General features: G+C 41.7%; 1 protein-coding gene across 1 annotated transcript; it reads right to left on the bottom strand.

Annotated features, from left to right (window-relative positions):
• Positions 1 to 15402: 15402 nt before the first annotated feature.
• On the bottom strand, positions 15403 to 57819 carry LOC148031965 (zinc finger (C2H2 type) family protein). Its single transcript, XM_087682561.1, has 4 exons — positions 57662 to 57819; positions 57443 to 57551; positions 57292 to 57354; positions 15403 to 15810 (listed from the first exon to the last, which is right to left on the bottom strand). Exons 1-4 carry the CDS (start codon positions 57744 to 57746, stop codon positions 15690 to 15692), a joined length of 378 nt encoding a protein of 125 aa, XP_087538687.1. The 5' UTR covers positions 57747 to 57819; the 3' UTR covers positions 15403 to 15689.
• Between the last annotated feature and the right edge of the window lie 14270 nt (positions 57820 to 72089).

The raw sequence follows: 72089 nt of genomic DNA, 5'->3' as shown, positions 1-72089 counted from the left end.
GAACCCATGTTTCCATCATCGGATCTCAAAGGACCGGCCTGCAGAAGAGGAGGACCACTCCTACATCTTCTTCATCAAGTCGTCAAAAAACCAGTGAGATAAACTCCATAGCTTACAAGCTTAAAAGCTTTTATTTTTAGTAAGCTTAGTATTAAAGCTTGATAAGCTTTAAGAAGCTTAAAGCTTCGAAATTGCAACGCGAGATCTTAGAGTATGTCTGAAAATTCCACCGCGTTCAAAAAAACGCCCCCCCCCCCCCCCCCCCCACGATTTTCGCCATTGGCTGTCCATTAAGCCCCAAGCTTAATCACTTAAGCTCCTTAATCAATCAAGTCATAACAAACTTCAGGTCACACACAACCAGTCAAGTTTAGCAAGTTCTAACAAGTCAAAGTTCTGGAAGTCCGACAAAGCAAGCAAGTTCTGCAAGTCAACAAACTCTGCAAGTCACATTAGTCTGGTACTCTGCAAGTCAGACAAGTCAATTGGAGTCAAAACTGACTTCTGTCCAAAACTCATAGAAGGGCTGTTCCTACGCAGAAACTCCGAACTGCAAGCAGATTTTTCAAAGATTGTGAAAGCCATACCCAAAAATACATAAGCCTTGTATTCCCGAACTTGAGCTACGCTCATCCCACTAACTTGATTTTGAGTGAGAAAGGTCTTTTGAGTTTTGCAGGATGACAGAACCACATATGGATGATCTTATGGCTGAAGGCGACCTATCTGAACCTACGATGGAGCAAAAGCTGGACTTAATCATGATGCAATTGGATGAAGAACGAAGGGCTAGGCAAGCATTGCAAGCTCAATTGGCAAATTTACAAAGATCGTCTACCGACAAAGAAGAACCTCAAGCTGAAGATCTTATCCGACATACCATCGACGCAACTCTCGAAGCTCAAACTATCCGCAAGGAATCAAAGATAAGTAAAAGAAGTTTCAAATTTCGTACTTTCAATGGCATACGAGAAGGAAAAACTGTTCTTGCATTCATTAGTCAGTTTGACGAGGTGGACTGTGGTACGCAAGAGTATAGATTGTCCCACTATCTGGGAGAATTTCAAGAAGAAGTTCATGCAGAATTTCCTTCCTCCACAATTTCATGAGAAAGCCATAAAGCAATGGGATCTTCTTCAGCAACGGGATCATGAGCCTATTCCTCAATACACATAACGTTTTTGGAATGCACTACTCCAGTTACGCATGCTTGAAGACGTACCTGAAACGACACACAAGCGCAAGTATATGTCTGGACTCCTTGGGCATTACTACGCTGAAGTTAACATGTTCAAGCCTGCTACTCTTGAAGACGCTATTTCACTAGCTTATGACACTGAAGACAAGCTGCGAGGTAGAGACAAACGTCCACAGCAATTCCAAGCCAATGGTAACTATGGATCTAAACAATTTAATTCCAATTTTAGAAGATTTAATCCAGGTCGTCTCTCTTCATCATCTTTCCGTAAAAATTGGGCAAAATCACCTGCATTACCATCCAATGTCAATCAAAATTCTAAACCTATTCCACAGCCAAATCCTAATGTACCTAGACTTCCTGCCATTGCAAACAATGTAACCAAAGCCAAACCAATAGTATGCTATAAATGCCACCAGCCTGGACATTTAGCAGCAAATTGCCATTCGAATAAGCCACCTGCCCATATCAACTACCTTGGAGCAATGGACGATGAAGAACATGAAGATATGCCCGATTTCACGGAAGATGAGGACAACACTACTACTCCTTTGGATACTTTACCAAGTATGCCAACTCCACATTCTTTATTGACTATGAAATGTTTGGTGCATGGAGCACATGGTCTCAAAAAATAGCATTGCTACTGAATTTTCCAGGTAAAGCATGGATGTATCCTAGGGCACATGGTCTCAAAAAATAGCATTGCTATTGACTTTTCCAAAGTTAGAGTGATTGTCAATTTACCACCACCAACTACCTACAAGGAAGTTCAGTGCTTCCTTGGCCACACAGGATACTATCGGCGATTTGTGTTGAATTATGCACTCATTGTACAACCACTTTACAAGTTGTTGATTATATTTGAGTGGCTAAGGAGAGTGCTAACGCACTTACGAAAAATTGAAAAAGGTTTTGACAATCACACCTATTCTATGAGTCCTAGATTGGTCCATTACCTTCCATGTGTACATTGATGCATCAAAGTCTATTGTAGGAGTAGTTTTGTATCAACTTGGAGAGCATAACTTGGATTACCCAATGAGCTTTGCAAGGAAAAAACTCATTGATACTAAAATGAACTACTTCACAGCAAAAAGAGATGGGCTAGCTATGGTGTTTGCTATTAAGAAATTTCAGCATTACCTTCTAGCTATACCCTTTACTTTCTTTGTTGATCATCAAGTATTGCTTGATCTTGTGAACAAACCCTACATAATAGGATGCATTACTTGATGGTTACTTCTACTATTAGAATTTGACTTCTCTGTGGTAGTAGGCAAGGGAAAATAGCATTACATGGTAGACCATATGTATCACATAACCACAAAAAAAGTAGTTAGGCAAGGCATTGTAGATGACCTACCCAATGCACATCTTTTTAGAATGTCTAGCAAAAGAGAATTGTTTAGAGCAAACCTTACACCTTATTTGGAAGATGACACAGTCCACATCCTAGAACATGGATTACTTGAACATCCAACTGAGAAGGCTAGGCTAAAATTGTCGATCAACGCTACTAATTAGGACAAGATGGACTGTTGAGAAGATGTTTCCACAAGCATGAGATGCATGATATGCTTGAAGAATCGCATGGCGAAATTGCTAGAAGACACTTCAATGGGGATACTACAGCACATAAGGTGCTCCAATCTCAATTGTGGTGGCCTACACTATTCCACGATGTAGCTAAGTTTGTGAAGCACTATGATGAGTACCAACAAATCAAAGTCCCTATTCATAAGGATGAGATATCGTTGACCCAGTGATAGCACACTAACCATTTGAAAAATGGGGGATTGATTTCATTGGTTTAATCATCCTTATAGCACAATACTCACAAGCAAGGTACATAATCGTAGCCACAAACTATCTCACCAAGTGGGTTGAAGCTCGGGTAACTTGAAAAAATGATGTTAGGACCACTATCCAATTTCTTTAGGAATAAGTGATCTTACGGTTTGGATGTCCCATAGAATTAGTCAGTGATCAAGATATTCACTTCATCAATGAAGTGATTTCCCACTTGTTATCCACCTTCTTAATAATCCATTGAAAATCCTCATTGTATTATCCTCAAGCCAACAGTCAAGCTGAAGCCACAAATAAAATCCTAATGATCATTCTAACCAAGCTTGTCTCTGCCTCATGCAGTGACTAGGACAATAAGCTAATGGGAGCATTATGGGCTTACACAACAACCTATAAAAGGGCCATAGGACAAACACCATTCAAGCTTACCTATGGAACTAAAGTAGTCCAAGCTTAATAATAGCGATCCAAGAGAGATGGGATGGCAAGAAAGAATGGAAAAATCACCTAGTAGAACTAGAATGTCTATCTGAAACTTGGCTCATTGCACCCATGCTCTAATCTATGAGAAGGCATGACACAAGAATTGGTTTGACCAGCATGTTAAACAATGCAATTTTGGACAAGGAGACTTAGTATTATTGTACTCCATAAAGGGTCACAAACAAAAGATGAAGTTCAAGGGGTTGGGACCTTTCAAAGTCCGTAACTGGTAACGTGGAGCTTGAAACCCTAGAAAGAGAGGATATATGCTTTTTCAATGGTTGTCACATCAAGAAGTACTACCCTCCATCACACCCACTACATGAGCCTCCAATGATAAGACCACCCATGAATGTTAGAGTGGCAACTATCACAAGCATAGAGGATGAGAGAGAAGAAACAATAGCACCAGTCTACTTACACATAATAATAAATGCCCAAAAGGCACATACCTTTGATGCATTAATTGACAAGGAAGCTAACAACAACATCCTCACATATGATCATTGGACCCTCATTGGTCAACCCCAAGTGCAACCCGACAAACTCAGCCTATTTGGAAGACAGTCCTATCCACTACTAGGAAAGTGCAAAGTAATGGTTTCTAACAAGATTGAGAGTCTCCCGATCATCTTTTATGTACTATCTAACAAAAAAGGTATTGGCAAGCAATCACTTTTGGGTCATGCTTTCAAGAAATAGGCTCACTGCAATGTTGATTGCAACTCTTAGTGCATCCACCTTGCCATAGGTAATGTTAGGATAATCATGGCTTTAAGCAAGGTATCGTGGCTTCACCAAAGCCCACAATGCCACCAATTGTTAGCCAACCCTAAGGAGAGGGATAGCGAACCCGCACAAACATCTAGTGTGAAATACTCACAACACTTAGAAGTCCCAACCAAAAATGCAATCCAAATAACCAAGTGGACTCCCAAATGTAAATCACAACCTATCAAGGGCACATCCTCAAGATTTCATGGCTCTTGTGTCCCATACACTAGACCTATAGGAAAAAGATGGCATTATACGAAATAGGTAAATGACCAAACTGCAATGGGTTCCAAAAGTCCTATTACATGTCCAAGGCTTTTATGATGGCAACACCCTAGTGTGGTTGCTAAAATCCATGAATTACCACTTGCCCATCCACTACAAATTTCCAACCAACATACATGTACCCATAAGCTAGTAGGAGGTAAAAACTAGAGTAAGAAAAAAGATGCTCAACCCATGAACATTCAATGGGTCTATCTCCCAAAAGTCAGACCCACTATCGATAGGCCTTGCCCTAATACATCCAGTGCACCACTCACTCACGAATAGATAACCACGCATCCCCTGAATCAAAAGCTCAATCACTCACAAATGATTGATAACCAACACTCCAATGACCATCTGGACAACTATAGCTAAGCCGTCTAGTTAAGAGTCAAACCCCAACCACCCATAGGCCTGAAATCATCTTAGCAATATCAATCCATTCTCAAACTAGCATCTCATATGGCTATGAACACAAGAGATAACTTAGTGACCTATATCAGATAATTGGACTCAACTTTCACGTTGTTTGCTAGAAGCTATGAACGCTTGGACCTAGGCATGCTTAATGAATGAATAGTAAATGGTGTACGCTCTTTGTCTTGTTCTTAGGAGGACTTTAAATTCATATTCACAAAAAAAATCCCATGATTGTAGAAGATTTGATTGCCACTAAAAACTCCGAACAAGCCTTCAACCAACAATTAATCACCTCCTTCAAGAAAGGCAAAGTTCCAATATTACTTGATAAACTTGATGAGCTGCAAAAGCTAGCTGAATCCGAATCCAATTTCCTATGGAAATGGTACACTCTTCGAATCCAATGGGAACAAGAGGGTTGTCAAATCATGTCCAATGCAGAGCAAAGATGCACCATCAAGACTTTCGAATATGACCCCACTTATGTGGCCCCAAGCCATGACACAAAACTGACCATGAAAAGTCAATGACATGTTGAATCCATACTTAGATAGGATCCTAATAGAAAAATAACTTCATGTTACTAGCAGAATGAACTCAAGTGATCTCTTCACTGGTGTCTTGACCTATACCACCAAGCTACATTAGAGTATAACCCAAACTTCTACAATTGGCTCTTCAAACACTAGAGCACACCAAGAGCATACCAAACACCCTTACCCCTTCATTCTCCAATCCTAGAAAGAATTCTCATTGTTCTAAGAGGGGAGGGAGTAAGGTGAAAGGTAAATATGAATCAAAATATGATTGAACTCCAAAAAGAAGGATGAATTGAATTTTCATTTACTGAAAAATCCTTCATGAAGTCCGTGCATGGAATCTATGGATTGGTTGATATGAAATAGTTTCATTCCTCGGCTTGTATATTTCACTATTTGATGATGTTTCCTTCTAACTACTTTACTTTTTAAGAAAAAATTGTCCTTCAAAGAGAACTCATTATGAGCTATTGTGTTATAATAGAAACCCAAATGGCAAGGCTCCTATTTTTTGAGGAAGAACGAAACAAGTATCACTTAACCACGAAGATGTAAGTTTTCGACCACTTATGATACTGAAGCATACACAACCTAGAAGAACTTGTGGCAACTGAGGACACAGCCAGGCAAATTGTCGAGCAATGCAATCTAGCCAAGTACCTCAAGAAGGTCGGACAACAAATAGATCACAATAGGTGGATATAATTTCTCATATCCTTTGATGCCAAGAAGAACAATGGTACAATGATGGTCAAACAAGGGGATGTGACCAAGAGTGTGGAAGTTATGCTTAGCCCATAGTTGGTTGAGAAAGCTCTAGGGTTAGTGGACAAGCCAGAAAAGAGGCCAAGGAGAGACGTGTACAGCATGTTGGGGGTGAATAAGCAACAAGTGTACATGAATGATGGAATCAACCTAGCAAACATCCTTGAGTCCACTGTCAAATTGCAAGCAAAGATGGCACATGCTTTCTTCTCAAGCCAAAGGTACAATGCACTCACGAACAGAATAAGGATACCACTACTTGAGAGCATTGCAGCCAAAACACTCAACAAACTAAATCTAAACTCCTATGTCTAAACAACAATCCATGCACCAACTAAGGTATTGCCATCAACTCTAAGAGCCACAAGCAGAGATTTCCCAGTGGTGGTGGCGGCAGCAGTGAAGGCTGAATCAAAAAGGGAAGGGCGTGATTTTGAGCAAGAGAATGATAAGTAAGAGCAACCTAATGTGCCAAGCCCACCCCAACAAACAGAAATACAAGTAGAAATACATTATGAAGACTCCACTGCCCCAGAGTAAACTGTGGAATTGAGGCGCAAAAGGAGGGAATTGGCAGAGTTTTCTTGCAGAGAAATCTTAGTCCTGCCAGGCCTCAACCAGTGTGTCTGAAGCCCCAATCTCTCAATGTGAAGAATGCTTTGCTAGTCAACTAGGCATGAGAATTGTCCCTATGGGAGTAGTATGAAAGCCATTGTAATCCATTTGAATTCACCTTCTCCTACCCCTGATCACTTCATCGAGTATTGTCACCAAGGGTGGTGGAGGAGGTGATCAATCTTTCAATGCGGCCGGACAAAAGGTGGCTAGAGGAAAGGGCAAGGCAACCAATGTTGTAACAAAGGGAACTTGCCAGGTACTGGGAGGATAAAGTGATGGATGAGCCTAAAACAGCTAAGGGCTAGGAATCATAGCCAAAGTGAATAAGTAATATATGGGATGCCAATATGGATGCACGGATGGCCTTTTGCAACACATTGCCATATGAAAGGGATAATCCGACCTACATGCCCTACCCAAGGACATACGGAGTAGATTTTAATCCAGAAGTGCATTGAAGGTACGATTTTCCTTGAATTTACAATGTTAATGCCATGACCCTTGAAGAGTGCATGACCTTCACTAAAAAGGATCTTTGCACATCTATTGCACACTTCCTTAAGGAGTTTTCTTCATGTCCAGATCCAGTGTTTATCACCACTTGTAACTATCTACGTCTCCTAAGAATCCTTCTTAAGAAAAGGCCCATTGCGGAGAAAGAGTGACTGTTGCCCCTCTTTTTTTATATAAATACAAGCATAGATAGTTATGCTATGACTAGACTCATGATGAAAGCTACCCTATTGCTAGCCTTTTGTATGAACCTATTAGAGGACATGAGTGATAGTCGATTCACAAGGTATAATCACCCATTTTTTTCCACTACACCTCTGAACGCAAGAGTTAACTTAAAAGGCTACATGCTAAGTCGGTCCTTTCTAAGTAGGTCACTTAAACATCCACCCAGTTCTATCCCTGCAAGAGAACAAGATGCAACTTAGTATCATCCCTTGTAATTTATTCAAAGAAAAAAAAGAAAGAAAGAAAGAAGCAAAGAGAGAGAGAGAGAGAGAAAGGAAAAACAAATTTTCTCATCTCTCTGCAATGTATGAGTGCCGCGAACATTACATCTAGGGACAATTAAATCCCTAACCCCTCCCCACTTCATGCACTTAGGGCACATCAAGGGCAAGACATTGTGATAGACATGCTCCCTGAGTCATGCACAGCACCTGCCCCTTCCATAAACTGGGTCCTCAAGTATGGGACAACACCTCAAGCTTGCCTATGACTCATCTCGCATTTCTACCACCACTTGCACAATGTACTACATAGTAAGGCAGACACACCCCCTAGGTAGTGTACATATTCTTCCTTTATAGGTACATTCAGTAGCTATGCAACTAACCAACAACTCCAAATGCCCTCTTTGATTAGTCAATATATCTTCAGCACCAGCAATCTCCACCCATATATCACAGCTTATCCTACATGATCGATTTTCCAAAAGCCCCAAGTACCATTCCCAAAAGACCAACCTCTCCAATCCATACCATCCAGTGCCATGGGATTGGCACTTGGCTAGGAGGGGGGTAAAGATAACCCTTGGAAAAATGACATAAGGCACAAAGAAGGCTTAAGAAGGAGCATAAGATGACAATATGATGGAAAAATAGAACCAAGAAGTGTGGATTTTTTTTAAATAAAAACAAAGCGCACAAGAGATAAATCGCATTTTATCCCTTTGTAAAAGAGTGCTAGGGTCCCTCCTGTGCAAGTTGTAAATGAAAAGGCTCATGTAAAGGAGCCATGAGAATAGGAAAGAATAGAAAAAAGAGTGAAAAAGAGGACCAAGGCAGGATGGCCAATCATGGAAATGGGTTGGGTGACCAAGGGGAGAAGGGCATGTATGAAAGCCAAAAAGTAAAAGGATAAGCTCATTCTTGGGTGTGTGTGCAAACTAGCTTTCTTCTTATTCTTGCTCTTGCTTCCTCTTTGTGCATGAGAGAGGGAAAGTATGAGTATGTGAGAGTGAGGGACCATAAAGAATCTCTTATTCCTCTCTTTTCTTCTTCTCCTTCTTCTCTTCTCTTTTCTCATGCACATGGCTATGGAGCTTGGAGCTTGGAGCATGGAGATGGAGCTTACTTAAGCGAACGCCTTGAATCATGGAGCTATTGAAGAATTCAAGGAAGAGGACTACAACGATCAGATTTGATGCTAAGATCACTACAACCACGTCCCACGAAGCTTGAACACACTCTTTATAAACTGATAAACCACTTGTTTGGTAGAAAATTGAACCTTAGTTGGGATGAAATAGGCTCATTTTATTAACCAATCAATAACCATATAAATGATATTCCATCCATGCTTCTTTGCAAGTAATCTCGTGATAAATTCCATACTTATATCAGTCCCCTTCCCTTGAGAAATAGGTAATGGCTGAAGCAATCCGCCATGTAGAAGCATGGAATCTTTATTTTGTTGATAGGTAAATATTGTATGACATAATCTTTAATATCCCACCAAATACCCTTTCATTAAAAGCTCTTATAGATAGTGTCAAACATCTTGAATAGCCCATGGTGAACCACCAAAGGTGATGAATGTGTGTCTTGCAAGATGCAATGCTTGAAGGGTGTTTGGAGCATCAAATAGATCCATCGTTTGTACCGTAACAACCCATTATGCCATAAAAAGTTAGGATACTCTTCACCTCTTCCTTTTTGAAATTTTCTCATCATAGTGGTTACATTCTCATCAAGCAAATACTCTTCTTATATGTCATGGATTCAATCTTTTTATAGGATATAGATCAAAGAAAGTGAGCATGCCAACATTCTTAACAAAACATTTGTCACAATATTATCTTTACCCCGCCATGTAAGAGATGTTAAAATCATTGCCTTAAAGTATAGACAACCACCTTTATTACTTGGGCGATAAAGCAAGTTGAGAAAAGAATCAAATTTTTGCACATGATGATGACTCTTGACCTTGAAATGACTGCCATAAATATAGTGATGCCACTTTTTGATTGCATGGAGGAATTGCGAGTATCTCTTGCTCATATGCATGGAGTTGATGCTATTTGTCATCCAATTTTTTGCTTTTATAAGTAATGACTCCATGATTTTGATAAAAAACAGTCACGATACCTCTTTACTAGTGTTTGCACATATAGTGGATTCCTTAGAAATATCTAGATATCGAAATTGTTGTTGAAATTAGAAGTGATTTCATCTCATTGAAGCTTTTATTCACTATAGAATCCTAAAAGAAAGCCTCTTTCTTCAATTGATAATCAATGAAGCTCCAACATGTGCATAATTTTTAATGAAACCTCTCAAAGATGCATAATTAGCAGGGGTAGGCCAATTCTTAACACATTCCACCTTCTTTGGATCCACTCTAATCCCACTCTCACCAACTATGTGGTCCAAATATTCCACCTTATCTTCCATTAAAAAACACTTGGATTCCTTTGCAAAGAGTTTGTGATTTTTTTATTTGTCAAGAACCTCCCATACATGCCTTGAATGCTCTTCCTTGGATTAGTATATATAAGAATGTCGTCAAAGAAAATCGTGACTATTTTGAATTGAAATGGCTATAAAATTTTATTCATAAGTGCTTAGAAAGTAGCTAGAGTATTTGATAGTCCAAAATGCATCACCAAGAATTGATACAATCCCCTTTTAGTTCTAAATGCAGTCTTGTATTCATCCCCCTCTTTCATGTGGATTTGATGCTATCTCGAACGTAGACCTATCTTGGTGAAAACCCTTGCATCCTTAATTTCATCCAAGAGATCATTGATATGAAGAATGGGATACCTGTTTTTAATTGTGGACTTGTTTTACTCCCTATAATCAATTCATATACAGAATGTCCCATCCTTCTTCTTCACTAGTAGCACTAGAGAGGCAAAAAGTGATTGACTTGGTTGGATCAACCACATCTACAACAACTTCTTAACTTGTTGCTCCACCTCCTCTTGCTCAAACTTAGATAATCTATAAGGTGGCTTATTGATGGGCTTGGTATTAGGGACCAAGTCAAGATGATCAATCTCTCTTTTGGGTAGCAATGAAGATGGGGACTGAAACAAGTATTTGTATTCTTCTAATAGCTTGGTCAATACTGAGTTCTTTTTCTTTGAAGTGGGCATGGACTAATCTTTGTTCTCTTTGGAAAGAAGAAGAGCACATACACACAGCTTAGCACTGTTCTATCTATTTAACTTCTTCATAAGAATGAGCTCCATTTGTCTATAACCCACTCCATGTAAAATTACCCATTGTCCACCCCATGAAATTTTCATTTGTATTGAATTCAAATCCATGGTGAACCTTCAAACTGTATTTAGCCAATCACAACCAAGGAATATGTCAATGGGTTCCATTTCTAAGGCTACAAGATTAGCTTGAATGGTACATGATGATGATAACTCGATAGGCTATATGGGTACACTTCGTGACTAGCTTCAACACCTCCATTAGAAACTTGTACCCTTAATGCTACCTCCATATCCTTAGATAGTATCTTCAGCCCATCCAAATATTTTGTCTCACAAAACTATGTGTGCTACCCATATCCACAAGAATATAGGCATCTCTACCATTCACAAGCCCTTTGAGTCGATGAGTATTTTTACCTCTATTACATATCCATGCATCATGAGAGATAGTGCATTACATAAAAGAACCACCTAAGTCAAAAGGAGACCCATTCAAAGAATCATAAAACTCCTCATTTGCAACTTCCTCATCTTCATGTGCGTCCTCTAAGATAGGCATAGATGACATTTGAAAGAGCTCACACTCATTTGCTTCTTCATCTAATCCATCTTCAATGATCATACTAATTTTGCATTCTTTGATTTGCATTTTTCCTTATGGTCAGAGGTCCATTTCTCCCCACAATTGACGCACAAGCCTTTGGTATACATCTCTTTTAGTTTATCATGAGATACGTGCTATAGATTTTCCACCAAAATCTACCCTTTTAAAATATGATTTCATTTCAATATTAGGCCTAAAATTAATTCCATATCTTGCACATAATGTGTAAAAAATGTTAGAATTATTTTTTAAGAGTTTTGGAACCTTTCTTCTTATCTAAATGGCTCCCTTTGCTAGTTCAATTGTTCTCCCAACCTTGAAGACTAATTTGAAGGTAAGTTTCCCATAGTTTAATGCTAAAAATAAGAAGACTTCTCTTTTATATTTTTTATTATATCTTTTAGCAAGCTGAATTGCTTCATATACTTGGGCTACATGGCACCAACCTCTAGATGCAAATCAAACCCATAAATGTGTTTATTTAGCTTTACTAAATCTGTAATTTCTTTTACATACATGAAGAGATTGAGAAACATGTTAGAATACTCCTACGTGGATATCTTTCTTTACTTCAAATCATACCACCTTCTTTGTCTCTTTTTTCATGGGAGACATAAATATATCAAGCATTACTCTCTTGAATTTTTCCATGTACTAAACACTCCCCTAATCTTTTGCATATACCTCCACCAAGTCCGGGTATACCTTTGCCTCATCGCTCCTAGGGTAGAGTATAAAGTACATTTTGAGCTTATTAATCCACTCCTCCCATCTTGTAGACAAAGAGTTATTTCCTTGAAGTTTGTAATGCTAATTTTCTCTTTGTATTCCCAATCATTATAAAGTGCTTGTGAATTTGTATTGGGATATCCATACAATTGTTGTCTCCATTACTCTTTATTCCATGAATTAGGGCTATCATTTTGGTTACTATCAAACCCATAGGGAGGAGTTTGACCAATTCCATGATTAGAGGGTCGATGACTGACGCTCTCCAGCTACTTGTAATGCTCTCTAGCTACTTGATCATGGATAGGCCTTCTTCCATCATGTCTATCTCTAAGATTTACTTCTACTCTCCTTGGTAAGGTAGCAATCTATGAACAAGGTATGTTGTAAAGCCTATTGGGGTCAATCAAGTATGGATCTACTATAAAGGATAGGTCAACCTATTCAAAGGGATATCACAACTACTCTAAAAATGGGTGATGACAATCTGAGATAATCAAAAGGAATGGTATCTCAAGTGCATGTGATAGTAGCTCACATCAAGTGCATTCTTGACTTTTGTATTATTTGATTCGTTGGGAGGCCAAGCTATCAATTGTTGTTTGAATAGCCTTGGCTTTTTCACTCTGATTCTTTGGTAGACATGCTAGCCAGTCTATTAATTTTTGGGTATGGGTTAAAAGAATGATTTTGGATACTTACCTTGAGTGCCCATTGAATAAAAGGGCATTATCTCCCACTACAAAAAGGGGGCACTTGAGGAACCTCCACAATGGAAAGCTCAAGCTCTAGTGACTCTGATAAGAGTTCCACTATGGAGGAAGTTTATAAAGTGTATTTGAATAAGCTAACAGAGGCAAAAGCTTAAATCTGTGATATTGATGTGGTAGAGTTTGGTCTTGGGACTCCTAATAATCCCGCCTAATTAAACTCAACACTATAGTAGCTTATGATGAGCGCAAAGTTTATATGGAATTCCTATTAGAGTTTAAGAATATATTTGCATGGAGCTATGATGAATTGAAGGGGATTCCCCCTATTGTTGTTGTGTATACTATCTTGTCAAAAGAAGGCAACAAACCTATAAGACAAAAGGTCAAAAGAATGTCTTTTGAGCTAAGAGAGTATCTTTTTGAGGAGTTCGTCTAAGAAAGGCAAAGCTGATCTTCCTCATTTAACAAACTAAATGGTGCTCACCAATTGTGAATAGAAAGAAGAGCAATCAAATCCAGTTGTGTATGTATTTCAAGGAGATAAACGAATAGACAATCAAGGACTACTATCTTTCGCTCTTTATTGAGATCAAATTTTGTATCAATTGGCAAGGCAAGAGATATATTCTTTTATAGACTATTGTGCGGGTTATTATAGCAATAGCTAAAGAAGATAAGCTTAAATCAACATTCTTTGACACTTTTGCGTACCATTGCATGGCTTTTGGTTTATGCAATGCTCCTAGATTGTGGTAGAGGACAATTAATAAGAGAGAGTTGCCAATATCTCCCTCGAGGAACTTAGGGTATCTATAGGTTATTAAGGAGCTACCACAATGTGTGATAGACAATCGATAATCTTATCTAACTACTTTGAATATTGTACAATGTTAAATCCTAGAAAGTGTGTATTTGGGGTGTCTTATTATAATAAAACAAATTTTCTGAAAGGGAGATAAACTTATCTCTGACAAGCTTATGTTCTTTTACATAACTTCTAAGCGTATTTTGTTATGAAGGTAAGATACCTGATTCAAGCTTCCAACCTGACATTATAAATTCCTCTCCTTCAATAGTTGACTCATCCTTAAACTCCTCAAAATCAACACTAGTACTTGGCTCAAGTTCCACCTGTTTCTTAGATCCCTTTTATGGTATTTTCTTTAATTGAGGTATTGACTTTGGTGGACTCTTCTTTTGTATAGGGCTACTACCTTCTCTCCCACTAGTCTTGATTTCTGTAACAAGTTGGAAGCACATGCCCAAGAGGGAAAAGATCGTCTTTTTGCTTTTTAGAGTTGCTTTTCGTTGGGCTTTTAAGCAAGTGCTTGAGGTGAAAGTGTGCCTTGCCTACTTGACGTAAGAGTCTTTCAAGGAAAAGGATCTTCTCAACACAACTCCGGCAAGTAACTCATGGTAAAGGTTAATGCAATTCGTAGTGAGTATGAGAAGTTAGTTCAAGGCAGGTAAGAGATGTCAATCAACTCAAGGTAATGTTGGAGGTCACATGAAGATGACCTAAGATCATCTTGAGTGGGACATTGTGCAATTCTAACAACTATACCCTCACTTAGGAGGTCTCTATTTGTTGCCTTTGTAGTACAAACTATTGCCCTCTTAACAAATTTGAATGAACTAAAACCAATGAGCAAGAGTTCAGTAATCTAGGTAAAGAATAAATAAAGAGATAAGCAAGATGAGACCTTGAGGCAATGCCATCATGCACATGTTCATATATGACGTGCACAAAAAAGTATTACCAGCACACTAAATTCCATACATGCGAAGACCCATAAACTAGATAAACATAACTGCTCACAAATATTTCACTTTTGACCAAAAACCTGAAGGATGACAAGCCAAAAGCTAAGGCCTTTAAGCTAGAAAGTGCATTTAGTAAATACGATTTAACCTATATGCAAGTATCGAGGATTTGTTCTAAAATGGTCAAAGCAACGACAACATGATCAGAGTATCACGCATCCAAATGAGGTAAAAATATTTGTTCCAACCTAAAGCTTCTGTTATAATAGCATGTGCTTGCCCTTCCACACATTGATCTCGATTAGGGTAAGGACTGTATTTTAAGTCGGTCTGAAATTTGTAAAGCTTTCACCTTCATCTTGTATTTGACTAGTGTATTAGTACAGAGAACCTAAGGTTGCTCGTTCATCTTGTATTGCTTAGCACGAAAGACAGTAAGGTTTAGGTAGAAAATAAGTTTGGCTAGAAACTTGGTTTCAAAACATGTAAGATCCACAGGCATTCATGCTACATATAATGAACATTCCCATGCAAAAAGAAAATAGACCAGTAAATGATCACAACACTTTCCTATTAGCAAAGCAGATGGAAAAGCTGATTTTTCCATATAGTACACTTCCGTTGCAAGTCATATAGGTGCAGACATGAAACCAGAACTTTTAAATGCACCTTCACCACTAAATGAACTGGGTAGTTCACAAATGCTAGCCCCACCCTGGCATATCAAACTCGCATCAAGATCTGAAAGTGCTCCAACCATGCTTACTAAACATGAGCTCCTTGCCCTGGAAGTTGCAGACAACAATGCCACCCTATATCTTCAAACACCCATGACTGCATCAGTTGATCTTAAACTTGGCCCATTGTCTGGCCTGCCCATTCCTGCAGCTAAATCAGCATCCAGTTGTGAATGAGGAGCTTCTCCTTGCAATGACTTTATTCTGCAAAAGAGAGGACACCAAATAACAAAAAACACACCAGATTTAGTACAAATGACACCACAAGGATGAAATCACTTGTTGATCTGTGAAGCAAGAACAAGTTGAAGCTCTAAATAAAATCTGGAAAACTTTCATGCATTAATACCACAGACAAATAAAACTAGTATCTGACACCTACCAATGTGAATGAATCTTCCTCTATAGAGCATAATCATCAAAAGTCTAGCACAAGCACATTTGTGACATTGGCATGTCTCAAAAACATTTGATTTCTTGAGCTGATAAGTTGGTGGGTTTTGACACCCACCAGTGACGAATGGAAGAGCTTCCTTTGTTCATAGCTAACCACATTAGCAATCCATCCTGTTACATTACAGTACCCCACTAACAACTTTAAAATAGTGCTTGCATGTGTGCGCGCCGTGCATGTGGATTAATCTTGATAGGGTTGGGCATAGATCAACTACCTTACATCACGTTCAGCCCATTATTTCTCATCAGTGTGCTTTGGATATGGAAGAACCTTTTACTATAGCTGAGTTGCAGGATTCTTTGCACTAAGGGCTGAGGTTGATGGCTGCTGCTAAAGTGGGTTCCCCAAAGATAATGGTGGTCTAAACATTCTCAATACGCATTACCATAAATTTAATGGAAAAGCTATATTGTTACTACTATTTGTGCAACAAAAGCCCTGGTCTATTATGCTAGTTGCTCTATGTGATCGAATGTCAACACCAGCCTTACATAATTGGCCAGTCTCTCACTGGAAAGTAGTTCTGGTCACTTCAAGAGACAAATAGTTGGAAAAAGATTCTTGTGCATCTTAAACAGACTCCTCAACAACCACAGCAGACAACTCTTTGCACCTAGAAAATAATCATAAGAGAAGAGAAATTGCTGAACCGTTGGTTGATCGTGAGCTGAGAATAGTTTATTTTATTGCAAAATAAGGCATTCATATATAGATGTAGTTCATGACTAGGGTCATGTGTTATCCACTGTGCTCACTTATCAGCCAGTTTGGCATAAAATTAAGGATCTATGGTCTCTGTTGGCCCATTCCTCTTTGGATCAACATTCCAGGCTGTCAGATTGGAGTTTGCAGCAGGTCACTCCTGTCCTAGACCTCTACCTCACTGTACATCAACTACTAAATCAGTGTATCTTCGCATCCTCTCTCCACCATAGATACAAGAGCATGTCAATGCTCTGTGGCATATGGATAAACCATTTGGCATTGTTTGGTTGGTGCCTTGTCGGTGGAAGGCTTCCTTGCTAATTGTGGTTTGGGGGGATCAACTTGTGTATGATGCACAGCACCTCAAGAAATAGTCATCACATTCTTTGGGGCTTCCCTATCTCAATCCCTCCTTGATGATATTGTTATCTCAACATGTTGATTCATTGTATTCATTTTTTTCTCAGTACCTTTTTTATATGTGTTGTATTCTCATTACACGCAACACTTCTACATTAATGTAATACATTCAAAGTACAACAGGTATTGTGTTTAGTGACCACACACACAAAAAAGGTATTGCAATTTACAACATCAGCCTTGAAAGTAATAAACAACGTAATTCGCAAAGAATACTTCAAGATTTTGAAGTAATCCAAATTCCAAAATAGAAACAATAATAAAAGGTTACTAGTTAGGATGACTGTCCTAAGTTCTAAATTCTGACCAGAACTACAGAATACTCGAGAGTAAACTGTCAATAACCACAATCCAGCAAATACAAACTATTACTCCAACTAATGCACTATTTTTCACCATGGCTGTTGCAAACAACAGAAACCATCTGCCAAGGAAAAGTGAATCAGAAAAGAAATGAAGCAGAACACAGCAGAAGACAAGTTGGAAATGAGAAAAGGAGCAAGAAAACAAACAGACATTCCGCAAAAAACACAAGCATGTACAAAATAAGCATGAGCTCCCCCTCCCCCAATTTGCATTTCCCAAAAACAAGTTTCAGAATTTCCCATTTTGAGCAGCCAAAATACCAGTTCAAGCAACCATATCTGTAAACGTTGGGAAGGACATGAGAATGACAATACTTTGAACTATCCAACTTGATCAAGTATCATCATGAAATTTGTAAGAGAGAGAGAGAGAGAGAGAGAGAGACTCTATGTGTACATGTGCGCGTATGGATGGATGTTGTGGCGGTGGGTTTTTTCTTTTTCTTTTGGGGGGCCGTTGCTACCAAATGCACCTATATAGGGAGTAGTAGTGACTCAAAGCCCTGCCTTGTTTCCACACTACGTGTGATTCCCTATACCCAATGGTGAACCCTCTTATGTGCGGCGTCACGAGGGTGTAGTCCTCGGATGTGTCTATGTTGTTCCGCTTTTTGGATTGAATAATACAAGAGTATACCTTGAGCTCATATATCATGTTACCTTTCTGTGCCATGTTGCGTGCGTAACGAGTGCAGGTTCATCATACTTGGTATCAGAGCAACTCTTACTTGGAGTGAAGGAGTGCTCATAGAAGCAGGAGAGAAGATCCAGTGCCCCGAAGAGAACGAAATCGTAATGACCCACGTTGTGTCGACCCCCGTCGCGCCGCCCCACGTCGGCCCCCAGCGTGGCACCCCAAACCCGACACCCCACCGTCTGAAGACGTGATGCTGCTTCCCCGCGGCACGACCACTTCCACCACAGGCGAGATGCGGCTTCCCCGCGCCGACCTCATCACAGCTTCCCTGCGCCGACATCACCAAAGAGTAGAGAGCAAGAATGGAGAGTGGCCCAAGAGGAGAAGGTGGCCGGACTGGAAAGGCAATTAGATGGCATGTCAGGCATGCTGGAGTCAATATGGAGGAACATGCAGATGAAGGAAGAGGAGGAGGAAAGGAAGAAAAAACTAGAAATGGAGCAGGGCTATAGAGAATGGGTGAAACAACAGCAAGAGGAGGAGGAAAGACACAAAATGCAAGAGGAGATGGATAGAATGGATAGAGAAGAGACATCTAGGAGGGCGCAAGATACAAGGAAAGAGAAGGAGAAGGTAGTAGAAGCAGAAAGCAAGAAAAAAGACAAGAAGAAGGAGAAGAAGCACTACCGTAGAGAGGAGGAAGATAGTGACAGTTCAGAAGACGACTATGGAAAATTCAAGATGCCCCAACCAGCCAAGTACAAAGGAGAGAGAGACATGTTGGTCCTGAAGAAATGGATTGTAGAGGTGGATAGGTACTTGAAGTATTCACGAATAACTAAAGACAGGAAGGCGAAAGTGGCACAGGGGCAACACACAACTTCATGACACCAAAGTGCGCAGCAAAACATGGATTGAAATTATCTAAGGCCCCAGAAGGATTAACAGTAGCATTCGCCCAAGGAGAAGCCAAGGAAGTGAAACAAGTCTTTGCAGTCCAAGTAGAAGCTGACAAGTGGAAAGCAAAACTCAACTTCTTAGTAATCCCCATGGATGATTTTGAAGTGATACTAGGCTTGGAATTCTATGACAAATATGTCATTGCAATGTTCGGTAAAGGTGTAAATGAAATGATGCTAGATATGTAAGGAGAAGGCGTCAAAGTACCCTATGAAAGAATGCAACTGCCTGGCAGGACCCCAATCAAGGTGCAAATGAAGGAGAATATGCCAAGAGTGTCATGCCAAACAATGAAGCCAACTGCAACACAACCAAGAGGCCAGACCCAAAATGCACCAGTCCAAGGGACCGTTATCAGGCCGCGTGTCATGACATGCAGTGCCAAGCAGGTAGAAAAATCAGTCAAACAAGGAGATATGGTCTACTTATGTATGATCCAACCAATTGAAGAAGAAGATGGCAAGAAGCCCAAACACCAAAGCAGGAACACGGAAGTGGCAGAAATACTTAAAGAATTCAAAGATGTAATGCCAGCAGAGCTACCCAAGGGTCTACCACCCAGACGAGATGTGGATCACAAGATTGAGTTGATCCCAGGATCTGATCCACCGGCCCGAGCTCCCTACCGCATGAACCACACCGAGCTTATGGAATTGAAGAAGCAACTACATGAACTAGAAGAACAAGGGTTCATTCGCTCTAATAAATCCCCCTTTGGTGCCCCAGTGTTATTTGTAAAGAAGAAGGATGGGGGACTTAGACTCTGTGTAGATTATAGGGCCCTTGACAAAATCACCATAAAAAACAAATATCCAATGCCCCTAGTGGAAGATCTCTTAGATAGATTGCACGGGGCTAAGTACTTCAGCCGTATTGATCTTAGATCAAGATACCATCAAATCCACATAGCAGAAGAAGATATCCCAAAAACAGCCTTCCGCACCTGATATAGTAGTTTTGAGTGGTTAGTATTAGGATTCGGCCTAAGCAATGGGCCAGGCATATTTTGTGGCCTCATGGATGGAGTCTTTAGACCTGAGATAGATATCTTTGTCATTATCTACATAGATGACCTCCTAGTCTATATCAAAACCTTAGAGGAGCACAAGAAACACTTACGCCGAGTTTTTGAGAAACTACGGCAACATCAGTTATATGCCAAGCCTGAAAAATGTGAATTTGCAGTGAAAGAGTTTGAGTTCTTAGGCTTTATTGTAGGAGCAAATGGAATCAAAGTGGATTCTAAGAAAGTGGAAGCTGTCCAAAGATGACTTGTACTGAAAACTGTAAGAGAAGTGCGGGAGTTCCTCGGCTTCACAGTTTTTTGCAGAAGGTTCATCAAAGATTACAGCCTCATCACAGCCCCCCTCTCCCACCTCACCAAAGAAGATCACTCTTTTACATAGGGGAACGCGCAACAAGAAGCTTTTGAGCAGATGAAGAAGTGCATGAGCCAAACTCCCGTCCTAAGGGTGCCGAATTTTACCAAACCCTTTGAAATTTCTACAGATACATCCGGCTACGGCATAGGAGGTATACTAGTCCAGGAATGTCACCCCATTGCTTATGAGTCCAAGAAATTTACCCATGCTGAAACAAGGTGGAGTACACATGAGAAGGAAATGTTGGCAATCATCCATTGCCTCAGAAAATGGAAGCACTATGTTCAAGACAAGCACATAATAGTCTTCACCGACAATATCTCCCTCAAATACTTCCAATCTCAACCCAAGTTATCGGCAAAGCAAGCCCGCTAGCTAGACTTCCTAGCAAAATTTGACCTCGAGATTAAACACAAGCCCGGCTCCACTAACAAGATAGCAGATGCCTTGAGCAAGAAAGCTGACCTGAAAGCTGTCAGTGTGGTCACCATCAATTTCATAGAACTAGTCAAGGAGGCCCTAGAGCAAGACGAAGAGATACACAACATAATCAGAGATGTGGAAGCAGAGAAGACCCCGCATGAAATATACACCGTAGAGGAGGGTATCCTATTTTTAGGCAAAAGATTGTATATCCCCAACAATTTGGAGTTGAAGAAACTCATCCTACATGAGATACGTGATGGCAAACTTAGAGGACACAAAGGGCAAAGCAAAACCTTGGAGGCCCTTAGGAAGCAATTCTTTTGGCCAAATATAAAGGAAGAAGTAATAAACTACATCAAAACTTGCCCCACTTGCCAACTGGTCAAAGCACCACGATCAAAACCAGCAGGATTACTACAACCATTACCGGTAGCCAACCGCCCATGGGATGTCATCAACATGGATTTCATTGTGGAACTACCCGAGTCCCATGGGTACACAATCATCTTTGCAGTGGTGGACTACTTTTCCAAGCAGGCCCACTTCATCCCGGCCAAACCACCACTAAATGCCAAGGAGGTAGCACGCCTCTTCTTCACACATGTATTCAAACTTCATGGTGGCTTACCACTGGCGATAGTATCAAATAGAGATGGAAGATTCATGAGCGGCATGTGGAAGGAACTCTTTAAGACCTTGGAAACACAATTGAGATTCTCATCATCCTTCCACCCGGAGACAGATGGACAGACAGAACGAGTCAACCAAGGCATCGAAGACTATCTCCAGAGCTATGCCCAAGTGGACTAGAAAGATTGGCCCTTGTACCTTGATGTCTTGGAATTCCACTACAACAATTCCATCCACTCGGCAATGGGGTACACCCCCTTTGAGTTAGCCATAGGAAAAGAAGTCATCACACCACTGGCCTTAGCATCCGGAGCAGCCAAAGCGGAAGATCATACAGAAGAGTTCCTGAAGAAATGGAGAGACTGAAATGCAGCAGCTAAGCAGAGCAAGATCACCATGACCGAGCAAGCCAACAAGAAAAGAAAGGTCGTACTATTCGCCAAAGGAGACATGGTCCTAGTCAGTTCTAAGAATATGTCACTTCCCAAGAACATGACTCCCAAGTTCAATCACCGCTACTATGGACCCTACCGAATCACCCAAGTGCTGAACGAAGTCACCTACAAACTGTTAGCAGTCATGTTTGTCATGCCTTATCATCTCCTGCCTGTGAGCCTCAGTCTGAGTCAGACGAGGACATTAGGAGCTCTGACATGTCTGTCATGTGTTATGATGGGGGAGGCTAGTCACTCTTGACTGGCTGTCTTAGGTTGTGTATTTCTTTTTGGCCTCTTTTAGTGGGCAGCCACTGGCTGCCCGGCCACCTTTTTGGTCACTGTTGTGGGGCGCCCATTTTAGGGCACTTTTAGGGTTTGCGCCCATTTTAGGGTTTGCGCCCATTTTAGGGTTAAGGTTAGGGTTTGTCCGTTGCCTATATATTGGCAGCCCCCCTCCCCACTTGGTCAGTTGTCTTCTTGCAGATTCCGACACTCCTTCTCCCCCTGGTGGTGCTGCCATCGTCATCAGCCTGATCTGGTGCCCTCACTGACGCTGTGGGCTGCGTGCAGGGACTGATCAGTCCATTTCAGTGTATTCAGCATTCATTTCAGTCAGTGCAGATTTCTCTTCCTTATTTTCTGCTTTCTCTCTCTCTCTCCCTCCGTGTTCGTATTTCCTCTTCCGTTGCGCACTCTCACATGGTATCATCGCCAAACTGAGAGTACACGGAGCTGAGTTTTACGCGGGAGAACACCCACAACTCTGCGTTTGCTGGTCAAGACGTCTCCAACAGCTGAGGCGTCATCCTCTGCACCATCTCCTTGATCAGGGCGGCCTGTTTTGGTGTCAACAAATTTGTGTTTGCTGCTGGCGCCTTTTCCAGTGGCTGCCACATCATCACCACCCTCTTCCTGCCTGCGTTTTCAGCCTGGGCGGCCCTCCTCCAGCTGGGCGACACCCTTCCAGCCTGCGCCTTGCTGTTCTGGCTGTTGTTCCATCGTCCGGCGGCTCTTTTCCTGCTGGCGACTTCTTCCCAGGCTGCGTTTTCAGGCAGGCAGCTGTTTTTCTGTGGTGATTGCATCATCAGCATTTGTGTTTGACATCATCCTTGCGTTCTGTGCAAGGCGGCCAGCTCAGGAGCTTCTGGTGTTTGTGTTTCGACACCGGCAACCTTCCCTTGTTGTGTTTTGGTGTTTGTAGATTGGAAGATGTCTTCTCATCAGTTTACAGGTTTTGATGACTCAGATGATGAGCTTTTGTCTCGACATTCATCTGAACGGAGGCGTGATTTCTATCGCGAGGATCGTCATATGGAGTCTCTTCCTCGTTCCCGTCCCCCTTCTATTCATGTATCTCGGCGATCCCCTTCCAGTGGGCCGAAGATGCAGCCTTTGGTACCCCCTGTACAGGTACCCGTACTTCCTCAGCTGCCCAAAGAGGACAGGATGGATGGCTCCAACTTTTCTATATGGTCCTGCAAGGTGGAATGTCTCTTGGACTCCTTCGATCTTTGGGAGCTTGTTTCTGTTCCTATTCCCCGGCCTCAGGTGGATCCCTCAGATGGGACATCTATGGATCGTGCAGCCTTATGGGATCGGCTCAATTCTAGAGCCCGATCTTTCCTCTTTCTGAGTTTGCAGGATTCTGTCCTTGTTCATGTTCACAGGTTGAAGACTGCAGCGGACGTGTGGCAGAAGCTAGCGTCTCTCTATCAGCAGAAGACGTTTGCCCACCGGATATCTCTTGAAAAGAAGTTGCGGATGCTCGCTATTGATGATAGTCCTTCCATGAAGGACCACATCAACAGATTTGCATCCCTCGGTCGGACGATATCTTCTGAAGATATGGCCATGATTCTCTTGACTCAGTTGCCATCGCCTCGGTTTGATGTCTTCTACACCAGCCTACTTACATCGAGGACCCGTGAGAAGCTTCTATGGGAGGAGCTATCCCCGCTTGTCTTGGAGCATGACGAGCGACTCAGAGAGGTCAGTGCTAGTGGATCCGACTCCACTAGAGCCTTTGTTGCAGGTTCGGGAGGACAGAAGAAGAAGAAGAAGTCAAAGGCTAAGAAAAAGGACAGTTCTTCAGGCTTTGACTCAGATTCAGAGAGACCGAAGTGCCCACACTGTGGGAAAGGGACACATCCCGAGGAGAAATGCTGGAAGAAGTACCCTCACCTTCGTCCGGGAGCGAAGGATGGATCTATATCGGAGCCTTCTTCTACCTCTACACCAGCTATTACCCATGAGTCAGTGTTCCTTCATATCCATGCTTTGGAGGAGGATCCTTCTTCTATGGCTGTAGTGTCTTCTGCGCAGCCTTGGTTAGTGGACAGTGGTGCTTCGAGTCATATGACTCCCCGAGGTGATTTGTTACAGGATCTCCGTCCATCAGAGGGTTCAGTCACTGTTGGTGACATTTTATCGGTGCCTATTAGTGGTGTTGGCACATTGCCTTTGTTTACAGACCGACCTACGAGCTTCCTTTCACAGGCCCTACATGTTCCGGACTTGGGCCTTCCCCTCCTCTCAGTTTATGGCCTTACGAGGCTTGGCACACAAGTGATCTTCACCGAGCATGCCGTTGTTATTGAGGATTCTCTTACAGGAGCCGTCTTATCTACAGGTTGGCAGGAGCGCGGGCTTTACAGGCTCCATTCCCCTTCTTTGATGCAGGGTCCTCCGAGGCAGTCTATTGCTACACCCGTTCCCGCTTGTGCACCTTCTATTCCACAGGTTCCTTCCCATCCCCCACCTTCTCCTCCGGTGGTTCCCTCGTACCCCCCATCCCTTTCAGAGGGGGACGATCTCGCTGATGCGGCTGTGGATTCCCTGGCCCCTAGTGTTTTCGAGGGGGCTTTCCAGGATCGTGAGGAGCTCCTTCAGCGGCAGTCTACTTCGACGGACTTGATCGACATTGGCATTCCTCTTGCCACCCCAAGATCTATTTCCTCTTCGGCCTTCAGCCACCTCCAGGATTTGGGAGGGGGTGTTAGCAGTCATGTTTGTCATGCCTTGTCATCTCCTGCCTGTGAGCCTCAGTCTGAGTCAGACGAGGACATTAGGAGCTCTGACATGTCTGTCATGTGTTATGATGGGGGAGGCTAGTCACTCTTGACTGGCTGTCTTAGGTTGTGTATTTCTTTTTGGCCTCTTTTAGTGGGCAGCCACTGGCTGCCCGGCCACCTTTTTGGTCACTGTTGTGGGGCGCCCATTTTAGGGCACTTTTAGGGTTTGCGCCCATTTTAGGGTTAGGGTTAGGGTTTGTCCGTTGCCTATATATTGGCAGCCCCCCTCCCCACTTGGTCAGTTGTCTTCTTGCAGATTCCGACACTCCTTCTCCCCCTGGTGGTGCTGCCATCGTCATCAGCTTGATCTGGTGCCCTCACTGACGCTGTGGGCTGCGTGCAGGGACTGATCAGTCCATTTCAGTGTATTCAGCATTCATTTCAGTCAGTGCAGATTTCTCTTCCTTATTTTCTGCTTTCTCTCTCTCTCTCCCTCCGTGTTCGTATTTCCTCTTCCGTTGCGCACTCTCACACAAACTGGACCTACCAAACAATGTTTGTGTTCATAATGTGTTTCATGCTCGTCTTTTGCGCAGGTTCTATCCAGACAACCAATGAGGACGGCGTGTACCAATGCTCCATTCCAACGGTCCCTTCGAAGTAGAAGCATTCCTCCGATGCCGGGAACAAAGAGGCTTCCCCGAATACCTCACGAAGTGGCGCGGGTGTCCACTCAAGGAGGGCACCTGGATCTCAAAAGCGGAGGCTCGCGAACGCGGTAAAGATGCCTTCGCCCTTTGGCTCGAGGAGAAACCCCCTATTCCTTCCAACGACCCTTGAGCCTCTCCAAAAACCAAACAAAGCGGTTCTCAATCATAGACCCCAACGTGCCTCCACTCCTCAAATGTAATTGAGTCGAGGGTGGACCCGCATGGTGATAATTATCAATAACTCCAAAAACAAAGCCCCAATAATCCAGTCTAGATGGGCAGACACTGACCAGCTTGCTATAAAAGGCTGTGTTAAGACCCCCAAGTCCTAGTGCGGCAGACACTGGCCAATCTGATAGTATAGACTGTGTTAAGACCCCGCGGTCCCATAGACCGGCAGACACTGACCAGCTTGATAGGAAAAGTTGTGCTAAGACCCCGGATGAGTCAATAACAAACGCTACCTTAGATTGCTGAGGACAGCAATCCAGTAAGCGGGGGTGAGTGTAAGGGCTTTGTAGCTATACCATGCCGTTGCTACCAAATGCACCTATATAGAGAGTAGTAGTGACTCAAAGCCCTGCCTTGTTTCCACACTACATGTGATTCCCTATACCTAGTGGTAAACCCTCTTATGTGCAGCATCATGAGGGTGTAGTCCTGGGATGTGTCTATGTTGTCCCGCTTTTTGGATTGAATAATACAAGAGTATACCTTGAGCTCATATATCGTGTTACCTTTTTGTGCCGTGTTGAGTGCGTAACAAGTGCAGGTTCATCACAGAGGGGGGGGGGAGAGGAGAGGGACACACCACGATTTCACAAAAAAAAAGAGACTCCACAATGAGAGGGAAACACCCCAACCCGCCGGCCCCCCTCTCTTATAGGACTTTAATGAAAAAAACCATAGGGACGAAGATTCTAAACCATATACAATAGGGCCGATTTGCTGCGAATCCGAAAATTAGGGTTTGAAACCCTAATTTTTGCATACACCAAGCAAAAAGCCGATTTCCTTCTTTTTCGTTTTGTATAATCAAGCTCAGTAGAAAGTGCTTCTTGTTGAATACTAGATAGGAGTATACAAAGCATGTGGCTGAAATTTCAGCAATATAGCTTTAAAGAAGTGAAGAGAGAGACCTCAAACATATAGGTGTGAGGTTTGGGTGCTTAAAAGTGGGACACAACATTCATTCACTTCAAAGTTTCTGCATTTTGCATTTTGCATTTATGGTTTGGGTTTTGCTTGTCTCTGTCTGAATCTTTGCATTTCAATCTTAGTCCTACATGCTGTGTTTCCTCAATGCAAACCCTATGAAACCAGCCTTTCTTCTCCGATAGGGTGGTAAATAACCTGATTTAACACTAATTACAGCAAGCATAAAATTCACATGAACTGAAAATGCAAATATTACCACTCAAATCTTAGACATTGGACTCCTTGTTGACCCCAAAATTGGTGCCCCTTATAGTATTTCTATATCTTATGTTGCAAATGGAAGGAGTACAATTGAGATCCTCTTATCTCCTCCACTAATCCAAGTGCCTCTGGCTGTCAAAACTGACTTGCAAGCCTCCAAACCAATTTGTCCCTTGGTTTACTCGAGGATTGACCTTCACCCTGCTCCTTGAAAGACAAATTAAGCCCCAATTCTGATATTGGTTGACTGGCCTCTTGAATCTCCCTAAAATTTCTCAGTTTTAGTTTTTGGAATTCAAATCCTAGACTCTCAATTCTGAGCACTATCCCGAGGTGACTATCAAAACCCTAATTTCAGATATTTACAACTTTTTCCTTTGACACCCACTACATCATCAGGGTCCTTGGCCTGTTACCATGAAATAATTATCATGTGCATCACATGTGTTAAACAACCTTGCACATTTGATTAATATCTTAATCAAATGTTATCAGCAAGATTAGAGCATCTCAAAATTCATGCCCCCGTGACACCCTAGCATATCTTCACATGGTATCAGAGTCGGTGCTCCTCTAAAGAGCATCCTACGGTAATTGTGGAGGCTAGTCTTTGTGTGAGACTCACACGCAACTTGATTCTCATTCATAATATCTCACACACCTTCCTCTTCTAATCCTATGATGCCCTATCAAGCTTTTGCATCATTGGAGACTCTGAGAAGGCTTTATCCTCTGGAGAAGGCAGTAGACACACCTTCACCTTTACCATCTTCTTCGCCTTGTTTTGGTCATCTTACAAATGAAGAGTTTGAGGAGTACTTGCACATCACATATAGTTTGGTTTACACTCCAACAAGTGCTACTACTCTGTCTAGACCGATTGGTGACTAGCCATCTCTCTGATCTTAGAGAGACTATGACATTTGGCGCATCTCGCAATCCATCTCTTTTATCTCAGCCAGCATGCTTTATGTCAAGTTCGCATAATCCTTTTGAGTCGTATAAGCCAAAACCTCCTCTTGTTTCTCCTTTTGGTGTGCATGAACCGGATGGTTTTCAATATATTAACTTTAATAGAGGAGGCTCTCGACGTTTTCTTCCTTCAACCCGCTCATACAGGAGACTAGACAATAACACAAATAGAGGAAGAGGTGAAGAGTCAGGTGGCAAACCACATCTCCCAGTGGATGGGAGGAGGACAGACACTTTTTTCCCAACAGTGGCCAGGATGCATGATGGACATTAACTGGTGGACTGGGGCCAAGGTCCCACATTTGAGCATTATCTTTCAAGCCCCTTCACAGTGGAGAGCTCCGACGGATGTGATCGAGTGGCCCCTAGCACAAGCGGCCTGGTTCTATCAGTGTTCAAAGTCCCGCCTTTCAGCATAGCTGATAGATGCCCTGGTGGTACCACCAGGTGCATCCATCACCCCCATGGTCCGCACCCTAGGGCCACCATGGGGGAATGGAGTTCACCGTCCAAGCCTACAACAAAGCGTATCCACATACCCCATAGCTCCTCTTCTTCGTCAGCAGCTTCCACACCGAATAGATGTTTGTTCGGTCAGTCACAGGTTTCCCCATGAGTTTATATCTTGCATCCTGGAATGTGAACAATCTCCACTACAGTGAAGCATGTGGTTCCAGGAAGTTGATTGTTTAGCAGAAGCTACAACCTGCCCTTGCCGGACAGATTGACATCTTACTTTTACAGGAGCACAAGCTCACTCCCGCCCACGCCCAACAGGTAGGGAAGGTACTCCCAAGTAGTTCACACACTTACTAGGAGCACGCCATCGATGCCCACGACAGAAGTGGAGGCATATGCGCCTCTATTGGCCCGAGCCTCACCACCTATGTACGGGACCACACAAGACGATTGTGGCAGGAAGAGTTCTCTGGATCAGATTGGACATTGGGGAGTCTTGCCTTGGAGTCCTCAATGTCTATGCCCCTACTAAGTTTAGGACACGCAGCAGGTTCTAGGTGGAGATCGCAACAAGACTCCCAAAGGTGGACTCTTGGATTGTTGGGGGAGACTTCCATAACCTGGAAGCCTTAGAGGACCAGCAGGGCAGAGGCAGAAACTACTAAGGCATGGCTCGCGAGGAGCAGGAGGCATGGGAGGTCTTTCTACTGGCAGTAGAAGCACGCGATGCTTGGAGAGACCCAGCTTTCCACAAGAGGGAAAGGTCAATGGATTTCTCTTGGGAATACAGGCGGCTAGGAGGAGTCCTACTAGAGCGGCTGAACATGTTCTATATGGAATAGTGGGGATGCTCTCGCGGAGGCCAGGTAGGGTAGTTGGCTGGCACCACTCTGTCCAATCATTTTTTGGTTCTCCTAACACTTGACCCCCCAGCATCTATCCTAGACACACGATCGTGTCGGATCCTTGACTCAATCTATAGGAGGGAGGCGGTGAAGAGTCAGATTGAGCAGATTTGGACTAGAGAGTGGAGCAGCAGGGACCGGATCGCAAAGGAGGTTGCAAAGGTCCTAGCCAAGTCGGGCAGTATCTCCCAAGAGGCAGCCCTACAGGCTTGACAGCAGAGCTGGGAGAAGGAGAGGGCACTCCGGCGAGACCTAGCAGCCACGCAGAGATTACTACAAGAGACACCAAGGGATCCCATCCTCCACGCACAGGAGATGCGTGCACGAGCAGCCATCGCCGGCCTAGAGGACAAGCACTTGGAGTTCTCATTTCGCACCTCAACAACCTTCTTGGCGCGGAAGGAGTGGGACAGGATGTGCAAGGAGTTTTTCCAAGCGCATCAACCTCGCACCTCAGGAGAGCAGATACGCAGCCTTCGGGATCAATATGGGAGGATTCACTCTAGCCCAGACGAGGTGATGGAGATTGCCACCGACTACTACAAACGTATTTTCCAACAGGAGACAGCCTCATCCAGAGGACAGTGATGCAGACAGCAAGTCTGGGATCACATCCCGTCCCTCGTTGCAGAGGAGATGGGATGCTCCCTCCTAGCCCCCTTCACAGAGAAGGAACTAAAGGAGGTTTTCCATACACAGGACGAGCAAAAATGCCCGGGAGAGAACGGCCTCTCTAAGGCCTTCTTCACTACCTACTGGGAGGTGGTAAAGGACCCCTTATTGCTCGCCTTGCAAGAGATTTTCAGCTCAAGACGGATGCCAAGGAGTCTATTGACAGGTCTTATCAATCTCCTTCCCAAAGGGGTAGACCATTTGGAGCTATCCAAGTGGAGACCGATTACCCTGTTGTCAGTGGTCTATAAGGCACTGGCAAAGATGATTGGTAGGCGACTCCGCCCTGTGCTTCCAGGCATCATTCATGACACATAGACAGCCTTTGTCCAAGATAGGAGCATCCTAGACAATGTCTTCACCTTCTTTGAGACGACAGAGTGGGCCCAGCACAGTGGTCAGGGACTGGCGGTACTACTCCTAGACTTCGAGAAAGACTATAATAGGGTGGACAAGGACTTCTTAGAGGGCACCAGCACAGTGGTCAGGGACTGGTGGTACTACTCCTGGACTTCGAGAAAGCCTATGACAGGGTGGACTAGCACTTCTTAGAGGGCACCATGGTGAGGTTGGGCTTCCCCGAGACATGGATCCGTGGAGTCTCCGCACTTTACAGATCGGCTTCCAGCAGGGTTGTTATAGGTGGCAAGCGAGGGGAGGAGTTTTGGCTGGAGAGATCGGTCTGGCTGCCCTCTGGCCCCGGATCTGTTCCTCCTCTTTACAGAGACGATGTCTCACTTTCTCAGGTCACGTGTGAGCGGGTTACACGGCCTCCGACTTCCGATGAGAGAGAAGATGGAGCTGTTAGACTCGGAGTATGCAAATGATACAGTACTCTACACAGAGGACGATGAGCTAATGCTGGAGAGAGTGAGACTAGCTCTTGAGTTGTTTTGCACTACAATGGGAGCCAAAATCAACTGGCGAAAGTCGGTTGGTTTCCTTACAGACCCGGACTCTAGCACGGAGTGGGACGTCCACTTGGGATTTAGATGGGTATGCAAAGGACAGATTGTCCGCTACCTAGGGTTCCATGTGGGACTCAACATCATTCCAACACAACAATTTCTTCTAGTCCTCGACTCTATTCGGAGGAAGCTGACCTACTGGAGTATTACTCGCCTTTCCCTAGCAGGCCGAGCACTGGTGGTCAATCAGATCCTCCTAGCGACGGCTTGTTAGTGCGGAATTACCTCTAGACCGGGTCAGACGGTTCCAAGGACTCTAGGGCCAAGGTGGTGTGGGCAACCATCATCCGACATCGGTTAGAGGGAGGGATTGGGATCATGGACCCAGAGTATCAAAGCATAGCCCTTTTGGGCAAGCTAGTAGTCCGCGGTCTTGCACCAGGAGGGCAGACTTGGATGGTCCTGCTGCAGGAGGGTCTACAAGAGTGTAGACCGAGGCTTGGCAATGATTAGAGGCCGTCCTTGAGATGGATCTTCACGACGGCCCATATCACGCCCCCCAGATCCTCCTTCCTATGCAGCATACTTCGTGTGTGGCAAGGTCTCCATAAGGCCCTAATGCAAAGCCCCCCAGGCTGCCCAGAGGAGATTGACTGCCAACCAGTGATTTGATACCCCCATGACAAAGATCGGAATGGGGTACAGATCGGCAAGCGCCCCCACATCCAATGGGCTAGCTAGAAAGCCGACCTAGCTCGTACCATCAGGACGTGGCGGAAGGTGTACAAAATGGTGGACTAAGAGGTGTTGCAACAGGTATCAGGTTGCCAGAGAGGAGTTGAGTTGAGAAGAAGGAAAAGTAACGTAGCAATACCTTAGGAGTGGTTTGACCCCCTAAGACGAGAGCCGATAGAGCCCGATGAGGTATGGACAACTAGATTTTCACCAATGGGTATCCCCCTACAAGTGGCAGGTAGAGTGGACGGCTCTCCACATGGGACTTTCTTCACCGTGCAGGAGGGGGGGCGTCTGGTCCTCGACAGGGGGCAGCAGGATGAGGGGATAGTTGCCCTTTCGTGGAGGAGGAATCGGGTGGTTGGCCTCCAGGAAAAGACATAGCAGCTTCCAAGAAAAGACATGGCGGCTGGACCCTTATGTGTCCTGGGAGGAGCTCTGGGAGTGGCACCTCAGGATATGGCAGGGCAAGCCACTTGATGAGCTAGAGTGGGACCCGAGAGAGTGGCTATGGCCGGCCACTACGGTCGTCAAGAAGCCACCGAGGTTCCTAGAGTGCACAACCAGGATTGGCAAACACGTACTAATGCAAGAGAACATGGACTGGGCGCCGTCGTGCAGCAAGTATTGGCATGTGAAGGAGAGCATGCCGCATTCTCCGTCGTATAGCACCCTGCCTTAGATGTAACTCATGGGGAGCTTTTTGCTGGCAGACAATCAGCCAGCGCCATCACCTTTTGTATGAGGCTGGGATGCACGACACGACATTCTTTATTGAGGCTGGGTCATGCACTGTGGTCGACTTGGAGGCCCTACCCATCCGCCAAGCATTGGAGCACATAGCAAACGACTCTAAAGTATAGGAGATTGTAGGGAGTCTTACTGGACGGCGCGGTCTCAAGAGGTTTTTGGCAAGGAGAGACTTTCAGTACAAGCGACTCTGGCAGAGCTCTAGATCTCCATCATCCACTCCCTTCACGGCCGTTGGGACCAAGTACAAGATGAGTCTCGAGCTCGTCAGGAGATCCGTTCTCATTTCATGCACACTTGGGGCGGCCAGGACCTGTTTTTCAAGATGGAGGCAGGCGGCCCTGTCAAAAGATGACATACCAGCGAAATAGTAGGGTTGGCGGGGAAGAACACGAAGTGAACTCGGCAAACATGGAGAAGAGAAGAGAAGAGAGAAGAAACTCTGATGAATGGAATAATGAAGTTCCGAATCATGGAGTGAATGCCATACAAGGGAACAAGGGTATCGTTGAGGGTAGTGGAGAGGCTGGAAAGAAGAGGTGACGGACTGAATGAATCAACCGCCGTGAGGAATGAATGAGAGAGTGGCCTATAAATAGGCATAGTCAGTCTAGGATGGCGCCCCTTTTTGGGGCTACAAACCCTAAACGCAAAACGCAGAAACGCAAAAAACGCAAACTGCGGGTGAAGGGTGAAGGATTTCTCAACACCCCCTCTCAGGCCTAAAAAGGGAAACAAGAGAAGAGTGAGGTGGAGATGCAATGCTACATGCTGAAGAATGCGCATTTAACAGGTGTCACTTGGACAGTGTCCCTCGTGGGAAAATTGTTCGCTGGCCCAAACGCCCTAGTACAAAGATGATGAAATCATGCAATGCATAGGAGGTAGAGGATCCCTAAGATCCAAGATTTCCACCGGAAAGGAAACCTGCAGTAAAGAACAGTAGACAGAGTGAACTGGAGAACCCGAAATTCAACCTCATGAGAGAAGCCACTAGCTCCGTGCATCCATGCTGGAAGGAATACGAAGGCCTCATCACCAAGTCGCGGCTGAACCTCCGAGATCCCAATCTAGGTGGTACCTGAAGATCCTGGGTAGCAGTAGAAGAGATGACTGGTCGAAGACAGCCGCCCCAAGAAAGTAGAGGATGGGTGAAGAACTTCATGGAGAGTAGATTCCCCCTCTAAGGTGGAAGGTGGAGGGGCCCCCGCTCAAGTCGAAGAAGTAGATGCCCCCTTTGAGGGCAAAGAAATAACATCCCTCTCTGAATCCCCCTCTAAAGTAGATAGGGAATCCAAAAACTCATGGATCACGGTCTCCGAAATGTCTGATGACGAAGGAAGTGCCGCCGGTCGTGCCGAAGAAGGTATCTGGGGTGCCGAAGAGCTCCCAGAGATAGCCTCTCGAACCTGAGTAGTCAAGGGTGGGAAGGGTGGGGCTCAGAATCAGGAAGAGGTGGGCAACAGTCGCTGTCTCTTAGTGGAGCAGACTGGGTAGCCGAAGAAGAGAAAGGAGTCGAGTAGCCACTATCTCTCGAAGGAGCAGACTGACGAGGAGATGGCATCAAACAATCACTATCCCTCGATTGAGCAGACTGCAGATCCGTAGGTCGTGGAAGCCACAGTACCTGAAAATAAATGGGAGAAGACTGCCGCTAGCATTGCGACGATCTCCAGGAGATCATAGAGCCAATTGATCCTCCATGTGCTCGAAAGGACTTGGTGCGTATCGGATGCGTCTTATTGCCTTGAGCATAGTACTCTGATAGCCGACGCAGAACAATCTCTATGGCCCATAAAGGAGAGGTGGCACAAGGAGTGCTTGGTGGAAGACACATATACTCCAGGGGTTGGGAAGCAAAGGTCGAAGTTGGCAAGCATCGGTGGTGTGTCTGGTGATGCCACAGTAGGAGCACCCAGTAGTCTCGTCATCTGTTGGTAAAGAAGCTATGGATACCAGTGTGCCTTGCTAAAGAAGGAAGAGATCAGCCACCATGAACCACGAACCACAATGTCCGCCTCAAGGGGTATGAGGGCAGTGTGAAGCACGAACCACAATGTCCGCCTCAAGGGGTGGGAGGGTAGTGAAAGGGCCGAAAGTGAGCTGCCAGCGGGAGGAGGATGTGATCAACAGTAAGAGACTACAACCAGTAAAAAAACGCAGGTGAGGAGAGAGAAATACTAAAAACGCAGGCAGCAGGTGAGAGAAAGACTAAAAACGTTGACAAGATAGCTTGCAAGAGAGAGAAAGACTAAAAACGCAAGCTCAAATAACGCCTTCCAAAATAGACTAGTCATCTGGGAGTCTCGATCACTAATGATCGACTCTAGCATACCATGATACTTAAAGATGTGTTGCAAAAATAATCATGCCATATGATCAACCTTTATTTTCTTTCTCACTCGACTAAAATGGGCTTGTTTGCTAAATCTATAAATGATAGTCCATATCCCATCATTCTCTGTAGGTGTTCTAGGAAGCTCAAAAATAAAGTTCATTGCAATGCTCTGCCAAGGCCTATCTAGAATAGGCAAGGGTTGCAACAAACCCGACATCTTTTGTCTATCATGCTTTACCTTCTGGCATACGATGCATGTCTTAACAAACTATTCTACATTATGCCTCAAAACTGGCCAATAAAAGAAATGGTCCACTGCCTTGGCTGTGGCATCAATACCTCTGTGTTCTACATACGGAGACGCATGACTTTCAGTGATAACTCTAGGCCTTAACTACTTTATGACACACAATCATCCATGCATCATCAAAAAGCCATCTCTTAGCACAAAGTGCTCATGCTTCTGGCCATTGCAAAGCAAATCATAAACAATATCAAAGTTTGAATTAGCAACATATTACTCTTTCATGGCATCAAACTCAACGTAATAGATCATGGTGACAGCTGAAATTTATAGCTTACGTGATAATGCATCAACCATCATTCTTTTTATCATCAATATCTACAATTTGAAAATGAAACATACAGAGAAATTTTACCCATCTCACATGTTTCTCTGACAACTTTGTCTGTGTCAAAAAGTACCTCAAAGTCTAATGATCTGTCTACACTATAAAATCAATCTCTCAACAAATAATGTTTCCATGTAGATAGTGCATGAATTACAACCAAGAGCAATTTCTCATTAACCTGCAAATTCTTTTCTGCACCGTGGAGAATTCGGCTCTGATAAGCCACAACTCGGCCATTCTACATAAGAACGGCCCCAATGTTGTTATCACATGCATTACACTAAACTACGAATGACCTCTTTAGATTGGGCAATATAAGCATAAGATCTGAAGTCATCTTTTCCTTCAACTTTTCAAATGCTAAAATTTTCGTTGCTATCCATCTAAATGGCACATCCTTCTTTTGCAAAGCATGCAATGGAGATGCAATTTCAGCAAACCTGCATACAGATTTCCTGTAGTAAGAACATAAACCCAAGCAACAGCGGATCTCATGTGCATTTCTCAAAGATAGACATGATCATATTCCCTCAAACTTTGCAAGGTCCATGCGAATATCATCAAGCGATACAATATGCCCCAAAAAGTGGATTTCATACAAAAAGAATTCACTTTTCTTGTCATTGATAACCAGCCTATGCCCATGCAATTCATTGAGCACAATGTCTAAGTATCTTCTATGCTCTGCCTTGTTCTTTGAATAGACAATTATGTCATCAAAGAAAGTGCCCGCAAATCTTTTATATGGCTTGAAAATGCCATCCATCATCTGATTGAAAGTGACAGAGTATTCGTAAGCCCAAAAGGCATGACAAAAAACTCATATAGCCCAAAAGATATTCTGAAAGCGGTCTTAGGCACATCCTTCGACCTAATGTATATCTGATAATACCCACTTTTCAAATCTATACGGTTGAATATGGCTACCCCCTACAATCTATCCATAATATCATCGATCCAACGAATCTTAAAGCGATTCTTTATCATGATCCTATTCAGAGCACAAGAATCAATGCATATATGCCATGAACCATCCTTTTCCTACATCAAAAGCTCCAAAGAACAAAAAGGAGGTGAGCTGGGCTAAATCAGCCCTTTTTCTAACAACTCATTCACCTAACTCATAATCTCCTCTTGTTGGGCTACACTGACTCTGTAGGGTGGCTTATTAGGTGAGCTAATTCCAAGGATAAGATCTATGCCATGATCTTCTAGCCTTTCAGATGGTAGTTGCCTTGGAAGTGACTAAGAGAAGCTATCAGTACACATTTTCAGAAATGACATGCGATCCTTCCCTAACTTAGACATGTTTCCAACATTCTCACTATCATCTTTATTCTTAGTAAAATCCAAGTAAGCTGAAAGATGATTTTTCATTACTTTAGAAATGGCAACTGCAGATACAACAATGACAAATTCACATTTCAACTTTATATCAAGTGTGAGTGCCTTCCTTTATGTTGAATAGTGATCTTTTTTGTACAAAAGAGAATCAATCATTGAATGCATACAGTGACAACATGACATACCAAGCAATACATCACAACCCTCAAGTGGAGTAATGGAGAACTCTTTGTTGTCCACATATCCCTGTATATGCAACCGAAGCTTTCCAGTGAGTGGTGTGACAAGCTCTACATGGCCTTTACATGCCATTCCAACTTCCCCCATAGGTCCCATCTCATCCTCTCTGATGTCTAGACAAACTGCTATGTTGTCAATAAAGATGAAGTTGGCTCATGCACCATTATCAAAGAAAATCGATACATGTTGATCCCTAATTTTGCCCCATGCTCTACACAACTCACTAGTATCATCATTGCGCTAATCATAACATCGAAAACCAATCCTACTGATGTTTTGGGCTTCTTTTCTTTAGAATCTCCCTCGTTTTCTAATTTTCTAGCTTGCTGCCTATTGGGACAGTCCCTTGCAATGTGACCCTCCTATTCACAAATAAAACATTTACTTGCAACCATCAATTCCCTACATTGTGCCAACATTTTCGAGCCCTTTCTTTGCTGTTTTGGCCTCTTTACATGCTAAATTTCAGATCTTCCCCTTTTCTCAATCTTAAACAACTTTTTATTCAGCTTCTCCCCATTCTCTAGGAAACCCAAATCCTTCATACACAACAAAGCATCGGCCATAGCAACAATCTCTATGAGCTGAGACATGCTAGACACAATGGATTTAATGTAAAAAACCATGATTCCTTTAAGCAGCCCACAAATATATTTTTCCACTTGCTCATGAAAGGGTACGGGGTGATAAGAAGTAATAGGCAGTAATGCATCCCAAAACTTTATTATATTGCTCCAAATTCTTCCATTCCTTAAGCATCCACCTTATTCCAAGTTGTCATGATGTCCACCTCAAAGGTCCTTGTCAACCAATTCGATGCAAATATTTGCTTGAATTGTATCCACATTGTGCTCTACCTTGCATCAAAAGAGTGGACCACCACTACAATGCATTCCCTTTCAAGACAGTGGCTGCCTTTCAAATCTTGGAGGACTCGGTGAAGTTTCCCCCTGAGTAGGATGCATCAAACTGCTAAATGAAAGTCAAAGCTTTCAGCCTATCTTGTACACTGCTGAAGGACTTAAACTTCACTACTTTTCCACCCTCGCCAAAGTCTTTTGCTGCCCTTTTGGGTGTCAGGTTGACATACACCGAAAGGATACATTTGCTGAATTTACATGAAAACCAATACCAAATGAAGCATTTACATGACCAGCACTCATTCTTTGAGCCCCATCAGCATTCAGGGTTGCAAATGCACTACCAAACATGCCACTTTGTGCCCCAAGCATCAAACCAATGTTGCCATACATAGGGTTTTGCACATTTCCAACCATACCCAAATACATTGGGCCTTGTACACCATGCATTGCGTGCTGCATACCATAGCGATTTGTGCCATACATTCCCATATGCGGTCTATGTCCAATCATAGCATGGAAAATCGTGCTTCCACCAAAGTATCTTGGCTGCCCCATCATAGCATGCATGCCTGGCTGTCCAAAATCCATTGGATTGGAACTTCCATGATAGCCTTGCATTTGCATTCCTTGCCTCGTAGGTACCAATTGTTTTATTTCATTTGCATCTTTGGGAGCTTCAAATGAAGGCTTTGGTATTAACTTCAATGCACCTTGTTGTCTCAAAGGTGTAGAAAATGTCTTCTTCTTCTTGCCCTTGCTGTCCTTCTTCGGAGAATTCAAAAATCGGGTAAACTGAGGATCCTTTGCCAATTCAGCACAGAGAATTGCTACTGTTGATTCTTAAACTAGCCATTGAATTCCTCTTCACTTTGCTGGTCATCAGCCTCCTTATTCTCTGAAGGCCCTGCATCTTACCCAACAGCAACATTTTCAGCTTGCTGCCTCCAAGAACAAGCATTGCATTTCCTTCATTCCCATGTGAATGTTCATACTGAGAGACATCATCACTACTTGATTCCATCTCACTGTATGAAGACATATTGTTATAATTTCTTAGCTAAGAGCCTCGTTGTTCTCTATCAAAAAATGGACCAGCAACGCTCTATCTCTCCCTCTCCAAAGCTGTAATTCACTGAATGGCTGAGACCTAGTCCCCCCAAAGACGTTTTCTCAATTTGCATGGGCAGTTTGCCAAGTGCTACACATCCTTTTTTCAGCATTATCCAACCATTTAATTTGTTTTCAGAATTAAATAATCCTAAAATTTAATTTCAGCCCTTCTAATCCTGCCCAAAATTAAATGTGTCTATCCATAATTAAATTGGCTAGGCCATTTGCAACCTAGAGTGGTCACCACCACCACTTATTGTCTATCCATAATGCTACTTTCTAATATCACCACCACCATTTATTGGCCAAATAATTGTCCTAGGGTCAAAACTAATACCAATTGATCCCAAACCCCACCTCGCATAACTTATCACACCTTTTCCCTTTGACACCCATTGCATCCTCACAGTCCTTGGCATGTTACCATGAAATAACTGCCATGTGTATCACATGCTAAACAACCTTGCACATTTGATTAATACCTTAATCAAATATTATCAACAAGATTAAAGCATCTCAAAATTTCACATCCTCGTGGCAACTTACAAGTTGACCTTGCATATATATCAATTGCCCCACTAGCATAATTTGCTTATGCTCACTACCCACGTTTGGAACATCATGCTGCTATATTGACTCTTCCTTTGGTGCATCTTGCTATCCTGAAGTTCTTGAAGATGATTTTCTCTTCTTGCATTTGCTGCCCTCCTTTAAAGGCTTTAAAAAGTGCATGAATTGAGGATCATTTGCCAATTACATAAACATTTCAGGTATTGTCCTTACCTGATCTTTAAACTGGTCATCAAATTACTCTTCCTCTTGTTGCTGATTATCAACTTCTTACGGCCTAGAAGGACCCACATTTTGGTCTAAAACGACATAATTAGCTTGTTGTCCATGCTACGTACCTTGTCCAAGATCAAGCATTGCATTTTCTCTAACACTTTGTGAACTTTCAAATTGAGAGACATCATCCCTGCTTGATGTCATTTCACTATCTAAAGGCATTCTTTCTATAATGTTTTGTTGAATACAATTTCAGCACTAGAGCAAAGCTTTTGGCCTTCAATCAGGTGCCTCGAGCCCACCAATTCAAGGGAATTGATGGTATCCAACCGATGGACCCTTGAAACCAGCCTTTCTTCTTGGAAAGGGTGGTAATTCCCCAATCAAACACTTAATTACAACAATCACCAAATAAACATAAATTGAAATGCATAATTTATCTTAATAATGCTCGACAGTAAACACCCTATTGGCCCCAAAACTAGTGCTGCTTTTGGTATTTTTTTAACTTCAATTGCCAATGGATGTATTACAAGCTAAGATTCCATGATCTCCCTGGCTGATCCAACAATCAATAAATAAATTGGGCTATTTGCCCCTTGATTTTCACCTAGGACTTGCTCTAACTGGACCCCAACTAGCCAAATGCTGCCCCAAATTTACAATGGATGGCTGGGTATCTGAAATCCCTTACAATACAACAAATTGCAGGTGTTGATTTCAATGTACGATGTCTTATCTTGTTGGCACAGGTCTTGAGGTGGCTGTTAAACCCTAATTTCTATAGAAATTTCAGGTTTGCAACATAGATCCCCCTACTTCACCAAATTTCATTGAGATCTACTCAAAATGGCTGAGAAATGCTAAGATCTCCTAAGAATGGTAGGAGAAGATAAGAGAAAGCCAAGATGAGAGAGAAATCTGATTTTCTTTGCAAGAAAACCCTAAATTCTGCCTACTACCTACTCCAGCCTGCATTTAATGCAATCACCTACTGCTAGGTACCTCCAACCAAAATGCTATCACTTGATCAGCAATGTTGTTGCCAATCCCTGGAAGGTGACTCCCCATTGTCCCCTACCTACTGAGGCCCCTAGATGGCTGCTTGCTGCAACAAATTACTGTTCTCTAATTAGAAAATGGACCAACAACTCCCTCTCTCTCTCTCTCCTAGGCTGTAAACTCATTGAATGGCTAAGACCTAGCCCCCAAAAACGTTTTCTCAGCTTGCATGGGCACTTTTACCAAGTGGCAGCCTTCTAAACCCATTTTTCAGCACTATCCAGCTTATTGAATTAATTTTTAGAATACTAATTATGAGAATTAATTTAATAATTTTTCTAGTGTCCAAAAAAATAATTCCACCAGTTAATAATTAAATTTGCTAGGCCAATTTGTCTTTCAAGTATCCCTCAGGTACTTTCTATAAAGGTCTCTTCTTGTTGAATACTTATGAGAGGAGATCTCATTATGCTCTGATAATCAGTACACTTATGTGGAATGCAGAGCTTTGGCATGCTCAATATGGTCATATGAGCTTTGGTAGTCTAATGACACTTCAACATTATTAGATGGTGGATGCATTGCCTCCAATTGATACTCCGCCTCCACATGCATGGGACTCCAATGTATATGGTTTTATGCAAACTAGAGCTTTCAATGGTTATTTGTATTTTGTCACTTTTATAGATGACTACTCTCGTTAGACATGGATGTATGGCCTAAAGGCAAAGTCAAATGTATTTATGCACTTCAAACATTTGGTTGCAAAATTGGAAGCTGAAATAGGTTTGAAGATACAACCACTACATAGGATCGAAGGGAAAAGTACATATCTCGTGCATTTAGGACATTGTTGCTTGAGTATGGCATTACACATCAGGCCACTATGAGGATGACACCTCAACAAAATGGAGTGGCTGACATGAAAAATCGCACACTCATGGAAATGACCAAATATATACTGAAAGCAAAGAGTTGCCACACAAGTTTTGGCTTGAGGGCCTTCGTGTGCAAATCATGTACTTAATTGTGCTCCAACTAAAAAGCACTCAAGATGATCACTCCTTATGGGCATGTCATGATACAAAGCCAAAGATTGATTACTTTCGTGTATTTGGATATAGAGCACTTGCTCATGTGCCTAAATAGCCTCATGGGATGCTAGATGATAAAGCACTTACATGTATTTTTGTTGGATATAGTTCGGAGAGCAAAGGCTACTATTTGTACGATCCTCGCACTGAAAAGATTTTTATCAACAGACATGTAATTTTTTATGACAATGCTTCCTATTCTCAAGATCGATTTGAGATCCCATCCACCTATTAGTCCGGCTGAAACCAGCCTTCTTTCTGTGGATGAGTGGTAAGTCCCGGGTTACAATCTAATTACAGCAGCAAACAATTAGTGCAAATCTGAAAATACAAATTTATCTACTGATCTTGGAAATGCACACCCGATTGGTCCTAAAATTGGCGCCCCTTTCGGTATTTCTTTAGCTTTATTGAAGAAAAAGTTGATTTACAATGGGATTCTCCCGATCCCCTTCGCAATCCAAACTCCCCTTGCTGTTCAAAGTGAGAAGCAAGTCTTCAATCTGATTTGCCCCTTGATTCGAGCACTTAATTGGCCTTCACCCACTTCATAGACGATGGAAATGCCCCAAATTCAATGGTTGGCTAGTCCTCCATCTGAATTTAGGTGAAATTCACCTTCAGCCCTGAAAAATCAAAGTCTTGGAGATTCTAATTTCTAACTATTTCTCGAGGTTGCTACTAAACCCTAATTTCTGCTGTAAATTAGGGTTTACAGCATAGAAATTTGCAATTTCTCAGCCTCCAAGGGTCGAAATGCTAAGATCTTCGGAGCAAGGCTATGAAATGGTTGAGAGATGAGAGAGAAAGCTGTAGAGAGAGAAAATTCAGAGTTTTGTCATGAAGAATGACTGGAAATCAGTCAAATGCAGCTGATGCCCTGCCACAACAGCATATAGATGCAAAGAACTGAAGAAAATCAGTCATTTACTACTGTTGCCCTGTCTCAACAGCCTATAGATGCTGTCACCTACTGTTGATTGGTCTTCTCCAGCCGCTGGCTGCCTCAAAAGATCCTCCAATGGCTGCAAATCAGACCAGTAACATCTCCTGTAAAGACGTTTTTCAATCTGGCATGGGCATTTTTGACAAGTGGCGGCCTTCCCAAATGGTTTTTCCAATATTATCAATAATTAAATATATTAATTTTTTATCTTTAAATACTGAAAATTAATCTAATAATTATTTCGATGCCCTGAAAAATAATTTAACTCACCAATAATTAAATTGGCTGGACAACTTCCATTCCCAAGTGTCTCTGCACCATCTTTAACCATCAGATTAGCGTTAGGTACCATTAAACACCACTTCTCTAATGTCACCAATTGACATTTATCGCCAAATGAACGACCTAGGCCAACAACTAGCACCAAATACCATCAAGCACCTGTGCGGCATAACTTATAGCAAATTTTGCCTTTGATATTCCGTACTTTCCTTGGATCCTGGACTCATAAATTTACTCTAATCCCAGTTACACCTCACATGTGCAACATTTACTTAACCATGTGATTAAAAATTAATCCACATGTTAAGTGAGATTTCAAAAATACATGTCCTCATGACAACCCTCCCCCTTGAAATCCTTGCAATCGTCCTCGATTGCACTGCCAAATGCATCAAAAGCTACTACACTGGAATTTTCCATAGGACATCATAGTCAACACAACATTGCGCACTATTATTCAACCATTCCATATGCCCAACATATGCTTAAAATTACCAGTCAACATAACAGAAGACTCACAAAGAATCTCAAAAACATTGTCAAATTATCATATGACATGTCCATTTCGCATGAGCTTAACTCATCTAGCAAAACCAAACCATATAGTATAGTGAAAACCAAGCATAAACCATCGCTAAAACATCAATGGCATCATAACATATGCTATTGTCCATGGAACTAGATGTAAACCATTGAAAACTTAGCATAATATGATCATAAGTTGATTACTTGCTGATCTAAGAATTGATCATAAATTGCTGCAAATGTGACCCCAAACTGATCACAAACTCATTGCAAAAACTCACCAGCAATCAATGCAAAAACTGATGCAAAATTGATCCAAAAAGTGACCATAAATGGTTCTCAAGCTGATCAAAAACTGAGTTGAAACTGATCATAGTTTTTGTCTCAAAATTGAGCCAAAACTCATGCCAAATTGATCATAAGCTAATGCAAAAGTATAGTTCTAGTGCCCAGGTGAAACTCATACTCATCTCCATACATCTCACAGTGACTAGTACACTAAGTAGTGACCTCATGGCAAACATACTGTCAGCACAGTACCTTGGATGCATGCTGAATACATCCGATATCCACTACATACGAGAGTTGTCCATAACTGGAGGAGTGGAAGTGCTACCTCCCCCTTGAGCATCAAGCAATACTTCGGACCCTTGCTCTGCTGAACCTGATGGAGCCTGAACTAAAGTCGGCTCTAACTGAAAGGCATCTAGGTAAAGCTGCAACAACTAAGGATAGTCTGCCAAGTCATCCTCTTCCATCCATTTGGCATCCATGGGTGAATAATTTTGAAGTTTCACCAAGTATCTCCTAGAAACTTCACCTTTGACTATTCTTTTTTTATGTGCCAAAATCTGCTCAGATAACAAAATCTCATCTAGCTCCTCAACCTCAGGTTGAATTTCAACAAACAAATCCTCTAGCACATCATCATGAAATAGCCTCAACAAACTAACATAAAAGGCATTGTGTATCCGCCAATGTGGAGGTAATTTCAGCCGATATGCCACATCGTTGATCTTCTCCAACACCTAGAAAGGCCCATAGTATCTCATACTCAACTTCACATACATTCTTTCTCTTCCTTTCATCTCTTTCAACCTCGCCTTTTCAAAACACATGGGTGAGAGCCCGACACTCTTAAAATAAATCATGGAACACCATATTGGAAAATATGGAAATTTTCCATAAGTTTGCGATACCTGGTCAAATCTTTGGATTTGTCATAACTTGAACACTATAACTCCAAATCAAGCACTCTATAGCTCAATAGATTCTATTTTTCGAGTGCTTTCCAAGATAGGTCACATCATATGGTTTTCAGAAACTTATGTGTATGTTATCCGAGTGCCACATTTTTAGTATTCAAAAAATGAAAATTGGGAGATTCCCAAAATCACTAATATTTTGTTATGGTGCACCGTGCATTTTTTTACAAAAGTATTGACTTGCACTTTTTCTCATGCACCTTTCTCCTTGATTTAGGATAAAGCTCCAGATGTATTACCAAAAGAAATGGGCAACAGTTGTCATGAGGACATGTATTTTTGAAACCTCACTTAACATGTGGATTAATTTTTAATCACATGGTTAAGCAAATGTTGCACATGTGAGATGTAGCTAGGGTTAGAGTAAATTTACGAGCCCGGGACCCAAGAAAATCACAAGATGTCATAGGCAAAAGTTGTTATAAGTTATGTCGCACAGGTACTTAGTGGTATTTTGTGCCAGTTGTTGGCCTCGGTCATTCATTTGGCCATAAGTGTTAGTTGGTGACACTAGGGAAGTGGTGTTTAATGGTACCTAACGCCAATCTTATGGTCAAAGATGGCGCAGAGACACTCAGGAATGGAAGTTGCCTAGCCAATTTAATTATTGGCCAGTCAAATTATTTTTCAGGGCATCGAAATAATTATTAGATTAATTTTCAATATTTAAAGACTTAAAATTAATATTTAATTATGGATAATGCTGAAAAAACTATTTGGAAAGGTTGCCACTTGTCAAAAATGCCCATGCAAGACTAAAAAACGTCTTTAGAGATTGAAGAGAGACATTTTTAGTGTATTAAGTCTGCAAGAGAGAGGGAGGAGATGTTGTTGGTCTAATTTACAGCCATTGGAGGACCTTCTGAGGCAGCCAGGGGCAGAAGAAGACCAATCAACAGCAGGTAACAGCATCTACAAGATGTTGAGACAGGGCAGCAAACTGATTTTCTTCAGTTCTTTGCATCTACAAGCTATTGAGACAAGGCAGTAGCAGTAAATGACAAATTTTCTTCAATTCTTCACGAAGAAAGTTTGAATTTTCTCTCTCCTCAACATTCTCTCTTATCTCCCAACCTTTCTACAACCTTGTTCTGAAGGTTACAACATTGAGATCACTAGAGGCTAAGAAATTTCAGATTTCTTTGCTATAAACCCTAATCTGCAAAGCAGAAATTAGAGTTTAGCAGCAACTCGGGAAGCGTGCCAAAAGTTGGAAACTCCAAGACTTGGATTCAATAGGGCTGAAGTTGTTTTTAGCCTATTCGATTGGAGAGACCAACAAACAATTGAATTTGGGGCATTTTCCGTCTCCATCAAAGCGGATAAAGGCCAATTGATTGCCCGAATCAAGGGGCAAATCAAATTGAAGACTTACTGGTCATTTGAGACAGCAAGGGGAGTTGGAATACTGAAAGGGATTGGAAGAATCCCATTGTACATCAACTTCTTCTTCAACTAAGTTAAATAAATACCGAAAGGGAGGCCAATTTTGGGGCCAACAGGGTGTCCAATGTCCAAGATTATATGGTTAAGTGTGCATTTCGATTTTGTGAATTTGTTGCTGTAAATAGTGCTTAATCAGATTATTTACCACCCTATCCCAAGAGGAAGGCTAATTTCAGCAACCCTTCAGATACATCATTGGCAGCCTGATATGTGTCAAAACCAGCAAGGGATAAATCTGATTTTTCATCGAAAACCACATCCCTGCTGACAAATACCTTTTTAGAGACAAGATCATATAACCTATATCCTTTGCTTTCATTGTTGTACCCCACAAAAATGCATTTAACAGCCTTGTTATCCAACTTCTTTCTGAGTACCTTGGAAATGTATATGTATGCAAGATACCCAAAAGTACGAAAATGCCCAATAGAAGGTTTCCTGCTGTTCAAAGCCTCAAAAGGCATGACATTCTTTAATGCCTTGGTGGGGCACCTATTCAAGACATGGTAAGCACACATAGCTGCTTCCATCCAAAAACTGTGTGGCAAGCTCTTTGCTTTCAATATACATCTGGCCATCTCCATGAGTGACCGATTCTTCCTCTCTGCAACCCCATTCTGCTGTGGAGTATAAGCAGTAGTGTGCTGATGAACAATGCCCTTCTGTTTCAGAAAATAATTCAGCATAGAGGACGCTCAACAGCACTAAAAATGCAAGAGCCCCAAAATTTATTGTCCCAAAATGCACAAAATCGGTCTATTTCAAACTATCACACATGTACATGTGTCAATCATTGAGCTGACTGCAAAAGCCCCAAATGTCTGGCCCAAGATGCACAAAATCTCTGCTGTAATTGTGTCCCAGACACGTGCTGAAACTGAGATTGCCTGCCCAAGCAACAAGCTCCTTCCAAAGAAGTAAATCTAAATTAAAATCTGATCTTTTTTTTTTTAACTTTTACCTCCGATTCTGAGCTGTGATAGTGGACCTAGTGGTGCAGATAGCAGCTAGAGATCGAGCTGGAGGTGATGTGCACAGCTGGAGGTCGAGCTCAAGGCAGGCAGGCTGCGCACAAGGGATGGACAGACTACGCAGGGGGTGGACAGACTGGCTGCACTCAGGCAGCTAACAGGCGAGCTAGGCCAGGCCAGGCGGCGACTCTGCTTGGCAGGGCAAGCTGGAGTGTCAGAACAGCGCGCTACACAGGGCCCAGGGAAGCGCAGCTGCAGCAGGACTGGAGGGACTGCCTAGATGACCAAGTGCTGGTGGCAACTAGAGCTGGTGCTCAGCTGGCAGCTGCAGTCATCACAGGCGGACAGGGCAGACGAGCCACTGCAGCTGGCGGCTTGCTGGTGGGTCTGTTGGTGATGATGGAGCTGCTGACAATAGCAGAGAAACTAGAGACGATGGCCGTGAGGTCAGCTAAGCTGAGGCTCAGCTCTAATACTAAATGTGAGAGGAAGAAGAGATCGAAGCTCAGCTGAGTATAGTAGACAATGTAGAGTGTGAGAGCACGACACCCAATGCAATAATCTAAAGTGTAAGATGCAAGTACAAAGTACAACCCTTAAACCTTAGGGTTGTAAGAGGATGATCACAAGCAAAGAGTGTGGAACACGATAAGTACCTTAAACTGTGTAATATAGGCACATAAAATAAAAGAAATAAATTTGGGGGAAAAAAACTCTCATACGAAGAGTAAAAAGTGCCCCAATGTCCTACTAAACATCACCAACACTCCTCTGTGAGCATAGGCATGAGTTGAACCCAACAAAACACAGCACCTCAAAAGATCTAACACTGTGGAATTTGCTTCCTCAAACTGACCATCTGTCTGCGGATGGAAGGATGATGAGAATTTCAGCGTGGTACCCATATTCTCAAATAATGCCTTCCAAAACACAGTGGTCATCTGGGGGTCACGATCATTAATGATCGACTCTGGCATACCATGATACTTAAAGATGTGCTGCAAAAACAATCATGCCATATAATCAACCTTTATTTTCTTTCTCACCAAAATAAAATAGGCTTGTTTGCTAAACCTACAAATGATAGTCCATATCCCATCATTCTCTGTAGGTGTTCTAGGAAGCTCAAAAATAAAGTCCATTGCAATGCTCTACCAAGGCCTATCTAGAATAGGAAAGGGCTGCAACAAACCCGACATCTTTTGCCTATCATGCTTTACCTTTTGGCATACGATGAATGTCTTAACAAACTATTCTACATCATGCCTCAAAGCTGCCCAATAAAAGAAATGCTCCACTGCCTTGACCGTGGCATCAATACCTCTGTGTCCTACATACGGAGGAGCATGACTTTCAATGATAACTCTAGACCTTAACTACTTTGTGACACACAGTAGTCCATGCATCATCAGAAATCCATCTCTTAGCACAAAGTGTTCATGCCTTTGGCCATTACAAAGCTAATCATAAACATTAGCAAAGTCTGAATTAGCAACATATTGCTCTTTCATGGCATCCAACTCAGTGTGATGAACCATGTTGACAGCTGAAATTTGTGACTTACGTAACAGTGCATCAGCCACAACATTCTTTCTACCATCAATATATACAATCTGAAAATGAAACATAGAGAAATTTTGCCCATCTCATATGCTTCTTTGACAGCTTTGCATTAGCAAGTACCTCAAAGTTTGATGGTCTGTCTGCACTGTAAAATCAGCCCCCAACAAATAATGTTTCCACATAGACAGAGCATGAATTACAACCAAGAGCTCTTTCTCATAGACATGCAAATTCTTTTCTACATCATGGAGAATTCGGATCTCATAAGCCACAACTTGGCTGTCCTGCATAAGAACAGCCCCAATTTTGTTACGACATGCATCACATTGAACTATGAATGACTTCCTTAGATCGGACAACACAACCATAGGATCTGAAGCCATCTTTTCCTTCAACTTTTCAAATGTTGAAATTTTCACTACTATCCATCTAATTGGCACATTCTTCTTCTACAAGGCATGCAATGGAGATGCAATTTCAGCAAATCCGCGTACATACTTCTTGTAGTAAGAACATAAACCCAAGAAGCTGCTAATCTCATGCACATTCCTTGGCATCCAGCTTATTCCAAGCTCTAATGATGTCCACCTCAAAGGTACTTGTTAACTAATTCGATGCAAACATTTGCTTGAATTGTGCCCATGTTGACAGTGCTCTACCTTGCATCAAAAGAGTGGACCACCATTGTAATGCCTTTTTTTTAGGAAGGTGGGTGCCTTTCGAATCTTCGAGAACTCTATGAAGTTCCCCCCTGAATAGGCTACATCAAACTGTTGAATGAAAGTCAAAGCTTTCAGCCTATCTTGTACACTGCTGAAGGACTCAAACTTCACTGCTCATCATAGTCTTTTTGCTGCCCCTTTGGGTGTCAAGTTGCCATACACTGGCTGCTGCAAAAAGGGTGCATTTGCTGAATTTACATCAAAACCAAAATGCCAAACGGAGCATTTGCATGACCAGCATTCATTCCTTGAGCCTCATAAGCATTCAGGGGTGCAGATCCAGTACCAAACATGATACTTTGTGCTCTACCCATCGAGCCAATGCTGCCATACATAGGGTTTTGCATATTTCCAGCCATACCCGAACACATTGGGCCTTGCACACCTTGCATTGGTTGCTGCATACCATAGAATTTGTGCCATACATTACCGTATGCGGTCCTTGTCCAACAATAGCATGAAAAATCGTGCTTCCACCAAAATATCTTGGCTGACCGGCAAACACAACATGGACTTCCCCATGAGCTTTGCTAGTCCACAACTCACTGAAGCCGAAATAAATTATTCCCATCATAGCATGCATGCCTGGCTGTCCAAAATCCATTGGATTGGCACTTCCGTGATGGCCTTGTATTTGCATTTCTTCCCCCCCCAAGTTCCAACTGTTTTATTTCATTAACATCTTTGGGAGCTTCAAATGAAGCGTTTGGCATCATCTTCGGTGCATCTTGCTATCCCAAAGGTGTAGAAGACGTCTTCTTATTCTCGCCTTTGCTGTCCTTCTTCGGAGCATTCAAAAATTAGGTAAATTGAGGATCCTTTGCCAATTTAGTAGAGAGATTTATTGTTGTCCTTATCCGATTCTTGAACTTGTCATCAAAATCCTCTTCACTTTGCTGGTTATCAACCTCCTTATGCCTTGAAAACCGTGCATCTTGCACAACAATAACATTTTTAGCTTGTTGTCCATGGTCTAATCCTTGTCCAAGGTCAGGCATTGCATTTCCTTCATTCCCATGTAAATGTTCAAACTAAGAGGCATCATCACTACTTCAGTCCATCTCACTGTATGAAGGCATATAGCTGTAATTTCTTAGCTGAGAGTACAAATCAACACTAACACAAAGCTTTGGCTTGCAATCACTTGCCTCGAGCCAACCAAATCAAGGGATTGAGTGGTAATCTTGGCAATGGAACCATGAAACCAGCCTTCCTTTCGTGGATGGGTGGTAATTCCCTAATTACAATTTAGTTACAACAGTAACATTTATTACAAATTTGAGAAATGCAAATTAACTTACAATCTTGGACAATGAACACCCTATTCACCGCAAAACTGCCTCTTTCGGTATTTATTTAGCTTAATTGAAGAAGAAGTTGATGTACAATGGGATTCTCTCAATCCCTTTCATATTCCAACTCCCTTGCTGTCCAAAATGACCAGCAAGTCTTCAGTTTGATTTGCTCCTTGATTCGAGCAGTCAATTGGCCTCCACCTGCTTTGATGGAGATGGAAAATGCCCCAAATTCATTGATTTGCTAGTCCCTTCACCTGAATTTGACTGAAAACAACTTCAATCCTATTGAATCCAAGTCTTGTAGTTCCAATTTCTAACACGCTTCTCGAGGCTACTGCTAAACCCTAATTTTTGCTACTACAGATTAGGGTTTACATTAGAGAAATCTGAATTTTCTCAATCTCTAGTCATCTCAATGCTGTAATCTTTGGAGCAAGACTGTAGAAAGGCCAAGTGATGTGAGAGAATACTGAGAGGAGAAAAAATTCAAACTTTCTTCATGAAGAACTGAAAAAAGTCTATCATTTACTGTTGCTGCTCTATCTCAACACTTGTAGATGCAAGGGACTGAAGAAAATCAGTCATTTACTGCTATTGAATGATCTTCTCCTGCACATGGTTGCCTCACAAGGTCCTCCAATGGCTGCAAATCAGACCAGCAGCATATTCTCTCTCTCTCTCTTGCAGGCTAGATACACTAAAAATGCCTCTCCACAACCTCTAAAGATGTTTTTCATCCTTATATGGGCATTTTCAACAAGTATTAAATATTAATTTTCAATCTTTAAATATTGAAAATTAATCTAATAATTATTTTGATACCCTAAAAAATAATTTAACTAGCTAATAATTAAATTGGCTAGGCAACTTCCATTCTTAAGTGTCTCTAAGCCATCTTTGACCATCATATTAGTACTAGCTACTATTAATCGCCACTTCTCTAGTGTCACCAAACTGACACTTATGGCCAAATGAATGACCTAGGCTAACAACTTGCACCAAATACCACCAAGTACTTGTGTGGCATAACTTATAGCAACTTTTGTCTTTGACATCTCATGATTTCCTCAAATCCCGAGCTCATAAAATTACTCTAACCCTACTCACACCTCACATGTGCAACATTTACTTAAACATGTGATTAAAAATTAATCCACATGTTAAATGAGGTTTCAAAAATACATGTCCTCATGAAAACATGTGATGCACAAGGCAATTATTTCATGGTAACAAGCCAAGGACCCCGAGCATGCAATGAATGTCAAAGGCAAAAATTGTGATAAGTTATGCCATCTTGGCTTCGGGTGTCAGTTAGTGTCAATTTTCACCCTAGAATAGTTATTTTGCCAATAAGTGACAGTGGTGGCATTAGGGACTAGCATTAATTAATTAATAAATGCCAATCTAAGGGTCAACAAAGGTTAGGTACCACTTCAAGTTGCAAATGGCCTAGCCAATTTAATTATGGATGGGCACATTTAATTTTGGGTAGGGTCAAAAGGACTAAAATTAATTTTCAAGATTTTTTAATTCTAAAAATTAATTAAATGGTTGAATAATGCTAAAAAATGGGTTTAGGAAGCTGCAACTTGGCAAAAATGCCATCCAAACTAAGAAAACGTTTTTGGGGGGCTGGGTCTCAACCATTCAGTTAGTTTACAACCTAAGAGAGAAAAAGAGAGAGAGAGAGAGAGAGAGAGAGAGGGGGGGGAAGCTGCTAGTCCATTTTCTAATCAGAGAACAGCAATTTGCTGCAAAAGGCAACCATTTGGGGGGCTGACAAGGGACAGCAGGGAGACACCTTCTTGGGGCTGGCAACAGCATTGCTGATCAGGTGACAACACTTTGGGGGTGCCTAGCAATAGGTGAATGCATTAAATGGCTGGAGTAGGCAGCATGTAGATTTTAGGGCTTTCTTGGGAAGAAAATCAGATTTCTCTCTTATCTTGGCTTTCTCTCACCTTCTCCAATCAATTCTCAAAAGTTCTTAGCATTTCTCAACCATTCTCAAAACAGATCTTAGCCAGATCTAATGGGCAATAGGAGGATTTTTGCTGTATACCCTAAATTTTTGCAAAAATTAGGGTTTAGCAACCACCTTGGGAACCATGCCATCAAAAGAAGGCATCGTACACTAAAATCAGCACTTGAAATTCATGAAATTGATAGGGATTTTAGATGCAAGGCCATCCATTGCGAATTGGGGCAGCATTTGGCTAGATGATGGTTCCAATTGTGCAAGTCCTGGGTGAAAATCAAGGGGCAATTGGCCCAAATTGCTTGCTAATTGTATGTATAGCAAGGGGCTTTTGGATTAGCAAAGGAGTCGATTGTCCAAGGTGATTTAGATAATGTTGTAATTAAGTGCTTGATTAGGTTTTACCACCCTATCCAAAGAGGAAGGCTAGTTCCATGTTTCCATTGCCAAAATACCAATATAATACACTCTCCAGCTCAACTTTCTATCCCAATCCTTTCAAGAACACAAGGATTCAAGGTTTTGTATGCACTCTTGTATAGTGTGTTTTCAGCATTGAGTTCATTCATTATTCATTCTTCAATGTTCACTATCTTTGAGTTACTCTTAGCCTCTATGTTGTGTTTTGTCATATACTTGTGTTATCTTTGGTGCTTGTGTCACAAAGATGTGAAATTTTGAGATGCTTTAATCTTGTTGATAACATTGATTAAGTTATTAATCAAATGTGCAAGGTTGTTTAAGCACATGTGATATACACGATAGATCTTCCATAGTAAAAGGCCAAGGACCCCGAGGATACAATGGGTGTCAAAGACAAAAGGCTTGATAAGTTATGCCAACTAGGTTTTGTTGGTCAATTGGAATCAGATTTGACCCTAGGGCAATGGCTTGGCCAATAAGTGTAAGTGGTGACACTAGGGAGTAGCATTGATTAATTAATTAATGTCAGTCTAAGAGTCAACAAAGGTTACGAACCACTTCAAGATGCAAATGGCCTATCCAATTTAATTATGAATAGGCACATTTAATTTTGGGTAAGGTCAGAGGAGCTGAATTTAATTTTCATAATTTAATTAAATGGCTGGATAATGCTGAAAAATGGGTTTAGAAAACTATCACTTGGCAAAATTGCCCATGCGAGATTTTTTTTAAAAATTTGGAAACTAGAGAGAGAAAGAGAGAGGTTCAATTGATTCAAGCTGAGAAAAAGAGAGAGAACAAGCTATTGGTTTGAGTTTTCTACTGTGGAGGACCTTGTAGAGGCTAGAGCAATAAGAATCATGCCATCTGGTGCAAGTGACAACAATTCTGAAACCTTCAAGTACTAGCGACAACTGATTGGGACAAGTGAGCAGTTTGAGGCCTCCTGGCAGCTGTTGACAGCATTAAATGTCGTCTAATACAAGCAACAATGAGATTTCAGGCTGTTCTCGCAAGAAAATCAGAAATCTCTCTCTCTTTTGGCATTTTCTCACCTTCTCTAGCTTGTGCTCAATCATTCTCAGCCTTTTGGATCAGAATTTGGTCAAGTTTGGTGGACAATAGAGAGATCTCCACTATAAACCCTAAATTTTTGTAGAAATTAGGGTTTGATAGCCACCTCGAGACCCGTGGCAGTTGGTGAAGGCATCATACACCGAATTCAGCACCTGAAATTTTTTGTAATTGTTAGGGGATTTGGATGCCAACCCATTCATGTAAATTGGGGCAGCGCCACTTGGTGGTTCCATTTGTGCAAGTCCTAGGTGAAAAATCAAAGGGCGATTGGCCTGAATTGATTGCTGATTGTTATTGCAGCAAGGGGCTTTTTGGAACAACAAAGGAGATTGTGAATCTCAGCTTGTATCCATTCCATTAGCAATCAAGTTAAAGAAATACCAAAAGGGGCACCAGTTTTAGGGCCAACAGGATATCCAATGCCCAAGATTATTAAGGTAATTTGTGCATTTCAAATTATGTTCATTAGGTGATTGTTGTAATTAAGTGCTTAATCAGGGAATTACCACCCTGTCCAAGAGGAAAGGCTGGCTTCAGCTTGAGTATTTCTTTACATGGTAATAGAGTTAGGCACTCTCTAAAGAAACCTAAGCCTTGATTTGAAAGCTCAACATCACAAAGAACTTTCAAGGGAAGATGGCCTCAAACTCATCCTCACCGCTTCACTCTATGTGTGTGTGTGTGCGCGCGCGTGCGCGCCCCCCTCTAGAGTGTGCAAGAATAGCATGTGTAGAGGTTGAAGTAGCATCTTTTCTTCTCTACTTGGGGGCTCAACTAAGTAGCTCCATGCTTGCATAACCAAAAGGTATTGCTACATATTGCAATTTAAATTGTATCAAAGCAAGCTACAGAGTACACAAGCTAAGATCCTCGCCACTTTCTTGACAATATTGTTACAAAGAAAGTGATCTCATAGTTTTGTTGAGAGAAATCCCTTTGTTTGTGAGCCAAATAGTGTGGGATTGCATATGTATTGTGCATGTTTGTCAATGAATTTGGTCTCCAATGTTGATTGTCATTTTCAGGGTTTGGCAACCTTAAGTCTTCACGCATTTTTGAACACTCCATAATTAGTCAAAGGCAAACATTGAAGTTAATGAAATCATTGTGCATCTTAGATCAATTGTGTCACAAAGAACCGCTAAAAATACAACCACTAATTCGGAGTACTCATCAGTAATATAAAGAAATACCAAACAGGGCAATGAGCTTTAGGGCCAGCAAATATCTTGTGTAGTACACGAATAGTCAAGCTCTAGTTGTGTGTGGATTTTACCTGTTGAATTTGTTGTTAATTAAGTATTTGCTCAAATATGGTTTACTGTCAATTTCATACATTCTTGAATGGTACTAGCTAGTGGTATGGGGTGCTTGCCCTAGTGATGAAAACATAGGCCATTATGCTCAAACTCACGCTCAGCCTCTATTTGGCTCTATGTATGGAAGGTGAGTCTGATGTCCAACCCTTGATGTTTCCTTTCTATGCATGTACGGCGTGGGTCATGTCATGGGTAGGACGGATCTATGTGGGCATTTCAAAGACATTCATCTTGCTCATTTGAGCCTAGAGCAAAAGATTTTTTGAAAGTTTCTAAAGATTCTTCACTTTGTCAACAAGAGAATGCTTGAAGTTAATTTTCTAAGTCCTATGGTCCATAGTTACTTTTACATTGGATTCGAATCATTGCCTATAAATTAAAACTACCCCACATATTATGAACTCCCCACATGTTAAGAGTTCATCTAATATTTCACATCAAATGATCTAAACAAAAACTAAGAGGTGAGAATAATAGAGGTACTCCTCAAGGACTCATTGAGATCAAAGATTCATCCTACATCAAATATGAACTTGAAAAGGCATTTGAATTCAAGGGAAGAAAAGCTTTGCAATCAAAGTTCTCAAAGCTAAAATCGAGTCAAACAATCAAAAAACTGTAAGTATTCAACTTGGGAGGCAACTGGAATATTCAGCATGAGTATTTCATTGCAAGAGTGCAATGTTTTAGAGGAATGTTATGTCCTAGGAGGCCTCCAAACCCCTTAGGGTTTAGGACAAGCATGCCAAGGATCACAGCTCATTCTCTAGACACACTCATGAGCATGAGCATTATCTACTCACATCATTATCTTGCTAGAGCTTGGGGGCAATCAGATGCATTGAGTATGTGGTTCACTAGTTAGAGAGGTCCTTGGATTATAATAGCCCTAACACTCTATAACTTGATAAGCTCTGAATTGTGTTGATTCAATCTGGAAAGGAGAGAAAAAATGTGAATGACTTTTGGTACATGGATTGTAGAGGTACATTTATGGATGCTTTTTGAAAGCAAACAATCAGTAGGCAAGTAAGAGCCATCTGTCATGACATCACAACCAAACTGCATCTGATCATCCTTGAACGCGTTTAGCACACAGTAGTAGTCTTAACAGTCTGAGCCCTACATGGACATATCCAAACAGGTCAAATATATTTGCTCTTATTTGTTGACAACCAAAATTGGCTTGCATATGTTGCTCCAGCAAGTAGCGCTCATACCCACGAGCTTAACTCTACAATTGCCACTAGCAACCATTGAACACATTCTTCACGACCTTTGGAAAATTTACTCCACATCAACGTGAAACATAATGATTTTCACAGACGTTCGATAAGATAAATCTGCAAGAAACTGATACTTAAACCGTTGATACTCTAGCAAATGTCTGTTCTGCACGTACTCAGAGAATTGTGTAGAAATCGAAGCTTGATAAAGCGAATCCATAAAACTGTATTCACAACCCTCAAAGTATATATACTCTCGATAGCAGGGGTTGTACCTCTTTTTATGCCGTTTTGTTTTGAAATGGTCACCCCTCACAGCTGAAGATGCAAAGTAGCGGCTGAAACACGACAATAATTCAAGTAGCAGTTAAAAGTAAAAGACCAGAAAAACTTAAAACAAATAGGTGACGAATCAGGGGTATTAACTCGCAATGCAAACAGTAGAATTGGCCCATGCCAGGCAATTCTGCATCAAAAGCAGACGGTACATCTCCACCATCAACATTAAGAAGCTGTTTGTGGATCACATCGTCACGTGCACTTCGGAGTCAAGGACAAAGATGAATAACCACCAAAAAAAAAATAGGCATTCACGCACTTGTTTCTCGATGGAAAATATTATAACAAAAGTAATAAGCGGGATATCTTTGAGCAGGAATTTTGCCCGGCGAGCAGACTTGTGAGAGAGCCCTTTCTTCTTGCTGTTTTTGTGGTTAGGACATCGACCCATGGTCGGCAAAGTAAAAGCAGGAAAAAGAAGGTTGTGTTGTAGCGCAGCCTCATATAAAAGTAGCAAGGGTGATGGCTGTGTGGGCGGGTGTTCGCAATCGTCCGGACGCCCAAGAACTCAAAAAGTCAGCTGGGCGGCGGCGGGGCTCCAAAGACTAGTGATTCTACCCGTGGTACATATTCTTTTCATTCTGCTATTGAGCTTCTACATGAGCATGTCACAACACTGAGGCACAAAACCTCGCTTTCAAGGAGTGAGTTAAAGGGTTGAAATAAGAATTTAGGGCATATTGGATCCATGTTTGCAAGAAATGGAGAGCCTAGAGTAGTTGTATTTTGTTGTCGTACATTGTGTTTTGTTAGATGGAACTCATTTAGCAGATTTTGGATCCTAGCAGGTGATGGGTCGATATACATGCTACCTTAGCAAAATGGACACACCAGAAAATAGTTCAAATGTGTTCATTAGTGCGAAGCACATTAGCACATGTGATGACACAATCTAGCTCCAATAGGTCCAAAAATGTCCGTTTGTATTCTATTTGAACACAAATTACAATCTTGTGGGGGATCCTGTATGCAATTTAATTCCCCTAATGTTGTATTGGATAGGGGATCTTGTATAAAATTTAATTGTTCAAATGGTTTGCCCAAAATCACCTGAGCAAAACTATTGGTTATAAAAAGATCTAGTATTAATGCCTTAACAAAATTGTTGGTTACAGAAAGATCCTATATCATGTGTTTAGAAAGTCCCAATATTAGCAAAACTATACTAGTAATAGAAAGATTTAGTATCAGTGTGTTTGGAAAGATCCAATGTTGACAAAAGTATGCTTATCAAGGTCCCTTATTAATGTGTTTCAAACAATCTCCAAGAACCTAAATGTGTTTAGAAAGATCTCACTTCGTGGTGGTGGTGGTGGTGATGCTTATCTAGCATGGACCTTGAGGGTTTGTATATCATCTGACCATGTGATTTGTTCTTTTATTTTTTAATAGACACTATGGCCCTTTATTCTCAAGACAAGCTTGTCCCACACTCTCTTTTCTTGTTTCTTTCTTCTCTTCTTCATGGAAATGCAAAAAGTGATATGGTGACGGGTGGTGATAAGAGAAGAAGAATGTTGGATGCCCAACATGAGAAGAAATGCACAGATGACATGCTACACCTAATATGGGAATGGTCAATGTTGTAGTGTCTTGAGTGAATACAACTTGAGGGTGTCTCTCTAAATCCCATCTCTTACACTTCTTCTAGCTTGAAAACCTATGGGGAGTTGAGGGCTACAAACAAAGGCAAAGACAAAGACATAGAAGTCGTCTAGGTATACCTCAATAAAATCATGTAGGTGGTTTTGAAAAGTGGCCATCATCACTCTAGAAGGTGGTTGGCTGTTGCATAGCCCAAGCGGCATCACTCAATGAGCATAGATTCTCCATTCTATTGTAAAGCTCATGTTGGACTAATCTTCTTCTACAATCTACACCTAATTGTGTCCATTGAATCCATCTAGTAAGGAGCATAGCTCATGTCCTACTACTGTTTGATCCTTCTACGTCTTAGAATTTAGCTTCTAAAAGTCCACACAGATGTGAAGGTTTCCATTTTTCTTGGGCACAAGCACAATACACAAATCCCATTCATTATTAACCACTAGATAAATGAACTCAACTTGTAAAAGCTTTAGAAACTATGCTTTTACCAAGGCAGAATAGTTAGGATTCATCCTATACTAGCATTACCCTATTGGCTTAGCATTTGGCTCTAGATCGATGTGATGCTAACATACAATGGGATCAATCCCCTTGAAATCCTTGTATGACCATACGAACGTGTCCAATTTTTTCTTCAACAAGTCATGCAGGATCAATAGCTCCTCTTTTAGAAGGCCATTACCTACTTTAAGATAACATTAAATCCCATATGTGTCCACAAAAATTAAATTCTTTTCACCTTCCACCTCTCTTATGAATGTGCCCCACTTCAAGGGAGTTACCTCTTCATTTGATGATCCATTGGAACCAATTTCTACTATGTTGGCTTGCAATTCTTCAGACACTACTAGGGCTTGAATTGAGATTAGGGTTATTTCTGATTGTGCCTTAAATGGAACCACTTCTAGATTAGATTTTTCATTCTTGAATGATTCATATAGACATTCTATAAAATAACAAACATTTTAACTTCTTTGCTTTTGTGCATTTTTTACTTCTTCGCACGAGGAATCATCATGATGCTTCCATGGAAAGGGCTAATCAAAGTGACATGAACCACTAGTAAAGGAAAACTTAATTTGCTTGATCCACTTCTTGTACATCCTCTGCATACGTTGAGACCCATTGATTAGTCAGAAGGGGGCCATTGTCATTCCATCAAACAACATGGTATCTTAATCCTCTAAGACCATTGTGACTCCATCATCATTAGTATTATTTTCTCATTGGATTAGATCCCTCCTCTTCACTATTATAATATGATCTTCACTTTCATCATCTTCCTCTTTAGACATTGTCTTTGCTTCTGGAGGGGCTTTATAAGAGAAGAACAAGCTCCCTATTTCTAAATCTTCATCTGTCTACGACTCCAAGGTAGCTTTATAATAGGCCGAATAGTGCATCCATGCTTCTATCTTTATGTCAAAATTGATATTAGATGTTACTCTTAGCTCAAACAAGAGGTATTCATCCATTGCTAGCAACTTTGCTTCCTTTGGGAGTTGGCTCACAGTGCCCACTATCAAGGATTGTGCCTCTATTTTCCTTCAAAATAATTATTTTATAAATTCTTATTTAGTCGATGTTCCTTCTACAATTTCTTTGAAAGAGTTAGAGAAGACCTCTAGGGAAGTGGATTTATTTTCTTTTGGGGGACCGTACAGCTTTAGTACTACTTGATTTGGTCATTTGCCTAGGGTTGAGGTTCCCTTGAACCAATTAGTTCTTGCTCTAGCTTCAAAAAACTATGGTCTTCCTAATAACAAGGTGTAAGAAGTCCTGTATAAATTAGGCTTCATCACCTCCAAATAATTCAACCACTAATCTCTTCCAACCAAGGTAGTCTTGACACAAGGGAGAATGCATGAAGGCATTACTCTACTTTGATTTGCCAATCTGGTGCGCAGATCGGATGCTGTACACTTGCGTAGTGAATGCCGGAAGGTCCCCAAGAACAATAGAACTCTACTTTTTGCACAAATTACAAGGTAAAAAGCATGAACGACAAGAGCAAAAGACCAATTGGGTGTAATCTCCCCCCATACCTTGTGTGAACGCTCCACAAAGCATGTATTTTATGTATTATTCATCTTCAAGCTCAAATAATAGCCCAAATTACAAAATAGCAAGCTTTTAGCTTTTGAGTTTGCTTTAACACAAAATAGGAATAAAGCTAATGGATGGTGCCCAAAGAGTCTGGCATGCCCAATACAATATCCAAATAGAAATAACATAATCGTGCACCGATGCGCATATAAAATAATAATAAATATCCGATGCCTTAATAAATAGGTGTGACAAAATATAGGCTCCATGCCTAAGGTATGCGCCCATCAAAATATAATCCATAAATCGAATACTCGCTATCCTCCAATGCTTTCCTCCGCCACTACTGCTATCTCTACACATCAACTGAAGCATTCACAATCGTTAGTAAAATAATACAATTAAACCGACAAAAGTGAATACCTAGCAATCTTCAGCTACATAAATAAATCAACTGGTTAGAAATAAATCCTAACCTTAATTTATTACGAGTGTGCACTCTAAACTCATAAACGTTTATTAATTTAATATGCATTTTACAGAATCACCCGCTATGGAATCACCCATGTACACGCTAAATTAATGAAATGCCCGAAAAGGACAGGCGTCCCCATCAACTTCTCACACAAAGAATCCACTTTGTGTATGAGCCCCGGTCATCAAAGTTTACGGAATCCACCGTAAAACCTCACGGAATCCACCGTGAAATATGCCTCCTGGCATCATACCCCCGGGGTGGGATAGCAATTGACCTCAATTGCTATTAGCTCAATGTGGAGCTAACAGAGTGGGGAAAGCATTTAAGTCTCTAGCGTGCATCCATTGTGCTTCCTCTACAGGATGGTTCTTAAATTTAACTAGATATCTAGAATATCTTCGGCCAGTTCTAATGGTCATAAAGTCAGTGTCTATAATAGCTTTTGGTTCAAGTATTTCAGCCTCTTCCTCTAACAAAGGTGGGTTTTCATAAACAGGGTGTACAGGCAATTGGCCTCTTAAAGGTCTTAGTAAACTAATGTGAAATGTGTTGTGAATTTTCCAGTGAGGTGGTAATTCTAACTTGAATGCATTGTCATTTATTTTATGAATGATCCTAAATGGTCCATAGAATCTTGGGGCTAATTTCACAACCGGGTGTCTATCTACACTTTGTAGTCTACGTTTTTCTATTCTCAACCAAACATAGTCATCAACTTTGAAATTCATTGCTTGTCTTTTCTTGTTGGCTTGTTTGGTATATGATTTTGTTGGGCTTTGGCAATCATATCTTTAACCTCATGAAAAATAGTATTATGCATACTAGCAATATCATCAGCACTCTGAATTCTATTTGACAAAGATGCAACATGTGTAGATAATCTATATCCATAAATCACTTCAAACTGTGCTTTCTTTGTAGATGTGTGTGGTGTATTGTTATATGCAAATTGTAATAAATGCAAATGTGTGTCCCATGTCTGAGGTTTAGAGATAGTATATGCACATAAGAGATCTAGAATAGTGCTATTAGTGGCTTCTGTTTGTCCATTAGTTTCTGGATGAAATGCAGATGAGAAATCAATCTTTGTGCCAAGGTTAGCAAACAGAGTAATCCAAAAGTTGTTACAAAATCTAGAATCATGATCTGAAATAATCACTTTTGGCAATCCATGGTTAATAAAAACAGTTTTCAAAAACAATTGTGATGCTGTTAAAGTTTTCTTACATGGAATGAAATATGCTTGTTTACTAAATTTATCTACTACTGTCCAAATCATATCATGGTTAGATTTAGTATTAGGTAAACCAGTAATAAAATCCATAGAAATTTGTTCCCAAGGTTTAGATGGAATAGACAAAGGCATAAGTAATCCATATTGTTTACCATGATGTCTCTTAACTCTTTGACAAATCAAACATTCAGAAATAAAGTTAGATACATCAGTGTCCATATGCGGCCAATAAAAATCTTCAGTTAATGTACGTAAAGTAGATATGATACCTCTATGACCTTGATATGGAGGACAATGAATCTCATTCAAAACAAAAGATCGGAATGGAATTGTAACACACAATCTCTTTTCATAAAACATAAATCTATCATTATATGACAATGAATCAATAGGAATCAAGTTATTTTGAACTAATTTATTCCAATCAGCATGAAAAGTAATATCCTGATGATAAGTATCTTTCATAGCAATCAAAGAATCAAAAGATATAACAGAAATATTATGAATGGCAGGTCTTCTACTTAATGCATCAGCCACTACATTTTCTTTTCCGGGTTGGTATTGAATGATAGGATGAAAACTTTGAATAAAGGATGCCCATTTTATATGTCGGTCAGAGATTTGGGGTTGGCTAAGTAAATGTCTAATACTTTGCTGATCGGTCTTAATCATAAATTCTGAACCCATTAAGTAGTGTTTCCACTGTCTTAATGCTTGTATAACTGCTAATAGTTCTTTGTCATATGTGGAATATTTCAATTCAGAAGGTTTCAGCTTACAACTAGAATAGGCTATAGGATGATTGTCTTGCATAAGTACAGCTCCTATTCCTGATCCACTAGCATCGGTCACTACTAGAAAGAATGGTCTATTAAAATCAGGCAACTGTAGGACAGGGGCATGGGTTAATGCATGTTTCAATAAGTCAAAGGATTTCTGTTGATTTTCGGACCAATGATAGACAATTCCTTTCTTCAGAAGTTTAGTCAGTGGTAAAGCAAGTAATGAAAAATTACGCACAAACTTCCTATAAAAACTAGCAAGACCAAGGAATGAGCGTAACTCATGCACGTTTTTAGGTACTAGCCAATTCAATATTGCATCTATTTTCTTAGGGTCAACTTTAATTCCATCAGATGATACAATATGACCTAAATACTCAACTTCTATTTTAAAGAATTCACTCTTTTCAGGATTTGCATACAGTTTAATAATTGGAAAACCAATGACAAATGCTCATAATGTTCTTTCTCATTTTGACTAAACACCAAAATATCATCAAAGAAGACAATTACACAATACTGATATTTTAGAAATATACGGTTCATCATTCTACTAAACGTAGCAGGTGCATTAGTCAATCCAAATGGCATCACTAAAAATTCCTAATGACCAAACTGTATTCTAAATGCAGTCTTGAATATGTCTGACTTATCTAGTCTCACCTGATGATAACCAGACTTAAGGTCTATTTTACTAAATATAGCAGATCCTTGCAGTTTGTCCATAAGGTCATCAACTCTAGGAATGGGATACCTATTCTTTACAGTGATCTTATTTAAAGCTCGATAGTCAATGCACATACGATAGGTATTATTCTTTTTCTTGACTAACAGAACAGGTGCACTCTATCTGGTTATGCCTATATGGTGCTTTGCAAGGTGGTTGTGTGCCAAGAATCAAATCTCTATTATGGTCTTCTGGACGTGAAGGAGATAAACCAGGTGGTAGGTCTTCGGCAAAACAGTCTTTAAAATGTGCAAGAAATTCTTTATGCCTAGGGTGCACATGATTTTCTTTTACTTGCAGTTCATTCACCCAAATGAGATAAGATTTACTACTCTTGCGTAATGCACGTTTAGCTTGAGTATGCGAAAGCAATGGAAAAACATTAGGTGCATGCATACCATACAATGTAATAGATTTTCCTTGAAAATTAATACTCATTGAATGCGTGGAATAGTCTATATCTGGGTTATGCTGATGACGCCAAGGCATACCTAAAATAATGTCACTCGACTGTAATGGAACAACTAGAAAATTTCTTCTTTCAGTGTATTGACCAATTTGAATCTCTAAGTCATGCACTTCTTGTGTACCATTATACCTAGTGCCTAAGAATGCTGCTTTAATGCGATAATGCGTAGGTACAGTCTGTAACTTCAATTCTTTTACTAGCTTTGATGAAATAAAATCGTGAGTGCTACCGTCATCATGAAAAATAATCTTCCCCTTCCCTTGTGCCAAGTTGACTTTCTTAACTTTAGTGGATCCTTCAATGGGTTCACTAACCTATCCTGCTCGTTTGGCTCTCCTACTAACTCCATTATGTGATTGCCCTTCTTATACTTAGTGAAGTGTTTGGGTAAGTCATGTGGTTTCTTTTGTTGTTTAGCTTTTAAGAGCTTGGATGGTTTCTATTTCTATTCCTTGAGATGCTTGTGCCTCAGATGGATTAGGAGGTCCCCTTTGGTGTGTTTGGTCTTAGGTGGTTGTGGGATATCTAGATCACTCCTCTAATTAGAGGAGCTGATTTTTGACTTAGAGTTGAACTCACAACCTTCATTGGAAGGTGGATTTTCCCTTGGTGGTTGTAGCTCCGAGATTGATTTCACTCTAAGCAGTGGTACAATGCCTAATGGAACTAATGTAGCTCGCTCATATTCCATTATGCCTAGGTCCTCTAACCACGTATGATCACAATTTACCTTGATGATTCCTATTTCCACCCTAAAAGCACTGGTCTCTCGGGGTTTAGAGTCCACTCTTATCTACTCAACTCATCATTTGAATCCTCATACTCAAAGACTGTTCATCTGTTAATACTATTTTGAGAAGGCAAACTTGAAGTGCAAGTGTAGATACTCTTTTTCAATGGATTAGTATTTTTGAAACTTGAGTGTATTACTTTTTGGAACATTAGTGCACTTGTGTTATTATTGTACTCATAGACATCATCATTTTATCATGGATGTACTACTTTGTGAGAGTTGGGATCACTCTCGTGCAGATTGTATCTATCACTCATAGTTGTATTTGTTTCACCCATAAGTGTTGCATGGGTTGCGCACATGTATGTGTGATTAGATTAGCATAGGCTTGGTCTATTTAGGCTAAGGTTGAAGCACACAATGAGGATTGACTAGCCTAGAGCCCACTAAATGGGTAGGATGCCCAAAAGAGGGTGTAAATCCTAATTCAAAATTGTGGAAACCCTAAAAACAAAAGGGGCGCAAACCCTAATCCTAACCCTAATCTTGTGTCTATATAAGGGTGGGAGGTCTCAGTTGTAGAGGGCCCTTTTTGGCACATCCATGATGTAGAAGCTTTGTCTCAGTGTGACTACTCAAGCTTTCTAGTCTATCATCTTTCTTTCATTTTGTTGAGAGTGATTGAGAGGGAGAGAGTGAGAGGTGTGTTGAGCCAAGGACTAAGGGAAGGTGAAGCTCTTCGCCATCGTCTTGCTTTTCTCATCTTCTCTACTAGCTCTTCGACTTGTTGGTGTGCTTGGGCGTGGATGGGCTCGATGGGGTTTTGATTGTCCACTTTTATGGCTAGCATTCTGAAATCCATGCGACTTGGTTAGGAAGGTAGAATTGGAAGGAACCAGTTCGCTGGATTGAGATTGTGAAGATAGGCATTGTTATGGTAGGAAAAAAAAACACAAAACACAAACTAAAAAAAACACAAAAAACTCAAAACTCAAATCTCCAACACAAAATGCAAACTCATACTCTCCTTTTTGGATTTCTTGTGTGGTAAGGTTGCACATATGCTATTAATTTTTATGTCTCCTTAGAAAGCTTGTAGTTTTCTAATGGTGGAAGAAGTATTAGAAGAAGGGAGAAAAGAAGGGGAGTAGAAGATGAAGATAGGGTGTGGGAGAAGAAAATAAGAATATTGGAGAAGAAGAAGAAGAAGAAGAAGAAGAAGAAGAAGAAGAAGAAGAGTAGGAAGGAGGAAGAGGGAGAGATAGAAGAAGTGAAGGAGAAGAAGTAAGAAGAAGAAAGGAAAGAAGAAGAAGAAGAGTAAGGAGTAAGGAGTAGAAGAGAAGAAGATGGAGTGAAGGAGGAGATGAGGTTGAAGAAGAAGAAGAAAGAGAAGAGGAGTAAGGAGTGGAAGAGAAGAAGATGGAGTGAGAAAGAGGGAGAAGGGGTTGAAGAAGAAGAAGAAGAGAGAAGAAGTAAGATGAAGAAAGGAAAGAATTAGAAGAAAAGGAAGAGGATGAGAAGAAGAGGAATAATATTTATTTTTTATTATTTATTTAAAAAAAGAGATAATCAACATGAGAGAGATATATATCTATCTCCTTGTTCATATTACCATCAGAGTGACCCCTCTTTGTGGTTCAAGGTAGGGTTGTCTTTGGCAGTATAAGCATTTTCTTGGGTAGCGTGAGCATTGTCTCACTCACTCTCCCTCAGTGTGGTGGCGGTGTTTTCCTTGAGCGTGATGATGCAAGATGGTGATGGGAAGCATGATGGGGACGAGGTAAGTTGTAAGTTTTTTTAAAATGTTTTTTTCTTTATTTTTTTTCTTCCTTCTTCTCACTCTAGTTCACTCACACACATTAGATCACTCACACTTAATAGTTCACTCCCACACACTAGTTTCCTTGCACACAATAGTTCACTCCCACACACTAGTTTACTTGCACACATTAGATATCTTGCACACAGTTCACTCCCACATACTAGTTTACTTGTACACAATAGTTCACTTGCACACATTAGATCACTCATGCATGCGCGCGCACACACACACACACACTCTCTCTCTCTCTCTCCTCCAAATACACACAAGTCCATACACACTTGTCTACCATAGCACAACCTCCATTCCTACTCATTGCATCTAGGTGCATCTAGATGTCTTGTTTTGTCTACCATTGCACAATCACCTCTAGGAGTCTTGTCTTTGCCTCTTGCATTAGGTTGGTCTTGATATTTTTCCATCTTTGTGATGATAGTGTGGCTTTGTGGAATTATTTGCACAAGTGTACTTTAAGTTTTGAAGGGAAGAAAGACTAATTTTACAAACCTCATTGTCTTGGAATTTCCAATGTTTTCAAGTAACTTGCAAACTTGTCTATTAAAAGAATATCATTGGGAGGTATGTCCTAAAGGTCTTAAACATTCAATAAGAATTTTGTAAATTTGAAGACAAGTACACCAAGCAACACCTTCTCACATCACAAGGTTTAGACTCTAGAATACTCCGTAGCACTTCACGGCTTAGGCTCCACGCTTTTACTCATTTCCTTGTATGCGCTTGTGAAATGTGGAAGGGAGCGACGGATCGAAGGTTGGACTCGAGAGCTATGGCGGGAGAGCAAGAGCAAGAAAGGGAGAGACTAGAAATGGAAACTCCAACAGTCACAGTGTGTGACTGGGCCTTCTTTTATTCAAACTGTCACTAAAAGAATAAAGAATAAAGTGATGGTGACGGGCGCACTGCCACTTGTAGTGTGTAGTGGCGGTGACTGTCAGTGTAGTAATCCATAGGTGGCTAGGCAGAGGCGCCTTTACCCCCAAAAACCTCCCACTTAAAGGCAAATCTGCCCCAGTGAGGAGTGAAAAGAAAGAAAGAAAAAGACAGTACAACATGTACACATGTACAATAGGATGAGGAAAGCCGTCATCTCATCCCACGCCCATCAACCTCTTGAGGAAGGCAAAGCACTCTGTAGAGAGGCTTTTCGTGAGCAGATCTGCAGGATTTTGGTCAGTCGAGATCTTGACAAGATCAATAGACTTGTTCTCAACGACCCCACGTATGAAGTGATACCTCACCTCAATGTGTTTCGTCTTCGCATGGAAGACCGGCGGATTCTTGGCTAACTGAATAGCACTCATAGAATCCGAATGCAGTGTAGAGATAGCATCAATATTAAGGTCAGCAACCAAACAACCCAACCAAATGGCCTCCTTGCAAGCCTCAATGGCTGCAACATACTCGGCCTTTGTAGTAGAAAGGGCCGTGCATTTCTGCACCCTGGACATCCAAGAAACATCACCTCCAGCATAGGTGAATACATAGCCGGAAGTGGACTTCCTACTATCTGCATGTCCTGCATAATTAGAGTCAGTGTACCCCATGACTCCTGTATCCTGGCTGCCATAGCTTATGCACATATTTGCAGTGCCCTTCAGGTACCTCATGATACCCTTCACGACATCCCAATGCTTCTTGCCAGGTGTAGCCATATAGCATGCCACAACACCAACTACAAAGGCAATATCTGGACGAGTGGCTATCATGGCATACATAAGACTGCCCACTGCGAATGCATAGGGAATCTTGGCCATCTCGGCCTTCTACTCTTCTGTCTGCGGACAATCAGCCTGTGATACCTTCACATAAGAAGGCAATGTACAACCAATAGGCTTTACATCGTGCATGCGTAAGCGCTCAAGGACTTTATGAATGTACTCCCTTTGTGACAAGTGGAGGAGTCCCTGATGCCTATCACGTGTAATGCGCATACCAAGTATGTGAGCGGTTTGTCCCAGATCTTTCATCTCAAAGCTATTCTTGAGCTGAGCCTTAAGAGCATCTAGCTCATCATGAGCTGTCCCTGCTATCAACATATCATCCACATAGAGTACCAAAATCAATAAAGAACCATCACGAGCTTTCTTCATGTAAAGACATGGATCCATAGCACTCCGGCTATATCCCTGTGACTGCATAAAGGCATCAAACTTATGATACCACTCCCTAGGTGCCTGTCTCAAGCCATAAAGACTTTTCTTCAATTTGCACACTAGGTGCTCCCTACCAGGTTCTACAAAGCCCTTAGGCTGCTCCATATAAATCTCATCATGCAAGTCCCCATGTAAGAAAGCCATCTTGACATCCATCTGGTATAAATCCAAGTCAAGCTGAGCAACCAAAGCCAAGACTAAGCGCAAGGTGGTTATCTTAACCACAGGAGAAAAGACCTCATCAAAGTCCACACCATGCTCCTGCTTAAAACCCTTTGCTACTAATCTTGCCTTGTATGCCGGCTTGGGGTGTCCAGGGGTACTTTTTAGCTTATACACCCACTTGCATGGCAAAGCCTTCTTGCCCGTAGGCAAGGAAACCAAATCCCAAGTGTCATTCTTATGCAGGGAGTCTATCTCAAACTGCATAGCCCTCTCCCATGAGTGACTGTTACCCCTGCGCATAGCCTTATCATAGGTGAAAGGCTCTCCTGCATTTGTAACCAAGACATAATGTATCGAGGGCTGAAATCTATTAGGTGGACGTTTGTCTCTAGTAGACCGTCTCACGGCAGGCTCTGCTACCTGCCCAACTGCCTGTTCAACACCCTGACCATGAGCATTTGCTGTAGCTGTAGGCTTTCTAACTGGCTGTGTGGGAGCTCTCGGCTCCTCCTGAAATATGACCCTGCAGATCTCAACAACTCTCTCAGGCTGCCTATGCATCTTGTCTTCATGGAAGACTACATCATGACTACGGATGACTTTTCGTGCCTGCGGATCCCAGAGACGGTAACCCATCTCGCTTGCATCCCCATAACCAATGAAAATGCATTTGACACTCTTGGGATCCAGCTTACTTCTCTTGTCCCTGGGCACATGGCAAAATGCCTCACATCCAAAGACATGGAGATGCGCATAAGAGGGAGGTTTTCCAGTCCATACCTCCTTTGCAACCTGAAAATCCAAACCATTAGAGGGTGATCTGTTTATGACATGCACAACTGTACTAACTGCCTCAGCCCAAAAGCTCCGTGGTAGGCCTGCATGGCTAAGCATACTACGTACACGCTCTTGGATGGTTCTATTCATCCGCTCAGCCAAACCATTCTAGGGGGGTGTAGGGGGCAATCAACTGATGCTTAATACCCCTCTCATCACATAATTGCTCAAAAACACATGAGCCATACTCACCTCCATTATCTGTCCTTAGGCATTTTAGGCTATACCCAGACTGGTTCTCAACCAATGCAAGCCATCTCTGAAACACAACCAAGACATCGGATTTCAGCTTAATGGGATAAGCCCAAACTTTCCATGAAAAATCATCTATGAACGTAACAAAATACTTTGCACCACCCATAGACTGACAAGGCATGGGTCCACAGACATCCCAATGTACCAATGCCAATGGCTCACTCATGCGTGGCCTACCAGACTTCTTATGCGTAGACCTAGTCTGCCTACCATAAAGACAATGCTCACATAAATCAAAACATGCATAATCAAGGGGTGGTAAGTACTGCAAACTAGAAAGCATTTTCATTTCCTTCAAAGACATATGGCCCAAACGGGCATGCCAAAGAGATACATGTGGGATAGAACCCATAGACAAAACATGATCAAGGAAAGAAGTTGATACAATCAAGGGGTAGAGACTGCCAACCTTGGCACCTCTCGCAATCACAAGTCTGCCACGATGATCTTCCATGCAGAGTCTCCAAAATATACATGATAACCTACATCATCAAGTTGTCCAGCTGACATGAGACTACATGTCAAAGCAGGTACATGACGTATATCCCACATAACAAAACTGCTGCCAGAAGGAAACTGCAGTCTAACTTCACCAATGCCCACAATATCAAGAGAGCTGTCATCACCCAAGCGCACAATACCCGAAACAATACAGTATGAATGAAACCACTCGCGGCAAGGTGTCACATGGGAAAGGATGCACCTGAGTCCAAGAGCCAACACTGTGCATACATAGAGTGTATCTTTGTCATCTGCAAAGCACTAGAAGAAGCTGTAATGATATAATCATCATCATCAACATCCTCAGGTTGCATAACATTGATCTCTTCAATTTTAACACTGGACTTTGCAGGCACTATGCTGCGATCAGAAGACTTATCCTGCACTTTGTCTTTCCCCTTATCTTTGCGCCTTTCATTGCGCAATTCATTGCATTGTGGCCTAATATGGCCCTTTTTCCCACAATGGTGACAAGTAACATTTGCATTCCTGCCATAGGATTTGCTACGTGACTTCCCATGAGACTTGGACCGAGATTTTTGAGAATCCCGTCCACGGCCACTGCCACTGCCACTGCCATGCTTTCCATATCCATCATTCCTGCCTCTAACTGTCATAACATGCGACACACAAGAAGCATCCAAATTCTTACTGTTAATCTCTTTTTGCAAAAGATCAATCTCAACATCAGATAATTTCAAGGTAGCAGTAGAGGCGCATAATGCAGTGCGGAATACATCCCATGACTCATTAAGAGTACCAAGCAAGAAAAGAGGAGTGGCATCCTCTGCAAAAGTGATGTCCTGTGAAGTCAAGTTCTTAAGTATAGCATGGAACTGGCTCAAGTGAATAGACATAGTCACATTCTCCTTTATGCGCAGATCCATAAGCTGCTTCAACCAA

Source organism: Lygodium microphyllum, chromosome 8, assembly GCF_053477565.2.
Source record: "Lygodium microphyllum isolate KBCC chromosome 8, Lygodium_microphyllum_v1.1.10, whole genome shotgun sequence".
NCBI lineage: Eukaryota > Viridiplantae > Streptophyta > Polypodiopsida > Schizaeales > Lygodiaceae > Lygodium > Lygodium microphyllum.
The sequence above is the reverse complement of the archived record's forward strand: the minus strand, read 5'-3'. Positions and strand labels throughout refer to the sequence as shown.

Coding starts and splice junctions, on each gene's coding strand:
- LOC148031965 (XM_087682561.1), bottom strand. CDS start 57,746: ATGGGTCGATGTCCTAACCACAAAAACAGCAAGAAGAAAGGGCTCTCT. Junction 57,355..57,442: donor TTCTACTGTTTGCATTGCGA/GTTAATACCCCT, acceptor GTCGTGTTTCAG/CCGCTACTTTGCATCTTCAG. Junction 15,811..57,291: donor ACAAAACGGCATAAAAAGAG/GTACAACCCCTG, acceptor TCTCTTTTGCAG/AATAAAGTCATTGCAAGGAG.